General features: G+C 52.2%; 2 protein-coding genes across 8 annotated transcripts in view; one reads left to right on the top strand and one right to left on the bottom strand.

Moving 5' to 3' along the window:
• Positions 1-10365: 10365 nt before the first annotated feature.
• Positions 10366-42799, bottom strand: LOC309393781 (putative cation-transporting ATPase 13A4; the record flags this gene model as incomplete). The annotated part of the gene is made up of 30 exons (XM_081956277.1): positions 10366-10596; positions 11432-11512; positions 12031-12119; positions 13193-13362; positions 13801-13975; positions 14426-14498; positions 14949-15045; positions 15517-15626; positions 16189-16231; positions 16348-16427; positions 16530-16649; positions 17061-17227; positions 17752-17876; positions 18262-18373; positions 19685-19838; positions 20647-20724; positions 21228-21378; positions 22522-22583; positions 24517-24705; positions 25507-25664; positions 26208-26381; positions 27309-27440; positions 29101-29173; positions 29669-29803; positions 32273-32342; positions 32715-32795; positions 32890-32960; positions 33894-34025; positions 34906-35079; positions 42737-42799. 30 exons carry the CDS (start codon positions 42797-42799, stop codon positions 10366-10368), a joined length of 3570 nt encoding a protein of 1189 aa, XP_081812403.1.
• Positions 42800-45231: 2432 nt separating this feature from the next.
• OPA1 (OPA1 mitochondrial dynamin like GTPase) overlaps positions 45232-60948 on the top strand; it is an 87858-nt gene continuing 72141 nt past the window's right edge. For 5 of the 7 annotated variants that reach the window (XM_081953979.1, XM_081953977.1, XM_081953976.1 and 2 more), the window contains exons 1-5: positions 45232-45373; positions 47169-47487; positions 50325-50421; positions 53176-53283; positions 54610-54660. In XM_081953979.1, the coding sequence (XP_081810105.1) occupies positions 45339-45373; positions 47169-47487; positions 50325-50421; positions 53176-53283; positions 54610-54660 (610 nt within the window). In that variant the 5' untranslated portion in view covers positions 45232-45338. The remainder of the gene's footprint in view (positions 45374-47168; positions 47488-50324; positions 50422-53175; positions 53284-54609; positions 54661-60948) is intronic. The other 2 variants (XM_081953980.1, XM_081953978.1) reach the window with 1 other exon arrangement.

The following is a 60948-nucleotide window of genomic DNA, read 5'->3' as shown; positions in this document are numbered from 1 at the left end:
TGAGTTTCTGGTATGATTCCGAATAAAAAAAATCTCTGGTTTAAGGTCTATGTGTTTGTGTATCATTTTGATTTGTATCTTTTGGCTTCAGTGCAAGTCCACCACATGTGGTAATATGAGCCCAGTGTCTGATGACATTTCCAACACTTTTCCGATTTATTCTTCGACATTCTTGCAATTCTCGTTGGGGGGGGGGGGTGTAGATGCCACCTGTAAAACATCTTATACAAATTTTCTTTATATGCAGTTGACATTGTCATTTTATAATTTTGAGATTTATAATCCCATGTCCAAAATTTCCCCCCCAAGCTATCATAGTTTCTTTGACTTAGTTTTTTAATTACTTTTTCATCAGTACCTGTTAAAATCTTGTCTAGCTCAGTCATTTTGTTATAAAAACCTTTGATTTTCTATCTTCATTATATCTAGAGTATGTCTGCACATATGAATACCAATTCATTTCTATTCTTTCTTGTTTTAACTCTTGGATAGATTTGAGTTCACCCTCCGCATTCAATATTTCAACATATCTAACTGTTTGTTCCTTTTTATATATTATTGGATATGAAAATGCTTCAATGGTTGATATCCAGACTGGAGTTTTTAAGTAATGTAATCTTCTCCCACTTTAATAACAAAGCCTCTCTTATATAATGTCTTCTAAAGTAACCATGTGCTTAGTTCCCTTATATCATAAAAAAGCATGCCATCCCAACAGTAAATCATGACCCTCTACATTCAATAATCTAGAGTTTTTTAGTATTATCCACTCCTTAATCCACATCAGATTTGTTGCTTGGTAATATAACTCCCAGTCAGGTAAGACCAATCCTCCTCTTCTTCTAGCATCTTGTAGCAATTTGAGTTTTATTCTTGCTTTTTTCCCTTGCCAGATAAACTTCAAAACTATTTTGTTTAGATCTTCAAAAAAGTCCTTGCCCAATTGTCAGGCCTGTAATTCTGTTCCTTTTAGGATCTTTGGCCTGCCACACTTTTTAATAAATTCTCATGCTGTTTAATTGGTATAGTAGTTGGGAGGGAGGAATAGAAAGGAGTAGGATTGTGGAATGTATTGTTATGGATTTTCTTAGAAGCTCAAGGTCGTCTTTTGTCTCCGCACCTCGACACCTGGCCGGAAGAAGATGGGTGTACATGCCAGCGTGGAAGATGATGATTGGAACATGTGATGGATTTGTGGGTGTGGGGATAGATCATGAACTTTCAACTGGGTGGAATTCCAGGATGCAAATGAGAGTTGGAATTCCATAGAGGTGCTAACATGCCTGTAGAATAAATTGGACTTTTAAAGATGGTTTTGCCTTGGACAATGATTTAATTCTGCATGGTATTTTGAACCCTAACACCAATCTAACTGGGATTGTCTGGAACAGGTATAAGATTCTGGGTAAAATGTTCATTTTAATTGTAGAGATTCTTCCTATCATTGATAGTTGTAGGTTTTCCCATTTCATCAAATCAGTCGCAATTTGTTGCTTTAGTCTAGTATAATTGTCCTCCTTAAGAGTGCTGCATCTAGCTGATAGGTATATCCACAAGTATTTAACCTTGTTTGTGACTTGAATCTGCAAAACTTCTGCCAACTCTTCCTTTTGTCTTAATGGTATGTTCTTTGTTAAAATCTTTGTTTTATCTTTGTTTATTTTCAAGCCTGCTACTATTCCGTACTCCTCTATTGTACTAACAATTTGAATGCGGTCTCTAATGGGTCTTCAAGAATAAAAACCAACTCATCTGCAAACGCTTGTAGCTTGTATTCTTCTTTTTTAATGTTCTTTTTTTTCAATTTTTCAATTTTATTAACAAACATGTAAAATACACACATCTGCAAATGCTTGTATCTTGTTTTCTTCTTTCTTAATTTTCATTCCTTTTATTTCTTCTTCTTTTCTAATCTTTCTGTTTAAAACTTCTAATGTTAAGACAAAAAGTAACGGTGATAGTGGGCAGCCTTGTCTCGTATCTCTCTTTATTTCAATAGAGTCTGTCAGTTCTCCATTTACCATTATCTTTGCTGTTTGATTATGATGTACCATTTGTATAGTTTGAATAAATTTCTTTTTAAAATTCATCTGTTCCAATTGTAAGAACATAACTTGCCAATTCACATTATCGAAAGCCTTCTGTGCATCAAAAACATCAAAGCCATTTGTTTTTCGAGATGGGCCTCATAATATTCCAAAGCATTCAAAATCATTTTCATATTGTCTTTAATTTGTCTCTTTGGTAAAAAAAAACAAAAACCATTTTGATCAGAGTGGATAAAACTATTTAGGTATTTTTTATGTCTCTCTGCCAATATAGATGCAAATAACTTATAATCTGAATTTAATAAAGAGATTGGTCTATAGTTCTTGGTTTGTGTTAGATCTGTCTTCTCTTTGGGTAGCAATGCAACGTATTCCTTCTGACCATGATTTAGGCATTCTGCTCTCAGACATCACTTCATTCACAACTTCTAAGAGTGGGAGAGATAAGGATTCTTCAAATGTTTTGTAGAATTCCACTGGTAATCCATCCGTCCTGGGGCCTTTCCATTATTTTGTTTTTTAAGTGCTTCCATTAGCTCCACCATCGTTATTTTACCTTCCAAGATTGTTCTAGTTTTGTCTGGTATCTGGGGAAGATCAGGTGGGGCTTCTGAAGGGGAGACTGCCATATTATGGTCTGGAGTCTCTGCTGGCTGCTTCACGCCTAGCTCCCCTCTCTGAGCCCGCCTCCACCTACAGAGGGCCTGGCAGAGACAGCTGGGACCCCCGGTGGCCAGTCTGAGAGTCCTCTGAGAGTCCCGTCAGGCATTCTGTGGGCTCCCGACCATTGGGAGCAAGGAACTCTGGATGGCAGACCCAGGCCTGGTTTCTGGGTGGAATTTAAGGCGTGGAGTTTGAGCTGTAAAGCTGGTTTAGTGCCCGAATCCCTGCAGAACCAGCCTGGCTGATCAGGTGGACAGGGAGAAAAAGCTGGGGACACTCGGGGTGTGTGAAGTGGGCAGGCGCACACACACACACACACACACACACACACATCATGAAAGAGCCTGGCCAAAGTTTTGAAAACTTTTTTTCCAGAGGGCCTCCTTTCATGCGATGTCTTTAGCTTTCATTCTCCATTTATTGTTTGTTTCTTGGTGGAGTTTTATTGCTATTTGTGACATGTGGGGGTATTTTTAGAAGCCACCGTGGACGGTTTAATTCTCTCCTTGAATTCTCTGTAAGCTGCCCGATTGTGGGGCACAAGAGATGTGTTTGATAAATGAATAACCCAGACTCTTTTATTTCTCCGCCCCCCTTTTAAAAAATCTGGCCGGTGGGGTTGGGTAGGGCCTGGATGTTCTCTCCTGCCCGTCCTTGGTGGCTGTTTCAGCTTAACTCTGCTTTGGCTACCTGTGGCAGGTGTGTATATATAGAGGGGGGGAGGGGTCAAATTATTCTCCACAGCACCTGAAATGCTGCAGGACAAGAAACAATGGATGAAAACTGATCAAGGAGAGAAGCAGCCTGGAATTAAGGAGAAACTTCCTGACAGTGAGGACAATAAACCGGTGGAACTGCCTGCCACCAGAAATCTTGTGTGCTCCAACACTGGAAGTTTTTAAAAAGAGACTGGACAGTCACTGGCCTGAAATGGTACAGGTTCTCCTGCTTCAGCAAGGGACTGGACTAGAGGGCCTCCAAGTTCCAATCCTAATCCTATTCTATTTCTGTTCTGTTCAATATCATATGGTCCTTTTCCCTGGATGGCGTTTGAAAGGTTGTGCTGGTTGTTGAGTGTGAAGACTTGTACACTGGGCTCTTTGCAGGCTTTAGAAGCTTGGTTTGTTATGAAGGTGGGCTTTTGTGGTTTCTTTCATAGTACAGGCAGTCCTCGACTTACAACAATTCATTTAGTGACCATTCAAACTGAAATAAGTGACTTACTACCATTTTTCACACTTACAACCATTGTGGCATCCCCCAAAGTCTATGAACTTCTGTTCTTTGCAGAAACACAAGTCGGGGGGGGGGGCTGGCATTTTCAAAGGGGGGCAGGGACGCAGGCCACAATGTCGGGCCCTAGCTGAGTCATTCGCCTGCCAACATTGCAGGAAGCCATCCTGCAAAGACCAGGCTTTGCAACATGGAACAGGGCTCTTCAGCTCGGTCAGAACCTGCATTGGGGCTGCAATTAAGTTCCCACCCCAAAAAGGTCCCCCATGAAGGAAAAATGCCTCCCACCCCAGCCCCAGAGCCCTTGTTCATGCTGGATAACCAGGCAGGGTGTGTTTGTGTGTGTCAGGCTGTGGAAAGTTATCACCCAGCCATCTCCCAGAAAAATGAATGAGATCGGAACAGCCATCTTCTCGCTGCGACATGAAGCCCCACCCTCGTAAAGCTTGCTTTCTTTGCTTCCTTCACAGAAATTCATTGTAAGGTTTTCTTTCTTGTCTCATTTATATTGTGATCAGTTTAATGTATTCATGTAAGAATTGTATTTGAAAATGGCTAGCACAGCAAGTTCTGAACTCCTTAGATTTCTGTCTAGTGGGAGGGAAAATTTGTCCAAAATGTCTGTGTTTTCTGTATTGTAGAAGCAGCTACACATACACAGAGAGAGGGGGGGAGGGAGGGAGGGAGGGAGAGAACCTATTCAGAATTAGACTGAAACTATCTCCTTAAACTTAACTCCACACAAAGCTTTTCCTAGGTTGATTTTTGCCCTGACCGAAAAGCCTAAGCAGTGATATCTCCCTGTTAATCCCATGGGGGAAGGTCAGCCCCCCAGGCAATTCCCCCACTCGAAGAGTAGCAGAAAGGATCTTCAAAACTCACATCTTGACTGTGACTCAAAAAAAAAATGATGCTGCCCAGTTGCCCAGTAAAGCAGGATATGTTGCACTGGTTGTCTCATGAGTAGGAGTCCCTGGGCTCATTGTGTGTATTTTTTAAAAAAATACTAAATAGCCTGGATTACACACTAGCTAAACTCAATTTGGCCTCACTAAAATAAGAGCTAGGCCAGGTTCAAGAACCATCCCTTGGAAATGGGCAGCCTATAGGTCAGTGATGGCAAACCTATGGCACGCGTGCCACAGGTGGCACGCAGAGCCATTTGTCAGGGCACACAATGCGCTGCCCTGTCAGCTGAGTTCACCCTTTTTTAAAGGCATTTTTGCCCTCCCCAAGCTCCAGAGGCTCTATAGGAGCCTGGGGGGGCAAAAATAGCCTCGCCCGCCCCCCCAGAGGCCCTCCGGAGGCTTGATGAGCTTCCCTGACACCTTCGGATCGCTCAAAACAACCCTCCGAGCAAACCAGAAGTCACTTCCTGTTTGCTCGGAGGATCGTTTTGAGCGGTCCGAAGGCTTCAGGGACCGTCCAGAGGCTTCCCTGACGCCTCTGGAGGGCATCCGGGGGGACGGGGGAGGCTGTTTTTGCCCTCCCCAGGCTCCTATAAAGCCTCTGGAGCCTGGGGAGGGCGAAAAAAGCATATAAAAATGGGGAGTTGCGCCTGTAGTGTGCGCATGCGCACTGGGGAGGTCGTGCATTGCATTATGGGTGTGGCACACCTGCACACGACCCCCCCTGCACTCCCCCCACTTATGGCACGCAAGCCAAAAAAGGTTCACCATCGCTGCTATAGGTATTTAAAAGGCAAAACCATACCTGCGAAGAATTTTGGGATTTCTGCTTGCTTGAAACCTGTCTGGAAGCTCACAGTAAGTGATATCTGATATTAACTGACATGGTAAATTGGATATTGTAAATTTCTTTCCAGAAATTGTGCCCTGGTTGCTAGACCTTCATGGTTGAAAGCTCTCTGGGAGCCACTGAAGGGATCCTTCTGCTGTCTCTCTCAATGACTTTCCATCAGGAAATGTTTTAAAAATCTTTTGTCAAGAACATGTAGGTTCCACTCACATGTTTTGGGAAAAAAAGGAGGGATTGTTAAAAGTTGTCACCCAGCCCTCTCCCAGGAAAATGAAATATCCTAGGTCCTAGGAAATGTTGAAAAGGCAGTACATTTCCCTGGATGTGAAAAGGAAGAAACATGTTTAAAGAGAGAATAGCTCCTTGTAGCTTCCTGCCTCCACCCACTTTGTCAATGGGCCATTAAGGTGGCCAAGCCAGTCCCTTTACATAATAAAGAGTTCTCCCCTTCAGCTCCAGAGGGATGGGATTAAGGCATGATAATATTGGCCCTTTACCCAACTCACCACATGGCATCTGAGAACTCAACCAAACCTGGATTCAAACGCAGCCTAGAGAGTTGCCCCTGCATGGCTCCATGGGAGTCTGACAACCAATTAGAAGACAAGCTCAAGATCAAAGGCCAGAGAGGGCATAAAACCAGGGACTCACATCTCAGTCCTTCCTTCTCTTCTTCTCCACCAACATTGAAGCATGTGATCACCTTTTCTGTTCAGGACTCAAGCCATGTGGTCCTGTCCACCATTAAAACCATCTTTCCAAAGGGAGGGGCTTCACGTTGCAGTGGGAAGATGGCCGTTCCGATCTCTCCGGAATAGCCCCCTAATTTTGATCATCCGGATGACTCAATCTGAATCTAAGCCATCCCGAAGAGACAGTGAAAGGTAGGGGGAGATCCAGTGGTCCCAGAAACATTTGCAAAGTCTCTGGTGATCCGGAAAAAGCCCCCTTTGCCAGCAATCGCAAGTCAGCCACCAGGCTGCTGAAGCTGCTGACAGCCCCTACACGCAAGCGCAGGAGAGAAGCATGTCGTGTTGGTGAGAGTTTTTAAACCCTTTTTTCTACTGGAAAGAGAACACCCTGAATTTGGAACCTTAATTTAAAATAAGGCTGACTAGAGAGAAAAGTGGTGGATATCAGTTTACCAATTAAAGCTCTTTTTTCCCCCTTTTTACTTTCGGAAGCCAGGCTGGACTCTCATCATAATACAATATGGATTGGCTTATTGCGCTTTTTATGCTTTTAATTTTGAACCTTGTGGGGGACATTGAATGCACTTAAATCTTAATTGCCCTGAACATTCTTTTCTCCTTTATTTCTGGTTTGGCTACTCTTGTTATATCTCCGTTATTTTGTTTATAAGAAAAGTTTTTAAGAGGGAAGAAGCAAGCATTGAGAGTTGATACAATTAACATTGCCATCTAGTGGACTTGAAACATTGTTACTAGAGAGAAGCGATTCCCTTAAAGGCTATTGGTTCAGGGCTGAAAGGGGCAGGAATACAATTGCTTGAACAGTTGTTTTCTGTGAAACTTTCAGTATCTGGAAACTTACTTTAGACTAAATAGAAGCCTTAAGGGAAAGCTCAGAGTGACCTTGGAAAGACTCTTATCTTAAAGAGAGAGAGAGAGACTGAATCTATTCTTTTTTTCTAGCTTGGTGGAATTTTTATACTACTTTTATATTATCTTGCTGGGAAGATGGTGATTTTTTTTTTTTTTTGGCTCTTTGAAGTTGATTTTTTTTCTTCGTTTCCTCTCTCTATTTTATTCTTATTTTTTGAAGATTTTAGACATAAATGGATGGTTTGCCTTAGAGTAAATTGGATTGAAGATTTTTTCCTCTCCTTTTTTATTTTATTTTATTCTATTCTTTTTTATTCTCCTCTCTTTTTCCTTTCTCTTTGTTACTTATTTGTATTTTTTTGTTTTTGTTTTTTTATTAAATTTTTAAAATAAATTTTACAATTATCACCCCCCTTACCCTTCCCTCTTACCACCCTCCCTCCCCCCGACCTCCCAGAGCAAAATACAGGGCATAAACATTTAACAACCATATGCTAACATAAGCTAACTAAGTTTAACATGTTACTATTCTTGTGCTTTAACTCCCCCTTTATTAAACTAGCTTTGAATAAATTGTAACATTCCTTATGCCTTCATTCATAAGCTAACTGAAATTTTTTAGTCCGGTATTTGTTTTGAATATAGTCAATCCATCTTCTCCAGTCCAGCTTATACTTCTCATCTGAGTGGTCCTTATCTCTGCTAAGTTTACTATTTTTAATGTCCATTCTTGATATTGATAAACATTTTAGAGATATCCCAAGAGAAGATGATGGATGGCATAGATGAAGCATTTCAAGTATATACAAGATACGCAATGAGAAATGCTCTTCTAAGGAAAGTCCATGTAAGATTTACCAAAAAAGCAATCAAACTACAAATACTACAGAAAATGAGAGATAGAAAATTAGAATATAAAGGCAAGGAGGTGATAGTTCTGAAACAAATTCCGAGAAGAGTGAGAGAAGAGAATATCAATTCTTGACTAAGGTTCTGATAAAAAAAGGTGTTAATTATAGATGGCTCATACCAGAAGGTTTATTATTTACATAGCAAGGACAAAGATATAGAATAGATACAACTGATAAGGCAGAAGCTTTCTATGCAGAGCATTCCAGAGAAATGGCTGAGAAAACTGGAAAAGATGAACTAGTATTACAACTACTGGAGACACCCATAATTGAGATTGAAAAAGTAGAAGGAGCCGTAGACGGAATTGATAAAGAAGAAGATGCACTTCAGAGGAAAATATTTCACAAATTAGAAAAATTAAAATTTGACAATCTGCCTACAAGAAGTGCAAATTCAAAAGAGACATGAACACCTACTAACACAACCAAAGCTCAGGAAAATATTTACTACACTGGCGAATTGCAAGAAAAGAGGAGTGATCTTCTATATTAAAGATAACATTCCAGCGAAATTAATCTATGAAGATGAAGGAAGAATTTTGATGGTGGAAATTATGGATAATATTTAAAAAATACTCTTAATTGGAATCTATGCTCCTAATGAAAAACAAGATGAATTTTATAAAAAAACTGCACAAAAAAATCTCAGACTTGGACTATGTTGATATTTGTATGATGGGAGACTTTAATGGCATTGTAAACCAGAACATGGACTATAAAACACACAAAGCAACAAAGTTAAATAGAAAACTGCTTCCGAAATCCTTCTTTAGGATGATAGACGAAATAAACTTAAAAGACATATGGAGAGAATGAAATACTACAAAAGAACAATATACTTTTTATTCAAATAGACATTCATCATTTTCCAGAATTGGTATGATATGGGCTTCAACAGAATTGATTTGCAATGTACAAGAAATTGAGATTGAAACAAGCACCTGGGCAGATCATAATCCAATTACAACTAAATGGAAAGGCCAGGGTGGGGAAGAACAGAGATAGAGAGGGGGGGGAGGGAGGGAGGGAGGGAGAGAGAGTGAGTTGCCAGTTGCTAGAGCCAAGTGGTCCTGGATGAAAGAGGCCCAATCCCCCACCCAGGGCCCCAAAGAGCCTGTGCAAAGGCTACAACTTTCAATGGGATCACGGGGAAAATATGCACAGGGACTGCAAGTGTGTCAGCTGCATTTAATTAATTTCTCTGATGTTCTCGGAACAGAAAATGTTAATGGAAGATGAATTTCTGCCCAACGGCCAAGATGGCAGCCCCTGAGCTGCTCCTTTAAGCAGACCACTATGTCATCATCATAATCATTATAATCATCAATGCAGGCCCCCATTGGACCCCAATATTGAACAAAAATCAGTTGAAATAAAATAGTAGCAGCAATCTCCAGATTTCAGCCTCTGCCCCTGCAATGCCCAAGGAAACCACCAGAGGTCCCCAGAGCACAGGTAAAGACTGACCCCTGCTGGGCACAGAAGTGGCCATCCAGAACTGCCCCTGAGAGCTGGTGGTCCCAGAGAGGCCCAGGAGGCTCCTGAGACACCCAATAGGGGAAGGGGCCCTTTCTGCCAGGAGAAACGCTTGCAGTGAACCATATAGGAGGAGACAGAGGCCCTTAAGACCCTTAAGGATGGGGAAGGAAGCAGGAAGGAGGCAAGATGCAAGGAGGGAGGGGCTGGTGGAGGAGCTGCCCACACCTTACACCCTGGCAGCCTCGGGGATCTGGAGGACAGCAGGGTGAGGAAGGTTGTCCCAGGGCTGGGGGGACCTGGAGCATCTGCCACCCCTACTAGCTTTGGGGAGAAACTGAGCTCCTTTGGCCCAGGGCTGCCCAGCAGAAGGTTCTGGAGCAAGCCCACTCACACCACCATCCAGGAAGTGGAGCATCCTTGTGCCTTAAGAGGGAAGATCCCTAGGGGACCCTCCCTGCATCTCATCCCCTCTCCTTTGGCACCATCCTTCCAACAGGGCAGGTGGATTCACTGCCCCCCCCCAGCCCTTTCCCAGGCTCCCACTGGGGCTTCCCTGCCCCCTCCTGCCTCCCAATGCTGACCCCCCCCCCCGTAGGCATCTCCCGGCTGCTCTCTGCTGCCCCCAAGATCCGCAGGGCAAGTGAGGGAGAGCGTCCAGGGCCAGTGCTCTGACGCTGGCCTCTCCGTGCTGCCAGCGGAGACCCGGCCTCAGCAGTTGTGAGAGGGCTGCTCGTGGCTCACAAAGGCCGGATTGGTGTAGGTGGGGCCCGGACCTTCGAGGGGGACAGCCGTGCAGCCCGAGAAGTCCGTCCTGTTGCTGGGGGGCCACGCAGGGTCCTGCCGCAGGGTCCGCTGGAGCTGCTTGTAGCGGCTGCTGGACTGGTAGCCCATGGCCCTCTTCAGCCACTGCCAGAGCGCCCGGTTCTCTATCAGCCACTCCTGTGGGGGGAGGGGGGAGGTCAGGGAGGGGGCAGAGGCAGTGGGCAAAGTCTCTCTCCCCCACACCGCCCCTCTGGATTGGTCGGCCTGGAGGCAGAGCAGGAGGCCAGAAGCCAAGGCTGCCCCTGATGGGTGGCCAGGCCTGTGGGACAGATGGGGTCTGGGGGGGGGCTCAGGAGAGGAACTGCAGGACGGCTAGTCCTTGACTTATAAGCCCAACATCTCCACTGCTATGCAAACCAGTTGCTAAGTGAGTCACGCCCCTTTTTACAACTTTTCTTGCTATAGTTCAGAGGGGGGATTTAGCCAGTTCTGACCAGTTCTGGAGAACTGGTAGTGGAAATTTTGAGTAGTTTGGAGAACTGGTAAATATCACCTCTGGCTGGCCCCGCCCCCATCTATTCTCTGCCTCCTGAGTCCCAGCTGATGGGGAGGGAATGGGGATTTTGCAGTATCCTTCCCCTGCCACGCCCACCAAGCCACGCCCACAGGACCGGTAGTAAAAAATGTTGAATCCCACCACTGCTGCAGTTGTTAAGTGATTCCCTGCAGTTGTTAAATCAGTAGCACGGCTGAATCTTAACTGTTCCCCATGGATTTGGCTTGTCTGGAAGTCGCCAAAGGGGATCACGTGACTCTGAAACCGTCATAAGTTCATGCCAGTTGCCCAGCTTCTGAATCTGGGTCATGTGACCCTGGGGAGGCCGCACTGGACGAAGTCTGGGAATCCGTCTCCGGTCAGTGTTTCCAGGGCCCCTGGGACTCTCCATTGTTGCGAGTCATCCTGAGGGGGGAGTTTTCGGCTGGTTTGGGGGGCAGAGCCGGACCCACTCACCTCCACAGCGAGGGAGGCGATGAAGGCGACCAGCAGCAGCCCCAGCAGCCAGACCCTCCAGAGGGTGGGGGTGCAGACCAGCTGTGGGTGGGAGAGACGGCAGGGAGTCAGAAGGGGGGGAGAAATGGGGGGGTGCATCTTGTTCCCACCCACCCACCCCCAGGCCTGGCTAAAGACTTGCTGGGAAGCAACTGACCAGGGTTCTGCTCCCTCCCTCCACCCCCCCTGCAATGGGGCAGCCCAGCCTTCTCGGGGTCCGTCTCCCCCAACCTGTAGCTGGACTAACTCTCAACACTTTTTCCCCATTGCTGATGAAAGCTGAGCAACAGTTGCTGTGAGCCTCCCCACCCCTCCCCCTGCAGCTCCATCTGGAGGGGGCACCAGAGGATTTCCCCCCCCACCCCCTCCACCCCGCTTCCAGGCCTTCTGCTGAACCTTCTGCCATGCGCTGGAGCCCAGAAGGGGCTCCCCAGACATTCTTCCCTGGGGTTCAGCACAAGGCCGGCCCACCTTGGCCAGGCTGAGAAGTGGGTCTCTGGGACGGGCCCCCTCCAGACTCCTGTGGCCAGGCCTCCCCCCCAGCCCCCAGTCCTGCTTACGTCCATCTGGGCATAGAGTCCGTCTATGTTTGCAAAGAGGAAGAAGAGGCAGGCAGCCAGCTGCACCGTCAGCACTGCCACAAAGACATCTGGAGGGGCAAAAGAGTCGGGGGGGAGGAGGAGAGGCAGACCAAGAGGAGGCTAAAGGACAGGCCAAGTGCCAGCAGTGGGAGGGGCAAAGGTGGAGGGGGGCTGCCCTCCGAGAGCCCCTCAGGCCTCCCCTCCCTCCCTCCCGGACAGTTAAGGCCCTGATGTGAATGGGGGAGGGGGTGAACGTGTGAGCTCCTTTCTCACCACCTCCAGATAGAGCCACGCACAGCCCCCTGCTGGTTTTGGGCCCTCGGATTTGGGGTGTGAGTGTGGGACTCTGGGCTTCTCACACAGAAGGAGCTCCCTTCTGCCAGCTGAGCTGCCTCAGGCCAGCCCCTCGCGCTGGGTCGGGGGACAGAAGCCAGGTGGGCAGAGTGGAGCCTGCAGTCGGTGCCCAAACACTCCCAAAGCAGACCTAAGGCCAGTCCGGCTCCCCTGGGCAGAAGGCAGGGCTCCCCCAAAAACTCCTCTTGGCCAGGGACACGAAGGCCACGCCAGGCCACTGGCCAGGGAGGGAGGGAGGGAGGGGGCTTCCTCTGCAGGAGGAGCCTTTGCCCTGGCGGGTCCAGCAGAATTTCAGTGGGGGGATGGGGGGCAGAGTGACCTCCAAGCCATCCCCCCGTGGAGCTTCTCCATCACCCGTCATGGCTGCCCCACAGGTGCTTTCCCCAGAGGCCACTGGGCCTTCCTGCCTTTTTCCCTCGGAAGATCTGAAGAAGCTTCTCCAGGAGAAAGTCAAGCGGCCTTTTGGGGAAGCCCCTCTGGGACCCTCTGCCCAGACTTCCCTTGGGAGATTCCTGGCGGGGAGGCTCCAAGGAGAGAGGGAAACCCCAATCGCCTCCTTGTCCTCTGGCGGGTCAGCGGCCTCCAGCATATCTCAGGGACTCAGGGGCTCTAAGTCCCTTCGGGCCCAGGTCAACGTGCAGCCCAGCTCAAGGGTGGCCCTTGGGGCCTTCCCTCCCTCGGGAGCTGCAAGTGGGCAAGCAAAGCCCAGCTAATGTCCAGTGGGAACCCGTGGTTACTCACACACACCCCTGCCCCCCTCTCCCCCTCCCTCCCTGGGGCCTCTTACAGTTCCTGTAGAGGGGCTCCCGGAAGGGCCTCCCCTTGGAGAAGACCAGGGCCACCGTCAGGCAGTGGAGGGTGCACAGGAGCCAGACGCTGGTGTTCTCGTAGCTCTGGAAGCCGTGCCGGGGCAGGGGGGCTTGGGTGCCATGAGTGCCATTCCCGGGGGAGCAGGCGCTGGAAGGAAGCGGGGAGGGGAGACCCCAATTGTCTATTGTGCATTTATTTATATATGTTTATGTTAGGACACAGAATCCTAGGACTGGAAGGGACCTGGGAGGCCATCTAGTCCAACCCTCTGCTCAAGAGGCAGGAGACGTTACACCGCCCAAGTCCAATCGAGTCACAGAAGCCAACTCCTCTGCTCTCCCTCCACATTCTTAGCCTTTCACCTTTGCCGTTGGTTTTAATGCATTTATGCTTTTATGCCTTTGAAAGCTGCCCGGGGCCTCTCTGGAGGGTGAGACTGGGGGGGGGGGGGACGTTGTCCCTTGTGCTTCGAAAGAGGCAGCCGTCTTAGCCAGCGCAGCCTGTGCCCCAGCAATCCTGGGCTCCCCTCACTCCATGGGGGGAGGAGGGGGGGCTCCACGCTGGGGGGCCGGAGGGGCCGCCTACCTGTGGATGTCGCTGGGGGAGTACCAGAGCTGCTGCTGCACCAGAAGGAAGCCGCTCAGCTGCACCGCCAGGCTGAGGAGCAGGTTCAGCACCACGGAGAGCAGCAGCGGAGGGGCGATCAGCTGCGAGGGGGGCCGATAGGGAGCCAGGCTGGGGTGGGGCCCGTTCAGGCTCACTGCAAGAGAGGGCACCGGGGTGGGGGGCTTAGATGGGGCAGCACCACCCTGGAGCCCCAACCCTGGGCTTTGGGAAGGCGGCTGGCACAGCTGGCGTGGAGGCGGAGCCTGAGGAAGCCTGGCGTTTTAGGCCTCCCTCTTGACAGGGAGAGCAGCCGTTCTCATAGGAGGCGAAGGGCGCCAGCCTTTCTCATGGCAAGGGAGCGCCCTGGCGGTCGGAAGGGAGCAGGGCTGGAGGGTCTCCCCTGAAGGAGGCCAGCTTTGCCCAGGATGGGTGGGGTCTCTCTTGAGCCATTTGGTGGCCCATCCACGCAGAACCGGCCCTCCTGCCCACCCCCAGCTCTGTGCAGGGTGAGTGGGGGTCTTCCTTGGTCTTCCTGGAAGGCCCTGACAGGTTTCCCAGCCAGGAAGCCCCCCCCCGACCCCTGGGGGCCTTGGGGGCAGCTTACTTGTCATCCCAATGAGGGTGGTGATAGCCAGGTCCTGGAAGAGGAACTGGTAATTCCCAAAGGAGTTGAGCTGCTGAAAGCCAGAAGCAGAAGGGCAGCGCTTGAGGGGGGGTCTCTCCTCCCCAGCCCCAGACCTTTTGGCAGGGGGAGAGGGAAAGCGGTGGGGGCTTTGGCTTCCCCCTCCCTCCAACAGGAGAATGCCAGCCGGCTCATTGCAGGAGCTTCCTGGGTCAGACTCTGAGCCTCTCCAGCCACCCTCCCTTGCTGAGACTGAACGGCCAGCCCCTTAAGCCCCCTCCCCTCAGGGCTGTTGGGAGGGGGCCCCACCTCTCAGACGCAGAGAGAGAGGCCATTTGAAAGGAAGGGGGGCTCCAGAAGAGCCCTCTGGCCAGGTCTGGGGGCCCAAAGGGCAGCCCGCTCCCAAGGCTGGCCTTGGCCAGGAAGATGCCTGCTTCCTGGTGGGACCCATCCCTGCAGCGCCCCCTCCCCACTCCAGTCCCAGCGGAGGAAAAGCCCCCCCTACCCAGTAGAGCAGGAGGACCCCGATGTAGCTGGCCAGGCTGAAGAGGGCCATGTACTTGAACATGCAGAAGGAGGTAACCAGGGCGGCCCTGCCGTGCCTGGAGGGGGGAGAGGGGAGAGGGGGAGTGTTAGAGAGGATGACCCTAACCCCCCACTGGAGGAGCAGAGGCCACAGGCTCCTCCCCCTTCCCCTGCAGAGACCCTCTGTGCTGCTCAGGGATCTTCGGGAGGGTGGGAGACACTGGCTGGAGGCTCCTTTCCCAACTGCAGCAAGTGAGGCCTCCAACTTTCACTGCCCCCGAGAGGAAGCCCAGCCTGCGTTGGGTAAAGGGGACTCCCCCCCCCCCCGAATCAGTTCACAGTTCACAGGCAGCTGAGCTCCACGAAAGGAGCCCCCCCCCACCAGTCATGAGGCATCCCTCTTGCAAAACCTGCCCCTCCCCATTGAGTGAGCCCAAAGCCCGTCCCCCCCATGAGGCCTGGGCGGCAGTCGGTGGAACATGGGCCCCACATGGCGCAGGTCCTCCAGCCAGGGGGCCCCTGGCCTCCACCCACCCTTCCCTGCCCACCTGATCAGCTCCGGCACACACTCGATGGTGGGGACCAGGGAGGTGAAGGGGGAAGCCACCGAGGCCGCCTGCTGGGAGAGGGAGATCCCAGCGTGGGCTTCCTTCAGGGCCTGCGAGGGGAGAAGCCGGACTCAGAGCCAGGCCAGGTCATCTGGCAGGCTGCCTGGGTGCCCTCCGCGGGAGGATTGAAGGGGCGCTTCCTGCCTAGCGCTGCTCAGGCACCTTCAGGCAAATCAACCAGGAAGGTGGCCGAGAAGGCCACAGGCCCTGGGACCCATCAGGAGGTGGGGGAGGGAGGGCAGGGGTGGGGGCCATGGGAGGTGGAGAAGGGGAAGGGGGGAAGAGAAAAGCTGGTCTGGACTGGAGAGCTCTTCCAAAGAGGGGTGGGGGCTCTTGCTGGATCGGCCGAGAGAGTTCAGTGCCAGCCTCACCCAGCAGCCTCTCCAGTTCTTGTGAAAACGCCCAGCAGCCCCTCCTGGGCAGCCCCTCAATGCCTGGTGAAGGAGCCCAGCATCCTTGCCTTGGCCCTCACCCTGGGCGTGGCAGGGGAGAGCCAACCCTGTTGGCACACGGATCCCCAAAGCCTGCCATCGTTCACTGATTCTGCTCTGCCCCTGCCCATCGGCCAGGGAGACTCCTGCCCCCCCTGCCCAGCAGCCTTGCAAGACTCACCCCACAGTCGTTGGCCCCGTCTCCGCACATGCCCACGTAGTAGCTGGAAGAGAGAAGGCAGCACCCAGCCCCTCCATGAGTCCCTGGCAGCCCAGCCCTGCCCTGCCCTGCCCTGCCCTGCCCGATTGCCTTTCAGGGGTCCCGGGGCCCCTCACTCACTCAAGCTGCTGGAACTGTTGCACCAGGTGGGCCTTCTGAGCTGGAGACATCCTGGCAAAGACCGTCCCGTTCAGCAGCAGCTGCAGGAGAGAGAGAGAGCCAAGGCTTCAGGGGGGCGGGAGGGGGGGCCTGGAGCAGCCGGCCAAGCAGATTTCCCTCTGGGCTGGGCTCTCTGCGCTCACCTGTGGAAGGAGGTGCCCGAAGTGCTGGCTGAGGACCTCGTAGGAGCCCCCACTCAGGCAGAAGTGCAAGCCAGGGTCCCCGGCGGGTGGAGGGTCTCCCCCAGGCGCCAGAACGGCCCCCTGCAAAGGAGAAAGGAGGTGTGGGGGGGGCAAAGCACAGGAGGGCCCATGGAAGGATTTCTCCTTGCAAGCCCTGGATCTCAGCTGCAGCTGTTCACGCCAGGACCCTCGGCCTCTGGAGTGGGGGAAGAGCCCCCCGAGATGAACATGGATCCACACATCCTTTCCCTCCTTCCTGGCAGGTGGAAATCTGCGGGCATCTCTTTCTCCGTCCCTCCCTCCCCCCCCTCCCTCCAGCACTGCCGCCCAACAAACCCTGAAGTCTGTCTCAGACTTTTCTATTTGCTTTGGGCCCTGGGTTTTGATGCCCAGAGGGCACATCCCGAGGGGGTCTGGAGGCCACGGGGGCAGCCTCTGAGGGGGTTGCCCAGCACCTCATGCCCCTCTGCCTCCCCTCCACCAGGCACTCACCTCTGGGCCACTGCCGCCTTCCTTTCTGGGCTCCTCCAGCTCTTGCCAGCTGACAGAGGCCGAGGGCTGCCCCAGGCGGGCACTGGCTTCCACCAGAACCACCCGGCTGCCCTGGGGGACCATGCCCACGTTTCTGGCCACAGTGATCGCGGTCTGAAGGTTGTCGCCTGGGGATTCGAGAGGGGGCATCGCAACTGAGCCTGGGGCCTGGGGAGTCCCCTGCCGGAGCCCAGCGCACCCAACCCTGAGCCTCACCTTTAGCAGCTGGGCTGGTGAAGCAGGGCAGGAGGATGAGGGGGGCCCTTGGGGGTCAGAGGGCGGCCTGTTTCCCCCCCCCCATTTCCTTGCAGAGAAGGGGGGGCTCTTTTTGGTTTTGCTACCCCAAACTTTCCCTCGGCCATTGCAACATCCCCCATGCAACTTCCTTGGCCGTCAGGCAGTCATGGAGGAAGGGGAGCATGGGATATGTGGTGATAAAGAAAAAAAGGGAGGGGAGCCCTGGCAGAACCATCCCTGCTTGAGGGGTCTGTTTTTTCGGCTGATTGGAAGAGCCGACATGACCCTCCCCAGCCTCCCTGACTCACAGGCAGAGCTCCTGCCGAGGAAGGTGGGTGCTGGGTGGGCGGTCTCCCCGTGGCACAGCCCAGGGGTTCTCCTGCTCCCAGCTGCCTGGCCAAAAAGGCCGACTCACCTGTGACCATCACGCTCCGAAGGCCGGCCTGGCTGAGCTCCTGCAGGATCGGCCTGGACTGGCTCTTTAGGCGATTCTCCATGACCAGCAGGCCCAGGAAGGTCAGGCCGGACTCCAGCTCCTCCCTGGGCAGAGGAAGGGGCCGGGTGGGCAGGCCACAAGAGAGGTGGTCCTTCTGCCCAGGAGAGCTCGGGAGCCCCCTCCCTCACACCCGCCTTCTGGCTGGGAGCAGCTCTGTCTCCCCCAAGGCAACCAAAGTCCAGAGGAGGCTGCTTGACCTCGGGGGGCTGCGGAGGGACACCCTCTCTCTCCTCTGGGCTGCTTCTTCCCCCCGCCCAGCCGAAGAAAGGGGAGCTGCACTCCAGCCCTGCTTGGGAAACCAGGCAGGGCAGGACTGCCTCGAGGGCCAGCAGGGGGTCCTGTCTCCAGCCTCCCCTGGGCCTCCCTGGCAGGCAGCCCCAGGCCTCCCTCCTGCCCGTCTGCTGGGGGCCCCAGACCTCCGACCCTTACCTGGTCATGGACGCAGCCGGTCTCCCTTCCTGCAAGCGTTTGTGTGCCAGGGCAATGACTCGGAAGCCCTGAGAAGTGAAGCCCTGGAGCTCCCGGGCAAAGCTGGGGGGCACTGGGGGAGGGGGGAGAGTTAGGCCATGGGAAGAACAAGCAGGTAGCCCCCCCCCCCCATGCAACTGACCTTGCGGGAAAGACCCCGTGTCTTTCCCACCAAGACAAAGAGCAGGCCCTAAACCCTCCACCCCACCCCCTTTGGACCTTCACACTAAATCAGTGATGGCGAACCTATGGCACACATGCCACAGGTGGCACGCAGAGCCATTTGTCAGGGCACGCGAGGCACTGCCCTGCCAGCTGGCCAGCTGAGTTCACCTTTTTAAAAACTATTTTTCGCCCTCCCCAGGCTCCAGAGGCTTTATAGGAGCCTGGGGAGGGCGAAAAGAGCCTCCCCCCCCCCCGGAGGCTTCAGGGACCGTCCGGAGCTTCCCTGAAGCCTTCGGAATGCTTAAAACCACCCTCCGAGCAAACCGGAAGTGCTCGGAGGGTGGTTTTAAGCGCTCCGAAGACGTCAGGGAAGCCTCCGGACGGTCCCTGAAGCCTTCAGAACGCTTAAAACGACCCTCCGCGCAACCCGGAGGGTGGTTTTAAGCATTCCGAAGGCTTCAGGGAAGCTCCGGATGGTTCCTGAAGCCTCCGGGGGGGGGCGGGGGAGGCTCTTTTCGCCCTCCCCAGGCTCCTATAAAGCCTCTGGAGCCTGGGGAGGGCGAAAAAAGCATGTAAAAATGGGGGGGTTGCGAGTTGTGCGCGCATGCGCACTGGGGGGGTCGCACGTTGCATTATGGGTGCGGCATGCCCGCACACGACCCCCCCTGCACTACCCCCACTTGTGGCATGCGAGCCAAAAAAGGTTCACCATCGCTGCATTAAATTATGGGTCCCACCAAGAAAGCCCCCCAACCCCTCTCCTCCAGAGCTCAGAGCTCCCTCTCCTGGCCACCGCCAGGCTGCAGCAGAGCCTCTGAATAACCAACTAGCAGAGTTGGGAGGGACCCTGGAGGTCCTCTAGTCCAGCCCCCTGCTCAAGCAGGAGACCCCATGGCCTTCAGGAGAAATGGCCATCCAGCCTCTTCTGGAAAGCCTCCAGTGATGGGAGCATTCACAACTTCTGGAGGGAAGCCCTTCCGTTGGTTAATTGTCAGGAAATTCCTCCTTAGTTCCTGGTTGCTTCTCTCCTTGATTAGTTTCCATCCGTGGCTTCTCCTCCTCCTGCCCTCGGGTGCCCTTTGGGGAGCAATATGGCCACCCTCTTCTTTGGGGCAGCCCCTCAAATATTGGAAGGCTGCTATTAGGCCTCCCCTCTGCAGGGCCCAGCCAGGCACCGTGGGCAGGAGGGGGTGCAGGGCAATGCCAACTGAGGGCTCACCTGTCTCCTGCTGGCAGAAACTGGCCACCATCTCCGGGGCGCCCTTCATGAAGACCTGGCCGTCCCCAGGGGCCTCCTGGGCCACCACCGTCATCCGTTGCAGGGCTGAAGAAAAGGGAAACTGCCGAAGGACAGCCAGGCCCTTGACGGGCACCTGGGGGGAAAGGCAGGGGCTCAGCTGCCTGCCCAGACCCAGGAAGGAGGGAGGGAGGGAGGGAGGGAGGGAGGGAGGGGGCATTTCCCTGCACTCGGAGCCATTCCTGGCCTGTTCGTGTAATGCAAAAGGGCACTGAGAGATTGACAGATCAATGGAACCAATCTGGCACCTCTTTAGCAGGCTGACTGAACCCGGCCAAGAATAGGATGGCACCAAGTGGCCAAAAATAGGATGGCACCACAAGTTAGTGACCCAGCCCCAAATCAGCTCATCCCAGCTCCCCAGTGGTGCTTCTCACTCTGCCCCCTGGCAGCAACTAGAGTAACCGCTGCCCCTACTGAGGGATGGGAGCCGGACAGAGGCTTTGGCCCCTCTCCCCTTGCTCAAAGGAGACCTCATGGGGGTGGCAGTGGGTCTGGGGACAAAGCCACCCCTGCTTGTGTCCAGGAGCACCAGGAGAGGGACCCAAGCGAAGGCCATAATCTCGCTCGCTCACCCACTTGGACCGTAAGGAAGGCGAGGAGGTCCTGGGTTGGTCCAGAGCTGCAGAGGGAAGCAGACGCACCGGTTGGCCTCCCTTGAAGGAGCCAAGAGGGAGCCGGTGCCAGTGTGAGGTTTCCTGGCAGTGGGCAGGATCAGGCCGAAGGATGAGCACCGCCAGAGGCCACTGATCCCTCCCTGTGGGGGGGGGGGGTCGCACGCAAAATGTGGAGGCCAGTGTGAAGAGATTCATAAGCAAAGGCAGAAAGGGAGAGAAGAGAGTCCCTTCTCTGCCAAGGGCTGGACACAGGAACCAGGCACTGACCTCTGCAGCTTCAGGTCCCGGGCTGACCACCAGGACATTAGCCGGGCCTCCTTCCCAACCGACCGAGTCCACAAGTTCCTGCAGGTTCCAACAGGAGGAAAAGTGACATTGGGCCCCACAACGTCCACCGGAAAGGGGGCTGCAAGGAACAGACTCTTCTGGTAAAGGTCAACGGATGGAAAGCACCCGTGTGCCTGTCATGGCCACAGGGCAGGGTGGACAACCGTGGCCCCTTTTCGATCGATGGACTTCAACTGCCAGAAGCATCCTGACATTACCAACATGCAGAGGAGGTAACGATGGGATTGGTACCATTTGAGTGATGATGTCTCCACGTATGTGGCCAGGTGCTCCCCCCTCCCCCCCCCTGGGTCTCGAACTAATGGGGAAGCCAGCGGCACCTTTGGTGGCCTGCCAGGGCTTGGGGAACAGACCAGGAGTGGCACTCCAATGATATCATGGGGAAGCAGCCCACAGACCGGGCTCCCCGCTCAGTTCTCACAGCCAGACCTCCTGCAGGTTCCTCATCAGGACCAGCCCCAGATTTAGGCCAATTCCAAAAGAAGAAGATGGAGCTTTACCCAGTGAGTTGCCTCAAACATCTTGAGGTCCAGTGGATCCCCCTGAATCTTCCCGTCCAGGACCATCAAGGAATGGCAGCAGGCCATGGCCGCGTATGCCGGGCCCCAAGGCATTGGGGGGCCAGAAGAGAAGCGATGGGCCTCCTGGAAGCTGCGGTTGAGACAAGGAGCCACCTCAGATGTCCCACAGAGGCAAGAAACCAACACACAAATACACACACACGGAAGGGAAGCTCAGTTGCCTGGAGTTTGGAGCTTCTGAGTCCTCCCAGAAATCAGGTTGCAGCTCTTGCTATTCTTCTGCACGGCCTCCCCCTCCCCCCTCCTGCTTTGCAAGTATTGCTGCGCCCTCCCTGGGAAGCAGATCCCCCGGGGGGGGGGGCAGTCTGGCTGCCTGGAGCCCCTGCGGGAGGGAGGGAAGGAGGGAGGGAGGGAGGGGGGCCTCGTGAACACCTGATGGGACACAGCAAAAACCCTCCTGCTTTTAGCAAGGGGAAATTCTGGAAGATGCAGGTCTTACGATGGGGATGGGGTTTCACACAACTGAATTTCGGAGGTGCAAGATAGATGCTCCCGACTCAGGCTTGACCTCATGCCCATCTCAGTCCATGTTTTGGGCCGTAACCCTGTTTGCCATTGTTTGCCACTGTCTTCTTCTTCTGGGGTGATTTGGGGCTTTTTAGCCCCAGTGGGTGGTAGCCCCGCCACCCATTCAAGTGCTAACCAGGCCCGACCCCGCTTAGCTTCCCTCTCGGATAAGATTATTCAAAGACGTTGCCCTCCTTTGAGGAGGTTCTGGGCTTCAGGGATTTCTGGGGCAGCAGTTCCAACATCTGCAATACGGGCAGTCCTCAATTTATGACCACTGTTTCGCCTGAAGCGATGATAGCCCTGGAAAAGCTATTTGCTTAGGATTGTGGCGCCATCCCCAGGGTCCCCTGGCCTAAACTCCAGCATTTGCATCCGCCGGCCTGCATTTACGACAGTTGCAGCCCCCCAGGGTCACCTGACCAGCGCTTGGGACCTTCTCGGGGGGCTCCTGACAAACAACCAAGTCAGTGGGAGAAACTGGATTCACTTAACAACCGCTGCAAAAAAGGGTTTTAAAATTGGATGCGACTCCTCCGGAGATAATCTGGGACACCTGGGGGCAGGATTTCCATCCCTAAGTGATAGGATTGTTCCATTGTCTCACCTAGCCATGGAAATTCTGGCCCCAATGGTGGTCATAAGTCAAGGACTGCCTCTCAAAAGCAGCAGTTAATGGAAAAGTTCAAAATCCAGAGCTGGGTACCTCTTTCCTTGGGCCAAGACGATGCCCCACAGGTCCAGCCCGTCTTCCGTGAGGGTGCCCGTCTGCAGGTGGGTCCACAGGGGCCACAGGGGCCAAGGCCAGGACAGAAGAAGGGAGTCGGGATCAGAAGAGGGCCAGAAGGGAGCTTGGAAGGGGGCAGGGGCAGGAAGCAGGACAAAGGAGGGGGTGCTTCAAACCCTCCCTGGGGGCCCCCTGGGCTTCCTTGGGGGTTCAGGGTCTCCAGGCCACAGGTCTGACCTCGTGGAGAAGACAAAGGAGTTCCTCAGTTTATGACTGCAAGCCCAGGAGGCCCCACTTGGGGGAGGCACCCAGAAGCCATTAGCCCAACGGGGGCAGGAGAAGCATGTGGGAAGGCTTGGAGGGCTCCCCCCCTTCCCAACTCTACCCCTGGGGCAGAAAGTGGGGAGGGAAGACTTGCAAGCCTTCCTCCTCCCCCAAAATGGCTCTCCTCTCCTCTGGACTCAGTTTCCCCATCTGTCTCCCTGTGAACGGCTGGCAGGTCTCACTGGTTGGGTGTGATGGGAACTGTAGTTCAACAACCCAGACCGGAAACTCAAGCCCTCTGACCACCAAGAGAGAAGAGGGGATTCCTTGGAGGAGACCCTCATCTGGGAAAGATGGAAGGCGGAAGCAGATGGCAGAGGAGGAGAGGCATCGAGAGGGGCACGGACACAATCAAGTGGAGTTTGGCCAAGCCCCGGGAGTCAGTGGAGGATGGGACATGGTGGTGTTTGGCGTGCTGTGGATCATGAGGTCGTGAGAAGTCAGACACAAGTTAGCAACTGAACCATCAAAGCGACTTCCTGGAGGAGAAGCACCCATCAAAACACTCCCGATCAAAACCAGCCCCCCCCGAGGACTTACTGGGACCCTTGTGGTTTATACCTTTACCATCGCATCACTTACGCTCCCCCCCCCCAGTTTAGCAAACTCCAAACGGCTCTCATGAAGACTTAAAGCATAATTCCCTAAAAGTGTCACATTTAAGTGGTTAACAGATTTGTTTTTAAGACATTTAAGAAACTCCTTAATACTTGGCAGAAAACTCTGGTCTTCACTTCAGCTTTCACTCTTCAAGGGGTACAGAGAGGCAACTGGTGCATAATCTGGGGTCCTCCTGGATTCCCGGCTCCTGCCCAAGGATAGTGGGCAGCTCTGGCCAGGTGGGGCTTTGTGAAGATTGTTCTTAGGCCCCCTTTGTGTCCATTCCTGACCTGGGCTGTCTGCTCACCATCAATCACGCTTTATTGCAGTGCTCTCTACATGGGGCTGCCCTTGAAGACTGCTCAGAAGCTCAGGCAGAATGTGGCAATCTGTGCAGCCCTGAGAGTCTAGTGCCATAGTGTCTTAGTTCGCCATGCAGCGCCATTGGGGTGCTCCTGGATGGAGGGAGGGAGGGAGGGATTCAAGCTGCTGATTACCCTCTACTACTCTTCATGGCATGGAACCAGGTTACCTGTGGGGCATCTATCCCAGCACCCGTCACCTAATATCTCTAGGTTGCCACTTCAGATCCTGCATATCAGCAATTTGGTCTTGTCCTTTCCTGAATGGTTACTCTCCTCCTGTCAAGCACAGGAAATCAGGAGTCCAGGTGGTTCAAATGAATATAGGTTTATGACACCCTAAAGCTCTCTACAAGAATCTGAACTACTAACGGTCAAAGCACGTGGTGGCAGGTAGGAGTCAAGGGAATTCAAGGTGGGCTGGACTTTGATCTCTTGAGAGCACAAAGGGACTCGAGGCTGATGATGCGCTTGACCCCTCCCCTCGGGCACAGCCTGGTCATCTCCTCCTCAGACGGGGCCACTGGGAGTCTCCCCACCCAGTTCTCCATCCCTCCTACCACTGGGCCAAGGACCTAGTGGAGAGCTTTGACTCACAAGCCTTCGGCAACTGTTGGCCTCAGCTGCCTTGGTCTCCCAGGACCATCAGGCTGAAATCCATGGCTCTCTCGGGAGTGAGAAGGCTCACCTTGTCAAAGCAGAGGAGGTTCAGCTGGCCACACACGTTGATCCTCTGGGGGCTGATGCAGAAAACCCCCTTTTTCTTCAGCCTCTTCTGGGCGTAGATGACCCCGGTGGTCAGGGCAGCGGGCAGGGCTGGAGGCACAGCGATGGTGATGACATCCAGGGCTTTCTTCACCACCTCTCCTGCCTCTTGCTGATGGACACGTGGAAGGAAGGAGGGCGGCAGTCAGCAAGAGCAGGCAGGGAAGCCGTGCCAAGATGCCAATCAAGGCGGGTGTCTCATTTGAAACATCCAAGGGTCACCAGGGGATTGGCTGAGGGAGTTGAAAACCGGTGGACCCAATCAAGGTCATCCTTCACCTACTAGAATCAGGACGGAGGGATGTATTAATCATTTACTTATGAGGGGCCTTTGGGCCGATTCCTGGCTATTGCCTGGACTAACTACTAATAAAATCAGTAATGAAAATAATGGGGGGGGAATGGAGATGAATCAGGCACCTTACACCCATTCATCTTTGCAGCCCCTCAGGCATCAATTTCACTGGGGGGGGGGGGCGGGTTGATGGCTTTCCGGAAGACTAAGAGGGCCTAGCAGATCTCCAGGGGGAAAGTGCTCCAGAGGGCAGGGGCTGCTGTGGAAAGGGCATCCTTCCCAGGTCCAATCCAGTGGATAGATCTAGATCCTTCCCATCCAGCGGGTGTCCAACCGTGGCCACGGGGAGACCTCTGGGCTTCTATTCCGGGGCCAGCTGGGGAATTCCCGGAGCTGAAGTCCATAAGCCTTAAAGTTCCCAAAGTTGTAGTCCCCTGACCTAGGCTGAAGCTCTGAGACAGCTGCAGCCCTTTTGAGTTCCGAATGGTTGCTTGAACCATGGATTTGCATGTAGAGCCACCAGCAGGTCTGACTGAGCAAAGAAGGAGCCTCCATACTTGTGGGTGCCCCCCCCCCCCGAAGCCCATGGGCCACCTCTGCCCTTCCCCCATGGCTCACCCCATTGACTACAAAGACACAGATTGCATAGACCATCCCGATGGCAGCCACCACCACCAGGCACAGGAGAAACTGCACGGCGTCCCGGTAAAGGCGGAAGTTCATCGGCTTGGGATACAGGATGGATCTCACCAGGTCTCCCTTGGCGGTGTTGAAGCCTGAGATGGTGGAGAGGAGAGAGGAGCAGGGATCGTTAGAGGCCTCCTATGGCTGGGAGGGGAGGGGAGGGGAGGCAGGTTGGGCTCACAGGTGGATTGCTCACTACCTGCAGAGTCCAGAGTGGAGGCCAGGTGGAGGAAGAGGAAGGCAGCGCACCAGAGACCAGAGGAAAGGCAGAGACTTCCCACCCTACCTGGATCAGGATGAGCGTGACTGGGAAGGTGTTTTCTGGAGGTGGGGGGACACGGCTCATAGCTACCCCATGAGGGCGGATCGTCCTGAGCCAGCTGAGGGTCACTCTGGGCATCTGTGAAACCCAGTTCAGGAGACTCCTGGAAGAGGCCTGGACATCCAGGGGGAGACACTGACTGGCCCTCTCACTCCCCCCGCAGCCACATCCTGACCAAAAGGATGCCAGAATCAGGCAGCTTAATGAAGGGGCTGAAGAGGGGGGGCCCTTTCAGAAGAGGGGAGAGGCTGCCGTCCACCTTCCACTGTCCAGATGACACCATTCACACAATACGAGAGGCCTGTTGACCCACCGGTCCGCAGCACAGTGGCCCTTGCTGGTCCTCCATCCTCTCCCCTGGCCTGGATGACGTCTGTCCCGCAGAAGAGAAGATACCTCTTGCTGTCCTCGGAGGAGCTGAGATGCCACGGTTGGCTGCTCTTGCAGTCCTGGGGCAGGCTGGTCTTGGTGATGGGAAGGCTTTCCCCTGGAGGAGGCATGAAAGGAAGACTCAGCCCTGCCCCACCCCACCCCACCCCACCCCCGGCCGCCCCAGCCCCTTTCGTGCCACCAGGTCTCCAAAGACAAGACGGGTGAAGGGTGAGCTGCTCTTTGTGTGCATGTGTGCAGTCCTGTCCCCCTCAACCTCACCATCAATGAAGTGCATATATATTCATGGCAATAAAATAACCCTGTGAGAAGTGGGTAAACCCTACTTTAAAACTGCAGTGGTTAAAAATGACTTTAAGATGAGCAAGCCGTTGGCTGGGGCTGAGATGGAGGCACCATCACAGAGACATGACACTTTAAAGGTCTGACTGGGGCATGTTCTCACTGCAATCACAAGACAAGAGCAATGGGATGAGAGAGCCGGAAGGGGCCTTGGATGTCCTCTAGTCCAACCCTCTGCTCGAGCAGGAGATCCTAAAGCCTTTCAAACAGATGGCTCTCCAGTCTCCTCTTGAAGGCCTCCATTGATGGAGCTCCCACGGGCCCTGGAGGAAACTTCTGTTCCACTGGATAGTTATGCAGAGGCTTTCAGCAATCAGTCACTTTAGCTGAGCCTTCATTTGTGGACCTGACAATTCCACACAACATCACGTCCACAGCACTATAAGCCCTTTTCTATGCTGCAGGCTTTGTGTGCATGAAATACAAGGGGACTCGAAATGTTCCCAGCAGCATTCGGGCTTCCTTGGGCTTCCATCCCCAGGGGGCCTGGGAGGTTTCTGTGTCTCCTGTCCCCCCCACCCCACCCCCACCCCCTCCCCTGGATTCTAACCAAGCAGGCTGCATGTAGCTGCTGTGAAGGGGGTGGGGGGGTGTCACGCCCTCTTCTGAGCCAAAGCTCTCCCCACCCCCAAACTGGGGAGCTGCTCCCTCCCTTTGTGCTGAGGCTTTGGGCCAAGCTTACCGGTAAGCATGCCTTCGTTGACGACACACTGGCCGCTGAGCAGGACGGCATCGCAGGGCATCAGGCTCCTGCCCTCGTCCAGGATCAGGGTGTCTCCGGGCACCAGATGCCGCGATTCCACCTCCTGGGTGCCTGTCAGGAAAGAGAGCCTTTGGGGGGGGCACCCTGGGTCTTTCTGCAGAAGGCAGCTGTTGTGTTGCACCCCTTCGGGTCTCTCGGGGGCCAGATGCTCCCCAAGGAAGGCCCTGCTCCACCTCCTCCACCTGCTCTCCCCCAGCCCTTCTAGCCGGACAGCTCAGCTCCTGCCTTTGGGGTGCTGACTCTCCCAGGCAGGCCCCCCGCCCACAGCCCTGCAGCTGTCGAGGGGTCTAGCAGGTTCCTTGCCCCATATTATATGCTAAATGCTATGGATAGGTGATATATAGTATATTAGAATACAGTATAGCGAGGATAGTGAGCCTATAGTTCCCTTTTGCGAACACACCGGGACTCTCCCACTGCTGGAATTTGTGTGTCTCTGATCCTGGATGTGTGTGTGAGTGAATTATTGCTGAGGGTGCCAGGTGGAACATTAGTGGGTGCGCGAGGAATGCTGTGGGTGGCAAGGAATGTGGCATCCCTGAGATGCCTGGGGCAGGATGTGCCCCATAGACGTGAATTCAGAGTAACCAAACTGGGTATAAAGGGGAGACTGGAAGGAACCCAGATCCCCAGAGTGCAAGTCGACTCTGGTTGGGGCAGGGGATGTCCTGAGTCTGCTTCCCAGCCCACTGCAATGCAGCCTGATCGCCTGAGAGTGTAAGTGAGCATCGTGTGAATGTGTAGCTGTCAACCGTCCCACTGACGTAGGCAGAAAAAGAAACTCCTGGGACATAACTTTACCAAGAGTGTAACTTTACTATGGATCTGTAGAGGCACAGAAGAAGCAAAGCCAATTCTAAAGGTTCCCATGGGAAGCAGCGTAGGCAAATCCCCCTTTCCCCCATTAGCCCCCCCACCACTGTCCATTGCCCACCAATCCAACACATTCTTTGTGTTTTGAGAAACAGCCTGTGCTTTCGGAAAAGCTCTCATAGCATGACCTTGAAGTGTAGGTACTTTCTCAGACTCAACCGGATGGCTTGGATCCTGCAGCCCCCCCCTCCCCCAGGAATTCCCTCCCTTCCATTTCTGTTGTCAATCTGAGAGGAGAATTACAGGTGAGAATCTGAGTCAGCCATGACTGTAGCCTAGCTGGGCAATGATACTTAGAGCAATTTAAGTAGCTTTGTTGGTTACATTTTCTTAATAGCCTAATTGGGCATAGCAATAGCACTTATATACTGCTTTACACTGCTCTGTAAGCAGCTTAAAGAGTCAACATATTGCCCTCAACAATTTGGGTCCTCATTTTACTGACCTTGGAAAAAGGGGAGGCTTAGACAACCTTGAGCCTGATGAGATTCAAACTGCCAAATTGCAGACAGCCGGCAGTCAGCAGAAGTGGCCTGCAGTACTGCACTCCAACCACTGCGCTACCAAGGCTGTACCATAGCTTATTGTAGTAAGCTAACTTTGAAATTAGACAAATTCAATACAGATATATAGAATATGTATAAACATAAAGGAACCGGTTAAGCTTAATTGCACATTAGCTTTGCCTTTTCTCTGAATGACCCAAGAATAAAAGAACTATTGGAAAACTCTCTCTGGAATAGTTTGAACTCGGTTTTGTAACATCCTCAGGGCTCCTTTTCATCCCTGGCTGAGATACGGACAAAATGGGTGATGGAGACCTCTTGGGCTGCCTTACCTGTCTGTTTCCTGAACACCTTGACCAGGACACTATTATGGGATTCCACCAGCTGGTGCAACTTCACAGATTGCTGTGTTGGGAGGAAAGGGAGAATCAAACCAGGAGAGAGAGGGACAGGGGGACATGCCGACGTCTCTGCCAGGCGGCTAGAAAGGTGCCAGCAGCTAACATGTAATGGTCTATTATTGGAATATTGACAAATACCAATTTGTCCTTTGGAGCAATTTTGTTGAACCCAGGTCACCTCCTGCTCCTTGTAGGCCACCAGGAAACGCCCCACAAATGTTGGGAGACTCCTGGAGCAGCTGGCAAAATTCATCCCCATCCAGGAAGTCCCTGAGGGGCGGCCCAAGGTTCCAAGCCAGCAGATACTCCATGTATTTGAGCTCTTGTAGGACTGAGCAAATCCTCCTGGGGGGCAGCAGGAGGAGAGGGCTTTCCAGGAAGGTAAGACAGAACCTCTTGGGCAGCAAGTGAGGAATGAACCGACCAGCTCCTCCTCAAGGCCTAAGGCTGGTGGTGAGAAGACATGTTGGGGAACAAGGAAGGACAGGCAGGTGCTCACCTTTCTGAGGTCATACACAGTGAGTGAAATGGAAAGGAGGGACATGATGATTATGGCCACCGCATACTCAGTGTAATTCTCTGCAAACCACAAGCAGACACTGAAGGCTTGGAAGATGTAAAATGGGTGCAGCACCTGGGGAAGAAAGGAAGGCACCCGGGGGTTAGCTTAGGTCACCACGATATTAAAAAAAGAGAGAGGATGAGACCCTAGAAAAACCGCAGAGAAGAGCAACAAAGATGATTGAGGGTCTGGAGGCTAAAACAGACAAAGAACGGTTGCAGGAATTGGATAGGTCTACTCTAGTGGAAAGGAGGACTAGGGGAGACATGTCAGCAGTCTTCCAATATTTGAGGGTCTGCCAGAAAGAAGGGGGGGGTCCATTCTCCAAAGGACTTGAAGGCAGGAGAAGAAGCAACGGATGGAAACCAATCAAGGAGAGAAACTTCCTGACTGTCAGAAGAATCAGCCAGTGGAAGAGAACTTCCCTCCAGGCGCTGTGGGAACTCCAACACATTTGAACAATCCTTGCCTGGCCAAAAGGCCGAGTAGGGCGGCTGAGGGCAGGGCCTTGCCCCTCGCTTCACACCCTCCCCCTGGCACAAAGGGAAGCCACGTGACCCTGTCAGAAAGGAACTAATTTGGGATCTCTTGGGGCCTTTTTGTAAGCAGAATTTTAATTAAGACTAAGCGACCGGTTCAGGAAATCGGCATGGGATTTTCCCAGAGCTGCAAGAACAAGAACGGCTCCTCCAGGAGAGAGAGAGAGAGAGAGAGAGAGAGAGAGAGAGAGAGAGCGTTCTGGATGAATGAATCCTTTGTTGACTGAGCTGCTAATCTGGCTCTCCAAAAAGAGCAGGAAATGTAGCTTTGCCCTGATGATGCCAGCTGGGCTGGCACTTCTGCAGGTGCCCCCTCCCGGAAGGGAACATTCTCTGGCTGAGCTGAATTGGTAGGAGCCCCCTGCCCCCCGTTGCCCCCCAGGTTCTCCCAGTTCCTCTCTGCCACGAGACCCTGGGCAATGGGCAGAAAGGGAGCGGGGAGCCCTTGGGGCCGAGATCCCCTGAGCCACTTGCAGGAAGGTGCATGAACCACACAGCTTAAGCTTCATGGGCCCCATGGAGAGGATGACTGCCCACAGAAGCCTGGAGGTCAGCCTCTTCTCCAAAATACCCAGAAGGCAGGAGAAGAAGCAACGGACGGAAACGAATCAAGGAGAAGCAACCTGGAATTGAGGAGAAACTTCCTGACACTGAGGACAAATAACCAGCGGAACAGCTTGCCACCAGAAGTTGTGGGTGCTCCAACACTGGAGGTTTTTAAGAAGAGACTGGACAGACACTTGTCTGAAATGTTAAAGGGTCTGAAATGGTAAATGGTGCCGCAGGGGTCAGAGTGCAGCACTGCAGGCTACTTCAGCTGACTGCGAGCTGCAGTTCAGCAGTTCGAATCTCACTGGCTCAAGGTTGACTCAGCCTTCTGTCCTTCTGAGGTGGGTCAAATGAGGGCCCAGATGGTTGGGGGCAAGAGGCTGGCTCTGTAAGCAGTATATAAGTCTAAGGACTATCGCTAGTGCTAATGTACCTCCTTTTTTTAAAAAAATTAATTTTAAAACATATATATATATATATATATATATATATATATATATATATATATATATATATATATATATATATATATATATATATATATATATATATTGTATTTGTGCCGATAAATAAATAAAGGGAGACTAGTATAGATCTATTTCAAGCTATTTAGCTCTCATCAGCTAGCCATACCCTTACTGGGATTTGAACCTGGGCTGTGTTACATATATATGTATGTATGTATGTATGTGTGTGTGTGTGTATGTATGTATATGTATATGTATATGTATATGTATATGTAAATGTATATGTATATGTATATGTGTATATATATATATATATATATATATATATATATATATATATATATATATATATATATATATATATATATATATATATATATATATATATATAAAACACAATGTATATATGTAACACAAATTATATATAAAATCAATTACATGCCTATTTAGCATGTTGTTTGGTCACAAATATTTGTGCATCACCGCTTTCAATTGCATATAAAATGAGTAGTTATCAACCCACTGTACGTTAATACACTGATTATCATTATAAATCATATATTCAATTAACTCTTATAATTTCTTCCTTTTAAACATGTATTCTAAAGATTAAATTCATATATATGCTGACTATCTGTTACATCATTGTAAATCTATTAAGTAATAACATATCTTTATGGTATCATCTATCTCATATAAAAAATAATTATTTGTATATCATTACTTTCAATTAAATTATAAAATCATGAAATATCTATCAAATATATATAAATACATCTTTATCATTGTATCTCATATAATCAACTACAATTATTATTTCTTCATTTTAAACAAGATATTCTAAATATTCAATTCATATATATACCAATATTCCATTACATTGTTATAAATCTATGGAATCTATATGAAAGTAATGTGTCTTTATAATGTCTCCTATCACATTCTATTATTACAATTCGAGATTGTGGTGATTGTGTCCATTGTACCTCCTTGACCAGCAGCTTCCAGATCGGGGGGACTTTGATGTCGATGGTGTTGGGGCCACAGATTTCTCTCCTGTGGAAATGGAAGGGAGAGAGATGACCTCTCACCAACAGGAATAAATAAGTGGGAGAAGCTCCCGGGGCTGCTACTACAAACCAGCAGAGGCCTACAGAGCTGAGCAAGGGGGTCCCCACTGGCAGGAGAGAAGGGACACACACACACACCCCGTGTCTTGCCTGGACCTGGGAGGGGAAGCTCTCAACCTGTAAGAAGCCCACCCACCATGAGGGTATTCCCATGAGGAGCAATGGCAGACACACACACACACCCTTGTGGTGGAGCTCGCGTGCAAAGAGACTCCCTTGAGCCCCAGGTGACCCCGGGGGCACCAACGGGGCTTTCTGCCTGAGCAGGGGTGCTGGTCCTGCCGAGTGAGGGGAATACCTGAGCTCCTGCTGGGAGCTGCTCAGCCCTGCCCCGAACCTGGCATGGACCTCCAGGGAGCTGCAATGGTCATCCGGGGCTCTGAAAGAGAAGAGGGCCCGGCTGGGGTTAGAGGGTGGTCTCCTCTCCTTCGGCCGAGCTTCCTTCCTTCCTCAGCAGCTGAAACAAGACTCACCCGACTTTCCGAAACTCTCGAGCAGAGAAGTCCCAGGCGTAACGGATCTTCTGCACCCGGAGGGATCGCACCTGCGGAGCCAAGCAAGGGCAGCAGCCCCAGTGAGGGCACGGGGGTCCCAGCTGCGCCCAGGCCGGAAGCGGGGGGGGGAGGGAGGGGGGGACACACACCACACAGTCAGGCTTAAGGAGAAGGGGAACCGGCTGGGGGAGAGAGGGAGGGGGGGCAGCCCTGGACAGTTTGAGGGAGGGGAAGGAAAACGATTACAGCTACTCCTCACTTAATGACCACTCGAAGTTAAAGCAGACTTGTGGGCATCTGAACTTCAAAAATGACGTTTTGATGCCCACGGATCATGTGACTGCCTTTGGGCAACCTCTTTGCATTTATGGCCGATGGCAACATCCGGTGGTCACATGGATGAGACAGTTTCTGGCACACCAAAAAGAAGAAAAAAAAAGGCCCACTGGAGAAAAAGAGGCTTGTTTAACCCAAAGGTGCTTTTGGCGAAGGCAACTGGGCTTCCTCGTTTGCTTTTGACCCCAAGAAGCCAGGCAGGGTTTTTCCAGCCGGCAGTGGGGCCATGCGGGCGGCGGAGAACCTTCTCCAACCTGGCTCCCCACCAAGGTGTGGAATACAACTCTCTCTCCCCCTCAACCACTATGCCTGTGGATGGTGGGAGCTGCTGGGGGCTTGGAGGGAGAGGCTGCCTGGTGAATTCCTGCCCTGGGCAGGAGAGACGTCCTGGTTTCCCCTCCCAGCAGCTCATGGGAGAAGCCTGGCAGTGCCCCCCTCGCTCGGCTGAGCCTGGTAAGAGGATTAAAGGCTTGGCTCCGGCCTTTCTCTGCTGGGCCCGTGAAGGGCAGGTCCACCAGCACTTCTGCAAGCCTGGCAGGGTGGCCGAGTGGTGAGAGCAGTCCTCCCTCTTTGTGCCTTCCGTCCCATCCTCCAGCCCTCCCGGAAGGCTTCTGGAGACCCAGCAGAGGATGGGGATCCCTGTGTACCTTGAACCCGGGTTTCTCGATGACCCTGTTGAGGAGCGGTTCCTCCTCGTCTGTGGGGAGAGAGCCGGGTTTCAGGTGGGCAGGCAGAGGGATCCAGGTGACGTTTTTCCGGGTACAAATCTGAAATTCATCCTGAGGAAAGAGAGCAGAAACTGTGGGGGAGCCCCAGGCAGGCTGGGAGGGGGGGGAGAAAGGCCGTGTGGAGTGGCTCCGGGGGGTCAGCCTCGCAGACCAGCAGCCGTCCATCCTCCTGCCCGCCTGAGCATCTCCTTCGCAGGAGCCCCTTCGGGGTTGGCATGGATGCCCATCTAGAGCAGGGCCTCCCATGGCAACATGGCAATTTTGAGGCTTCTTCTGGGAGTGGAATAAGGAGGGTGGGCGGCTGGGGGATTCTGGGAGTGGAAGTCCTCACGTCTTAAAATGGAGAAGGTTGGGGGAAACTCTGTTCTAGGATTCTAAGTCAAGATTGCGCTGAAACTTTCCCTGCCCAAAATCTAAAGCCAAGACAGGAAGGATCCTGGCCCTCCGTCCTTCGGTTCTTCGAAGGTCTTTTGCTTCTTTCTATCTTTCTACCCAACCGGTCCCGTTTTTGCTGGAAGCCCTCCGTGGGGCCTGCCCAGTCCAGCCCACCAGGGTTCAAGGAAGGCACGGGTGGCACATTGGGGTGAGGAGAGGAGACTGAATCGAGAACAAAGGAGGTTCCAGATTAGAAGCGAGATCCAGCCCAGCCTTCAAAACCCCAATCATTTTTCAGGAATGCAAAACTGCAATTCCTTCCTCTATTTTTCGTTCCTTCCTCACCCTCTTTGGCAGTTAAGCATGATTGGCACTGATGGCCTCACCCACTTTGGGTAATGAAACATCTGCAGGGAAACAGCCAAGCTCAGAGAGCACCAAGGACCCCTCGTTGTGCCCCCCCCTCACCCCCAAGCTACAAATATTCTCTTTTGCAGAGCAAGCTCCCATGAGGAGGGAGGGAGGGAGGGAGGGAGGGAGGGAGGGAGGCACCTACCGTGGTCCGGACCAGCACCACGTCGGCCTCTTCCAGGCTGCAGGGCTGGCAGTTGGCCCAGACGCCCCACTCGGGTTTCCAGTGGAAGAGAAGCAGGAGGCCCCCACAGGAGAGGACGTAGCCGGCCAGGCACAGGGCCCTCCGGAGGCCCCGGCTCTTGTAGCCAAAGATCTCCTGGGGAGAAAGGCTTTGCGTGAAGGGAGCCCTTCCCACCCACTCACCGTCCAGGCTCCGACCTTCCCAAGAAGGGAAAAGGCGTCTCGGGGCCACTCTCAAGACAGTCCACCTGCAGGAGGAGAGGCGGCAGAACCCGGGGGGGGGGGGAACGAAAGAGGGCAATCAGCCTAGAATCTCTAAGTGGCCACAGGTGACACATGACACAGAGCCAGTGGTGGGATTCAGCCAGTCTGCACCACTTTGGGAGAATCTGAGCAGTTTGGTGAATTGGTTGTTGGAAGAAATCATGAGGGCAGAGAACCGGTTGTTAAATTATTTGAATTCCTCCCTTGGGCGAATCCCAGATCCAACGTTGGCATCCTCAAGTCAGATGGAAATGGGGCTGCTGCCCAAGTCTCAGAAGTTCCTGCTGCTCCCTGGGGGAAGAAGGGCTGGCTCTGGAGCTACGGGGGGCAGGGGGGGGGTATTTGTCAAGCATTATCATATCAGCAGGAGGAGGAGGAGGAGGAGGAGGAGGAGGAGGAGGAGGAGGAGGAGGAGGAGGAGGAGGAGGAGGAGGAGGAGGAGGACTGTGGGGTCCTTGATGCTGAGCTTGGCGGTTTTCTTTGTGACCGAACTAGGTAACATCATCAGTGCTGGAAGGGAGGAGGGGGGGAGGGGGAGGAGGGGTGTCCCTGTCAATCAAGGAAGTATTTGCGATGCTTCGTCTCGGAAGAAGACTGCAACCTCTCTGGAGGGAGGAGACAGGGGGGCCCTTCCGTAGAAACTCATTTGCTGACTTTTGAGCTGCAACCTTTTTGCTGATTCCCCTGAGAAGAGATGAACAGGATTCCTTCTCTGGAAATCCTTTCAGGCAGCGTCCGGCAGAGGCGGGGAGCAAATAAGTCTTGGGGTAGACAAAGGGAGTTTGGGGTCAGGCTGCTGGTGTGGATGGGTTCCCTTCTTCAGAGACCTCTCAGGGCTGGTCCTCCTAGCCCACTTCAGCCTTTTTCCCCTGACCCGGAATAGGGGATTTAGATATTACTCCCCTGTCATGGTCAGATCACTCATGTCTCCGGCTGGATTTCCCTGGCGCTACCCTCCACCACGAGGAGGCGGAGCCAGTCTGTTCAAGCTGGTACCGCCCCAAGCACTTGATGGAACCGGATAGGTTCCAGACGGAGCTTGGGCCACTACCTGTAGCCCTGACACGCGCTCGGTCGGAGGACCTAGTCAACGCCTGGAATAGGGCGACGGCGGGGGCCTTGGACCGGGTTGCGCCTTTACGACCTCTCCTACGGCAGCGACCCACCCGGGCTCCTTGGTACACCGAGGAGCTAAGGGTGATGAAGCGCCATAGGAGACGTCTAGAGAGCAGGTGGAGGTCCTCACGCTCCGAGTCTGACCGAACACAGGTAAGAGCCTATTTACGGACCTACCTTGTGGCATTGAGAGCGGCCAAACGTAGACATTGTGCCGCTCTCATTGCGTCTGCGGATAACCGCCCTGCCGCCCTGTTTAGGGTGACCTGCTCTCTCTTGTCACAGGAGACGCGGGGGGCACCCTTGCAGGGAAGAGCAGAGGAGTTTGGGGAATATCTGCAAGACAAAGTCGCTCAGATCCGGAGCGGATGGGCCCCCCTCAGTGGGCCGGACGAGCCGTCAACAGTGAGTCTTGTGAGTCCACTCTGGGAGGAGTTTGACTCTGTTGCCCCCGAGGATTTAGACGGGTTGCGTGGACGGCTGCGACCCACCACATGTTCAATGGACCCGTGTCCCTCCTGGTTGGTACTGGCATCCTGGGAGGTGACACGAGGCTGGCTCCTGGGCCTGGTGAACGCCTCATTGAGTGAGGGTTCCTTACCGACTGCCTTGAAAGAGGCGGTGGTGAGGCCCCTACTCAAGAGGCCTTCACTTGAGCCAACGGAGCTAGCTAATTATCATCCAGTCTCCAACCTCCCCTTTTTAGCGAAGGTTTGAGAATGTGGTGGCGCAGCAATTTCGACGTCGCCTTGATGAATCCGTATATCTAGACCCACGCCAGTCCGGCTTCCGACCCGGGCACAGCACAGAGACAGCCTTGGTCGCGTTGGTTGATGATCTCTGGAGGGCCAGAGATAGGGGTTGTTCCTCTATCCTGGTCCTATTAGACCTCTCAGCGGCTTTTGATACCATCGACCATGGTATCCTATTGCGCCGGCTGGAGGGGATGGGAGTCGGAGGCACCGTTTTACGGTGGTTCGGCTCCTACCTCTCCGGCCGGATGCAATATGTGTTGACAGGGGGGCAGAGATCGACCCTGAGGCCACTCTCTTGTGGGGTGCCGCAAGGATCGGTCCTCTCGCCCCTTTTGTTCAACGCATATGTGAAGCCGCTGGGTGAGATCATCCGTGGCTTTGGGGTTGAGTACCATCTGTACGCTGACGATACTCAGTTGTACATCTCAACCCCAGGCCACCCCAACGAGGCTGTCGATGTGATGTCCCGATGTTTGGAAGCCGTCGGGGTCTGGATGGGGGACAACAGACTCAAACTCAACCCCTCCAAGACCGAGTGGCTGTGGCTACCGGCACCTCGGTTCAGCCAGTTAACTCCATCACTGGCCATAGGGGGTGAACAATTGCCCCCTGTGGAACGGGCGCGCAATTTGGGCGTCCTCCTAGATGCCCGGCTGTCAATGGATGACCATGTGGCAGCCGTGGCAAGGGGGGCGTTCCACCAGGTTCGCCTGGTGCACCAATTGCGCCCCCTTCTGGACCGGGATGCCCTACGTACGGTCACTCATGCACTGGTGATGTCTCGCCTGGACTACTGTAACGCTCTCTACATGGGGCTCCCCTTGGGACGCGCCCGAAGACTGCAGCTAGTTCAGAACGCAGCCGCGTGGGTAGTCATGGGGAGTACCCGGTACTCCCATGTAACACCTCTCCTGCGCGAGCTGCACTGGCTGCCTGTGGTCTTTCGGGTGCATTTCAAGGTTCTGGTTACCATCTTTAAAGCGCTCCATGGCACAGGGCCTAGCTACCTGCGGGATTGCATCCTCCCACACACATCCCTGTGGCCAATTCGCTCTCACAGGGAGGGGCTTCTCCTGGTGCCGTCCACTAGGCAATGCCAACGGGCGACACCGAGGAGTAGGGCCTTCTCTGTGATGGGCCCAACCCTCTGGAATGACCTCCCCCCCGACATTAGAACCACCACTGACCTCCGCTCCTTCCGACAGAAATTGAAGACACACCTGTTCCGACTGGCTGGTCTGCCATAATTATAACATTTTCCTCCTGGCATACACACTTTTATTGGTTTTTAGAGGGATTGTCTCTTTTAAATTTAATTTTACAGGATATTGGGATTTTAATTTTGTATATCCTGATTTATTTATTCAGCTGTACAGTTTGGCATATCTTTTATCCTCCTCACATATCTATTTATTTGATAATTTTAACTTGTTGTATTTTTGCTACGGACTGTACACCGCCCCGAGTCCCTTTTGGGAGAGGGGGCGGTCTATAAGCGCTAATAATAAATAATAATAATAATAATAATAATAATAATAATAATAATAATAACCCGCATCTGGCCAAATTCTTTGGCCAGCCTCCAAGCCACAAATAGGAGGCCTCCAAAATGAACCAAGCTTAGCTTTTGTTGTGGCCCGCCAGCTGCTAGTGGAGCAGGTTGAGGAGTGCTGGGGCCTGGGGAAGGCCCTGATGGATGCTCTGCGTCAGACACAGAGATAGAGCCAGGGCCGCCTGGCATTTCCTAGCCACTGGAGAGGCAGCTGCCTTTGGAGGCTGATATGAGTGAGGAGGAAGAACAGCTGGGGCCTCTTCCAGATACACGAATGCACAGAGAAGATAGGAGAGGTGAACAATGGAGGACAAGGAATTGACTTGGGAAGCAAAGCACACTTGGACGCTGAATGGTCCCTCCCTGGCTGGAGAATAAATGGATGGAAAGGGGAGTGGTTGTCATAGGAGACAACAGTTCGTATTTCTGAAGATTTTGCTCATGGTGTTTCATGCCACAAAGACTGCTTGCCAGAACTTCATTTACAGCTTTGCGGCTGGGAGCTCAGGGCCTTGCAATTATCACAAGGAACGGATAAGGTCTGTACTGCAGTTAACTGCTTGAAGGACTCTCGCCTGGACTTTTCAGTGGGTGAATGCCATTAATTCAGAAGAGGTAAATAAAGAGGGGGTTTTCGTGACACGGGGCCCGTTTCTTGCTTCTGCTGAGGCTGGGTCAGAAGAGCTTTGGGCCCAATGACTTTTGGCCGCCTGGTGCCTGAGGTGCAGAGGAGGGATTAAGGGAAGCTAACAAAGCGCTTTGGAATTCACCAGAATCCCTGCAGTTCCTTTCAGGACTTTTTTGCCTTCGATTCCCAGGAGCTCAGACGCCGGGTTGGGTTCCCAGGCTCCACCAAGCCAGCCCATTCCATCCGGTTTAGGGAACTTTGGGCAAAACAGCGGGCGAGAGGCCTCCTGCCTTTACATGTAGTCCTCAACTTATGACCACAATTCAGCTCCAAACTTATGTTGTTAAGCGAGACAGTTCTTGTGACTTTTGCCCCATTTTCTGACCTTTCTTGCCACAGTTGTTAAGTGAATCACTGCAGCTGTTAAATTAGTAACACGGCTGTTAAGTGAATCCAGCTTCCCCGCTGATTTTGCTTGTCAGAAGGTTGCGAAAGGAGATCACGTGACCCCAGGACACGGCAGCAGCTGTCATAAATATGAACCAGTTGTCAAGCGCCTGAGTTTTGACCCCATGCCCAGGGGGCTGCTGCAATGGTCATAATGTGAAAAATGGTCATAAGTCACTTTTTTCAGTGCCGTTGTAACTTGGGTCACAAAGTGAACTGCCGCAAGTGGAGGACTTCCTGTGCTCTCATCATCCCAGCTTCACCCAGGTGGTCTTTCTGCTCTGGAAAAGCTGCACATCCCCTGCCCTCCTCTCTCCCCCAGGCGGCCTTCGGAGCCACTGGTTCTGGACGATGGGAAGGGTAGTCCAGCGTTGCTGAAGGAGCTGTAAGGCTGCCAGAGGTCTCTGCAAGGAATCTGGCAGCTGCCGTCAGCCGGTCCCATCCCAGAAGATGCCGAAGGTCCCTCCCGGCTGATGCAAGGCAGGCAGTGACCGGTTCCTCTGGGTGGGGCTTCCTTTCTGGATCGCTCCCTGGGCTGGTTTAATTGCTTTAATCGCTGCTCTAATTGCTGGTCCTGTATTTCTTTTAATTGCCTGCTTTTTGTTCTGCTTGGTCTCTGGCCTGTTTTTGGCAGGCGTCTCTGGAGAACGCCGGATCCAAACACCCGCACAGCCTCAGACACGCAGGGCTGGCCCCTGTCTCCGGCTGCCAAGTGCCTGGGCCGAGGGTGGCAGAAAGTGGCACATCCCTGTCTGGGGCTGTGCCAGGCAGCATCCTGCATTGTGGCCTCCGTCGTCTCAAGCCCTGGCTCCTTCCTGTGGCCACCTCTCCCCCCCCCCCGCCCCTCCTCTGAACTCCTGGGCTCTGGATGAAAGAGAAGGAGGGAGCTGTTCCAGGTTTGCCTTGGAGAAAGTCTTCTCCCAAGTCTGGGGAAGAGCTCCAAGGCTGGGCCTCTGGTGGAGGATGAGGCTAAACGAAGACATCCACGGGGACCAGCAGGATCGAAGGATCCTTGAGTGGGATCTTGTAGGTCCTGGGCCTGCAAGAGCTGCTCCAGGGGGTCTTGGGGTGGCCCACACCCTGCCTCCGTCTCAAGGAAAGAAGCATTTCAAAGCAGCAGAGCCTCAGGAGGGAGGGCGTTCTGCAGTTGGGCCCTAGAAGGGCCTGAGGAGCCCCCCCCATCCCAATGGCCACCCGGGACCCCTTTGCCCAACCCTCCAATGGGCTCCTAGGTGTCTTGGCCACAGGTGGTCTCCATATCTGCAGCCTCGATATCCCAGGCTGCTCCTGCCTGCAACTCTCTCCTGAAAGGGAGGGGAGGGCTGAGACACAGCGACTGTCAAAAGAGGGAAGGGCCAGGAGGGGGCAGGGCAGGCTGGGCACCCAGTCCAAATTCCAGCACTCAAGCAGAGGAGTGCTAGGCAGTCAATCCCACTGTTACAGCTCTCTTTGGACCATCCCCGTGGAGAGCCTCCCTTCCACAAGGCTTCATCCCTGCACCTCTGCCGGATACCCATCCCTACTGAGGCCCCTTGACAGCAAGATGGGTGGTACATAAAATTAATTAAATCAATTTCAATTAACTTTAATAAACCTTGTGCTATATTAATTAAATTAATTTGAAACGTATTATATATGACATTGCTTTAATATAAAATTAAATGTGACCTTGTGGGTTCTTCTTGTGTCTTTGGCGTGGCTAAGTGCTGAAAAGGAAAGTGAAATGTATAACTTTGAAAATGCACCTGTCCTCGGCGGTACGGAGAGCCTGGGCGCCTTCGCCACCTCCGCCCGGCCAGAAAACCTGCCCGAGAGAGTCGCCTTCTGCCTGCGGTGCTCCCCTCCCCTCACTCCGGCCGGGGGCCTAAAAGAGCCCATGCGCTGCTTCCGAAGGGCTGCGGGGCGGGCTGACTGCACGCGGAGAGAAGGCAAGGCGAGGCGAGGCGAGCGAGAGGCTGGCGCCGGGCGTTCGGCCCGAACAGAGGAGAGGGAGGCCGGGGGAGGAGCGCGGCCAGGTCCGGGTAAACTCGGCCGAGCGCGGGCTTTCCAGAGGACGCCGACCGACCCTTCTTCCCTGCACCCGTCCCCGCAGAGGGACCGTCCGGCGAACGAGGCCGGAGGAAGCCCCCCCTCCGCACAGGCGTTTGGGACAGGGAGAAGTCCTGTCGGTCCCCGGTTGCCTCCCCCACCTGCCCCGCGGAGCTCCAGGTACACAAGAGAAGGGGGGGAGACTTGAGAGTGGGGATGGGAGCAGAGGGGAAGATGCGGACGGGATGGGGAACAGCTGCCGGGGGGGGGTGTAGGCAGAAGGCGCCTCTGAGCACGGACTGAGCGCAGGGGAACCGGCGGGGATCCCGCAAGGCAGCCGCCGAAGCCTGGCCCAACTGGCAGCCTCTCCGCCCCAGCAGGGACGCCGACGGAGCCCCCCCCCCCCCACCGCCAGCCTGAGCCGGCGGGAAGAAACAGCAAAGTGGCCGCAGCCGCTGATGGACTCCGAGGGTTCATCCCGGATTGAGTGACAGCTCAGCCAGCGAAGCGGAGAAGATCCCCGGGGACAACAGACATCCCCCCTACACTGCTTATTTGGGGTGGGGGTCGTTGTGCCTTCAGGTCCCTCTTAGCCCAGCCGACCTCTTGAGTGCAGGTGGTGATGAAGGTCCCATGGAAGAAGGGGAAGCAACTGCTACCACCTTTTGTGCAAGAGAGCCAGGGAAGAGCAGCCTGGTTGGGGTCTCTCTGTGGCACTTCCAGCCCAGCCCCCTCCTGGTAAGGGTGGCCTGATGGTAGAGGGCAGCCGAGGTCCCCAGGGGGCTTGGCAGTGAAGGGAGCCCTTGCAAGAATGCCCCTTTCCTGGAGAGGGTTTCACTCCCTTCTGCCAGTCCCCCCCCCCTGCCCCCATTGCCAGAGCTTCTGGAGGCTGCTCAGAGGGCACTTTGGGGGCAGCCCTGCAGGAAGAGCTCTCCTTCAGAGCAAGAAGCTGCCTCCCAGGCAATGGGGGAGGGAGGAAGAGGGGCATGTGGGGGAGACTCACCACTTCAGCCTCGTCTCCCTCGTTGAGCAGGGCCCGGTGGCTCCCACCATGCTTCTCCCCCATGGAAAGTGGTCCTGGTGGGTCTCTGGAAATTCCCCCAAGCCTGCTGGCCCAACAGCCCTTCCTGGGCCAGCAGAGATGCGGCCCTTTATATACCAGGCTGACCTGCAGGGCCACACCTTCCTCCTGCCAGGCTCCTGCTGCTGCTGAGGGACAGCTCCTCCCTGGAGCTCCAGGTGAGAACACCTTTCCTCACCCAAAGAGGCCGGGCTCCCTCCTGATGGGGCCACTCGAGAAAGCAGCGGGTCCACGTGCCCAGGCAGGTTCCAGGCCTGGCAAAGGGGAGGGCTGCCTGCAGAGAGTAGGAGATGTATTGGGGGGGGGGGGTTTGTCTCCTGACAAAGGCACATGTTGTGTGACTGCCACCAGGTGGGCCACTGGTTGTGAGAGTGAGGTCACTTGGATCGGAGGAGGCCTGCAGGTGCCTCCTCGCCCCCTCCCCTTTTCATGCCCAGAGGGGGCCTCCCCCAAATCCTTCACTCTCCTGCTTTGCATCCTGGAAGGACGGAGGGGTCTCTGTGGAGAGGAGGAGCTGGCCCTTAAGGAAAGGACTGTGGATCCATGGCCTGTGATTCACAGCAAAATAAATGTTTCTGCTTCCCGAACTGAAAATGCTGAACTACTTTCTGGCTCTTTGGAACTCACTGGGCCCTTTTTCAGGGAAATTCCACCACAAATTGAGCTGGGCTCCCGGGAGACTCCAGGAAGGTCTCCGGAAAGCTGACGTTGCTGCAACCAGAAGCTCCTTTCCCCAAGAACCAGGCAGAAGCAGCAGTGACCCAGATGAGCCCCTCTCGGCTGGCTCCGCTGCAGAGGCTCAGCCGATCGCTGGGGGTCTTTCGGGTGGAGTCCCCAACAGGGGCTCTCTGCCTACCAGCCAAGTGGCGGCTGCGCTGCCCAGTGTGCCTTTTCTCTCAGGTTTCCTCAATGGAGCCACTCCATTTAAACATCTATTCTAAGAGCCTAAAACTCAGCATAGCAGCCCTTCCCTCCGCCTCCTCCTTAGGTAGAAGGAGCCACCCTGGGACGAGGCCTTGTGTGCCTGAACTAACATGGAGGCTCTCCTGAGAGGGGCACTTCATAGATGAAGCAAAACAGCTGGCCCTGGGCTTTTCTGGGGTTCAGCCTCTCCCTCTGCAGAGCAGGAAAGGAGGAAGGCAGCAGATGCTTTCACAGGTGTGGAATCCCAATTCAGTGGGATTGGGGGAGGGGTTGTTTACTATTTGTGGGTACCAGAAAGTTGTGGGTTCTTCATCACTGGAGGTTCTCAAGAGAAGAGTGGACTGAAATGGTAGAGGGTCTCCTGCTTGAGCAGGGGGCTGGACTAGAAGACCTCTGAGGTCCCTTCCAGCTCTGTGATTCTAAGTCAAGATGCTCTTAAGTGAGGTGGTGAGGGGGGAAAACCCACATGATCCACAGAAGAGAAGTAAAAGAAGTATCGTGTCCCAATCACCACGGATGCAAAGATCTGCTGGAGCAAACTGTCTTCAGGTCCTTTCGAGAGGAGAGTTGGGAGAAAGCTCCCTCTGGCATCTCCTGCCTCCAAGAGGTCTTCCATTCCTGGAGGGAAGGAGGAAGTGATTACCCTCCCCCCAGAAGCAACTGGATTTCCATGGGGAGAAGCGAGAAACAAGCAAAACGGCTTCCCTCCAGAGGTTGTGGGTGCTCCATCAGAGGAGGATTTGAAGGATACGGGGCAACCATTTGTCTGGAATGGTAGAGGGTCTCCTCCTGCTTAGAAAACCTCCAAGGTCCTTTCCAACTCTGCTATTCTATTAATTCAGAGGGCAAATACAAAGCCGGGGCAAAACGAAGGGGCACAAGTGTTCGGATCAACTATTAACAGGTGGATCCACTTTTTGGGCAGGATGGAGGCTGCGGGGGGGAGGAGGGCATCACAAACCCCAGGAGTTTCAGGGGCTGCCCTCTGGGGCTGGCAGAGAAAGCACCCCCAGGGCCCTCCTGCCTCTGGGGCTCTGCAGTCGGCAGTGCTTTGCCTTCCAGAGGGAGACAGACGGTGAGGGTCTGGGGGGCAAAAGGAGGTAGGCCTGAGCAGCCCCCTTGCCAACTTTCCCAATCTCATGCCTTGAATGGCAGAATTGGGCTCTGGGGTGCCACTGAATGGATAAAAGCGGCAGACCGGCTGGGAGGGAGGAGCTGGGCTGGCAGGGGATCCTGGGAATTGGAGTCCGCCCATCCCAGAGTTGCTCAGCTTGAGAAAGGCCCATCTGCGGTCTAGGGCTGCCGGGGCTCGGGCCTCGCAGGGGCACGGAGGAAGATCCTTTGGGGAGCCCCTCTCTGTGCAGGGTCTTCGGAGCAGCAACCGGGAGCGGCCGAGGGATCCGAGACCGAATTGGAGCGGCTTAGCGCGACACCTCTTAAACTTTCATGAGTCTACGGTGCATCGCGTCCCCGGCGGGAACGTGGCGCGCAGGCGCAGTGCTTCGGCGGACGCTCGGGCGACGGGCCGGAAGTGGAAGCGGCTGAAGGGCGAGGAGGCGGGCGGCGGCGGCGAAGCGCCGGCCAGGTCGGGCGGCGCAGGATGTGGAGGGCCCGCTCGGCGGCGGCGGCGGCCTGGTTAGTGCGGGGCGCCTCCAGAGACTCCCGGTTCCTGTTGCCCGGCGGGGCTGAGAGGCGGGCGGGGCGACCGGGGGGGGCGGGATCCGCGTTGGTCCTGAGAGCGGCTCTTCCTTCGGCCGCCCAGCCTCGCCTCTCTCCGCTCAGCCGGGGCGCCTCCGATGCCTCCCGAGGTGTTGCCGCGTGGGAGATGCGAGGCCCCTGCTGGGGATGGTCAGGGCATCGCGGGGAGGGGGGGGAAGGAAGGCTCTGCGGGCCGCCGGTCCGTCCACGTTGCAGGGAGGGGTCGGTGGAGGTTAAGAATGGAATCTGTACTGATAAGCAAATTAAATACCCACAAAACACCATGTTTATAAAGCACTAAGAAATTCATTTAATAGAAAACAGATCTTTTTTTTAAAAAGGAAGGGAGCGGTGATGCCCTGGGGAATCAAGGCCCCAAAGCTGCTTTCCCCAAAAGAACGGGAGAAGTGAAACGTTTTCAAGGGAAACAAAAAGCCCCAAGACAGCCCGGGTGCCTTTTGGAAAAAGCGCCTTTGCCGCCGCCCCCTTCCCGGGCCTCGGGGGATGGAGACCCTCCCATAGACACAGGGGGAAGAGAAGCCCCTCCCTGGAAGAAGAGTCTCAGTCCTCCAGGCACCCGGGCTTTTCTGGGTCTTGGGTTTCCCTTGGAGACGCTTTGCTTCCCATCCAGAACTGAAGAAGCTTCTTGGATGAAAAGCAAAATGTTTTCAAGGGGGGGAAATCGAAAGTCCAGATGCCTTTTGAAAAAGCACCTTTGGGGCCCCCAGGGCCTTGGAGGATGGAGAACCTCTATAGATACAAGGTGAATCTCCCTCCCAGGGACACTGACCCAGTGGTAAAGAGAGAGAGAGACCTGGTGATGTTGTGGTTATAAGGCCCCAGGAGACCATGATTTGAGACTAGCACTCCTAATGTTGGAGCCTCTTGGCTTTTTGTAATAATGGGAGTGCATAATTCCACTTTCATAGGCATTATAATTAGCAAAATTGTAAATCTACAGTATGTTTATAAACATGAGAATAAGAAGTTATTTCACTGCCTCTCTGTAGCTGACCATTTGGGAATTGTAGCATGCTGAGTGCCTGACTCTCTTGTGTGACCTGTGCAAGCCAGATTCCTTGGAGGTTTGTTAGGCTACGTCTCCCTTGAGAAGCTGCTGAGAAATTTCAGGGGCCTCCATCCCGAAGGTGTTTTTCAAAAGGCTACTGGACTTCTTTTGAAAAGCTCCTTTGGGACAATCGTGACCTGGATGGCTGAGAATCTCCACAGACACAGAAGGATCCATGTTGTGGAAGGCTACCGCCTAAAGATTGAATCCCTATGAAATAATGTGTGTTTTTTAAATTCACCATTGATTTGGGAGCGGTACTTTTTGCATGCAAGGAAATGTTATCCTGGGGAAAGTAGGGAGGCGCAGTCGCTGTGCAGGATGGTTTTGTGAGACCTCTAACCACAAATTTGCTCCCAAAAAGGAAGCAGAGGATGGTTGCAGCACAGATTTGGTGCTTTTAAAGAAAAAAAAACCAAAAGTCTCTCAGTGACTCTTACGGGCTGTTTGCAGCTACTTTTTTGAACCCCCCTCAACATGCATCCCTCAATCATCCTCTGAAGGTTTCTCATGGCCTCCTGGGAAATAGCTGTTGATGATGGGGGAGGGGGACGGGGGGACTGCAGAAACTCCACAGGAAATGTTCACATTCAGTGACTGGAGACTCTGAGAAAGTAAGAATCCTGCTTGGATAATCCAGACTCTGCGTTTCCTTCCTTCTAGTGCTGCCTGTCAGAACTTGGCCAATGGGAGCTACAGAGCGAGAGGGAAGCTGCCGCTGCAGAAACTGCATCTTATTTCACGAAAAACTCATCATTCCTGCCCTCCCATTTCCAAGCTACCAAGGCTTCGGTCACGGACTTGGGCACCGCAGTACTCCACCTTCGGTCGCCTTCCCTTGCGCAACTCCAGGCTGCTGCTTGTACAGTTCGGCCGCCAGCCCTCTAGGAACTTTTGGGTTGCTCGGGTGGCCTCCAGGCTGCTGCGGCTGCGCTACCTCGTGCTGGGCTCTGCCGTGGGGGGCGGCTACACGGCCCAAAAGGTACTCGCTCTCCGTCCTCGAGGGCGGCTGGTGGTTGAGGGGTGGGTGGTCTGGGTAGCCTTTCCAATAATGGAATGGGGAGGAAGGGCAAGTGGTTCTCTACCTCAGGAGGACCTTTTAGATTCGCTCGTAGGCCAAGCGGGGTTACGCAGGTATTTCAGTGGATTGTCTTTTGCAAAGGAAAGGATTCTAAGAATTAAACCTTTCTCTTCAAGAACAGCATTTCTTCCCTAACCAGCAACGTTAATTCCATACAGGTAGTCCTCCACTTACAACAATTCGTTTAGCGACCGTTCAAAGTGGCAACGGCACTGAAAAATGTGACATGATCGTTTTTCACAGCCGCCACCTTTGCAGCCTCCCCAAGATCACATGACCCAAATTCAGATGCTTGGCAGCTGCTTCACATTTATGACCTTTGCTGTGCCCTGGGGTCACGTGATCCCATTTTGCGACTTTCTGACAAGCAAAGTCAGTGAGGAAAGTCAGAGTCACTTTATAAGCAGGTTACTTGATTTATCAGCTGCAAGTGATTCACTTAACTGCTGTGGCGAGAAAGATTGTAAAATGAGGCACAGCTCACTTAACAAATGTCTCACTTAACAATGGAAATGGGCTCAATTGTGACTGTAAGTTGAGGATTACCTGCATAAATGAATCATTTCCTGACATCAAAAAGAAAATCCTCACCAGTTTAAGTCAAATTATGAAAATCAATCTCTGTTTGGCAGCTATTCATTCTTGTACGCCTATAATTAAAGCCCCACCTTGTCCTGGGTCAGTCCCAATTTTTTGTCTCCGGATACCTTTAATTCACAAGTTTGCAATATAAAATAAATTCCTCACGAATCTTGCTCAAGTTGGTTTGGGTTTTTCTTCCTGCCCATAAGATCCGTGGCAACATGAACACTTTTTAAAGCAAGCTCCAGCAAATGTTTGTCTTCCTTGGTGGGAACGGGGCATTTTAAAATAATTGTTCATTTTTCATAAAACAACAAGCAATATTAGATTATCCCTCGGCTCCATTCCAATCCCACCATTCCTTTTCCTGACTTCCGGGCGAATCTTGTGAATATTATCACATTCCATCCCCTCCATCTTCTGTTCTCAGCGCTAAACACATCCAGTTCCTTTAATCTCCCCTCACAGGGCTTAATTATTGGCAAGCTTTGGTTGGAAAGTGATTTTTTTTCATTTCCATTGTATTTGCGAATGGTCGCTGACCAAGGTAGTTTGCTAAACAAGGAGTGGCTGTGTTTCAAAATCGCATACCCTCTGACGTTTGGGTCCCTATGGGCTTGATTTTCTAAGCGATGGGTTTTTCTCCTGTTAAAGAGACGTTAAGCCTGGCCTATCCTAAGCTCCTTAGGGATGCCCTGACAGCTATAATAAGCATTTACCCAGTTCGGAATGGCCACTGTAATTAGGTTTCATACAGTTCTGAAGCCCGGCAGAACGGCAGCCCAGGAGGATGGGTCCGGCCCAAGTCCTCCTCCGCAACCTGGATTCAGGTGGGGGAGTCAGAGCAAAAGTCCCCAGTCGGCCTTTGTAAGGTTTGAAGGCCACCCATCAGGTTGGCAAGGGAGCTCTTTCTAGGCAGATTGCTTCATGTAGGACAGGTAGTCCTCGCTTAACAACGAGTCACTTAGCAACCATTTGAAATTAACGACAGACCTGCCCAAAACTACGTGTGACCCTGTGGTCACGGGACCGCATTTGGCAACAGCTCGCCTCTGTGGCCATCCTGTGGTCACGTGGCTGCGATTTACCGCTGGTTTTTCTGGTTTCTGGCAAAAAATGCCCATAGGAATAAATTGATTTGCTTAATGACCACTGCATTCACCTAACAGCCACACCGTTGATTTAATAACCACTGCAAAAAACCCCTGAAATCATCTCCAACCACATGAGTGACATAGGACCGTCATCCAATACGATGGAAATTCTGTCCTCCTCTACAGTCGTAAGTCAAACACGACCTGGACGTGGGCTTGACCCTCGACCTGGATAGAGCATCCCTTTGTCCAAAAGTTGTGCTTGGTTGTGAGCCACCTAAGTCCACCTCTTGGCAAGATGGGCGGGACAGAACGTTTAAAGAAACAAAAGCCTCCTTTTGCGTTCCATCAGCAGCCATTTCTCAGTAGACCAATTGGGCTCAGTAAGTTAATTTATGGGGGGAGGGGGTGTCTCAGGGGTGGCGACTTGATAGCCAGAAGGCAGCCACCTCAGGTCCCGTCCTGTCAGCCACCTCGGTCTGCCTCTGCCTGCCCCGGTGCTGCTGTGCCACCTGTCCAGTCTCAAAGACATGTTCAGGTATTAACTTAAATCAGTGGATTTATTCACACGTCAGTTGATCAGGGCTGGGTTTTCTGGAAGGTGGGTAGTCCTCAGCTTACAACCGCAACTCAGCCCAAAATTTCTGTTGTTAAGTGAGACATTTGTTAAGTGAGTTTTGCTCCATTTTACGACCTTGCCACAGTTGTTAAGCGAATCACTGCAGTTGGTAAGTTAGTTACACGGTTGTTAAGTGAATCTGGTTTCCCCCATTGACTTTGCTTAGCAGGCGGTCACTAAAGGGGATCATGTGACCTTGGGACACGGCAACGGTCACAAGTATGGACCAGTTGCCAAGCATCGGGATTTTGAAGACGTGACCGTCACGGGGATGCCACAAAAGTCGTAACTGTGAAACATGGTCCTAAGTCCCTTTTTTCGGTGACGTAACTTTGAAGGGTCACTAAATGAACTGTTGTAAGTGGAGGACTACCTGTGCTTCTTCAAGACTTTCTGTTATGGATGCAAAAGCCTGATGCCCTTTTTCCTTTTTCTTCTTCTAGACCTACAACCAGTGGAAGGACTCCTTGCCTGACCTCAGTGAATACAAATGGATCGTTCCAGACTTCCTGTGGGAAATTGACGAGTACATCGACTTCGGTTGGTGCTTCCTTTTCCTGTCGCCCTGGCCGAGTTCTGAGCAAGGGCAGCCCGATTCCAGGCACTTGTTCATTCACCAGATCCACCTCTTGGGGTTTTCACGTGGTGCTAATCTGGGGTACCCAGCATTGCCAACCTTGTTTTCTCTAGAATTTAGTTCTTTGTTTCAGAAAAGTTTGCTTATTGACTTTATACACCCGCCCCCCCCCCCTCACTCACTCGCTTGTGACTCTGGGCAGCGCACGGAGTTCAAAAGAAATCTGAGCGATCAACATGTGTCCCCCCACCCCCGTTCCTCTGCTCGTTTTTGGCTCTGTGGCAAAGGAGGCGTGGAGGATAACATTCCCGGTTTATATCCTCTTCTGTCTTGTTGGTAACGCACACAAGACATTTAAGCTCTTTTTTATGCAGGGAAAATCTATTTTCTGCTGGCTTGTACTCAGGTGCTTTTCCTGGCTGGAATACCCCTTCAAAGCCATGCAGGTTTTGGCCTGGTGCTCTTGCACAACCATTGCATTCTCTCTCTTTCTCCCTGTATTTTATTTATTACTATCCTATTCAACAGGCTGAGTAAATCATCTATCATTGTCAAGCCAACAAATACCGTGTTTTTCAGAGTATAAGACGCACCGGAGTAGAAGATGCACCAAGGTTTTCAAGAGGCAAATTTAAAAAAAAAAGATTTTGCACTCTGCAAACCTCCCAAAAACGGGCCCATTTTTTTTTCAAAAAAAGGGCATGAATAGCCCTTAGGAGGCTTCTAGAGTGATCCTTGGGACGGGGGGGGGAGCAAAAACGAGAAACAAGCGGCCTGTTTTTAGCCAAAACGGGCCTGTTTTTTGCCCCCCCAAAAAGGGCACGGATAGCCTTTAGGAAGCTTATAGAGTGCTCATGGGGGGGGGGGGAAGCCTCCTAAAGGCTCTGCAGGGCCATTCTGGGGAAGGGGGAAGAGTTTTGGGAGGCAAAAAATGCTGCATTCAGTGTATAAGATGCACCCAGATTTTCAGCCTCTTTTTTGAGGAAAAAAGTTGCATCTTATACTCCGAAAAATATGGTACATAATAAATAAGCCTAAACCAAGAATAAAATTACAGTTACTTTTAAAAAAATTAGAAACAGGAACATTAGGATTTAAAAAAATCATTTCAGTGGATTATTTTCACTGTTATATTTATTAGCTGTTTATAGAAATGTATCTTCTTTCTCAACATTTTACTTTAAGATTTTTATTAGCGTTTTGTTCTAGTGAAGACAATAAAAAAGGAGTAACTTCGAGAGGGAGGAGAAAACATGCTGCTCCGCTGATAGTTTTACTAGATTTTGATTTTATTTTGCTGTAATGTTTTATACATTTGCTTTTTTTAAAATTGTAGACTGACTTGTATACAGATAGTCTTCCACTTACGACCACAATTGAGCCCAAAATTTCTATTGTTAAGCAAGGCATTTGTTAAGTGAGTTTTGCTCCATTTTATGACCTTTCCTGCCATGGCTGTTAAGTGAATAACTGCAGTTGCTAAATTAATATCGCGGTTGTTAAGTGAATCTGGCTTCCCCCTGGGCTTTGCTTGCCAGAAGGTAGCAAAGGGGGATCACGTGACCTCGGGAGACGGCAACCGTCATAAACATGAGCCAGTTGCCAAGCCTCTGAATTTTGATCACATGATCAGGGGAAGGCTGCAAAGGCCCTGGCGGCCAAAAATGCCCATAAGTCACATTTTTCCATGTCGTTGTAACTTTGAACAGCTCACTAAATGAACTGTGTAAGACGAGGACCTGTATTAATATTATTTATTGATGATTAAATTTGCATACTGCCCATCTCGCTGTTGGGCCGACCTTTACATAGGTTATGTATAACAAAAATGTGATTGGTAAAGCCTATATTTCCCATTTCTGGGGTGGTAAACAGATTTTGTCAGGCTGCCCCCCTCCCCCAATTCTCATCATAAAAGAGGCGGCTGCTCTTAGCCTCTCTCTGCTAAGATGGGTGGAAACTAATCAAGGAGAGAAGCAACTTAGAACTGAGGAGAAACATCCTGACAGTTAGAACAATTAATCAGTGGAACAGAAGTTGCCTCCGGAAGTTGTGAAAGCCCCAACACTGGAAGTCTTTAAGAAGATGTTGGATAGCCATTTGTCTGAAACGGTATAGGGTTTCCTGCCTAGGCAGGGGGTTGGACTAGAAGACCTCCAAGGTCCCTTCCAACTCTGCTATTGTATTGTATTGTATTAAGAGCAGCCCTCCGTGGGTGGCAGCGGAATCGAATCCTCCCAGGGCCTCAGCTGCCCCGTTTGCAAGAACCCCGGACCTGCCTGGGTTCAGCTGTTCTTTGGGGGAAATGTTGGGCTCTTGTCTCCAGCTGGCAATGAGGCCGTCAGATCCCCACCCACCCCCAGCAGTGATCTTGTGGCAAAGGGCGTGACCTGCCCTGCCCTCCCACGGGTAGAAATCTTAGCTGTGTGTGGGGGGGCAGGGGCCATCCGGGGTACAAATGAGCTCTTTATTCTGGGCGTCATGTGAGCTCAGACTTGCTGGTGCTGGTGGCCCTTTGAGGGTAGAGACCGCAAAGAAGGGGCTTCTTCGTCCTCTGAAGGCCCCCTTGGCTGGCAGGGGAAGATCCAGTCAGATTTCATAGTGGTACTGCCTGAAATGCTCTGAAAAATGCAACAGATTAAACCGAGGGAAAACTTTTTTTTTTTTTAATTTAAAATCTGGAGTTGACTCCTTTTCCCGTCGTTCTTTGTTCCTAGAGAAACTTAAAAAGGCTCTTCCAGATTCCGAAGAACTGGCCAAGCTCATGCCCGACTTCCACAAGATCAGCGAGAGCTTCAGCTCCTTATCCGGTTTCTTCACACCTGGTAAGGGAACTGTTTTCTCTCCAAGTGGAGCAACATGCAAGGGAAGCTGGAAAGGGAATCGTTTCGCATTTCTTAACCCCATGAATCTGAAACTCTTTGGGGGCGGGTTAAGATGTGAGCATCGTAGGCCTTGTGGAAAGCAGGAGGGCCTGTTCTCCCCTGCAAACAGCCCCCTCACTGCTGGGATCCCCCCAGCTCTCTTGAGACCTAGACAAGAGGGTCCTGCCTGGGAGAGGCCACCTGTCCAGAGAAGGTTAGTCTCCAGGAGGAGAGAGCAATAGCACTTAAGACTTACATATCGCTTCACGGGGCTTTTACAGCCCACTCCAAGCGGTTTGCAGAGTCAGCCTATTGCCCCCTAACCATCTGGGTCCTCATTTTACAGAAGGTTGGAAGGCTGAGTCAACCTTGAGCCTGGTGAGATTCGAACAGCCAAATTGCTTGCAGGCAGCCGTCAGTCGGCAGAAATAGCCTGCAGTACTGCACTCTGACCACTGCGCCACTGTGGCTTCTGAGGATAATGATGTTGATGGGCAGCTGTGAGCACTCGCAGTAGCATTGAGACCTACCTGCTGCTCCATGGCGCCTTTCAGCCCTCACTGGGCAATTCACAATGTTTTGCATCTTTCCCCCGACTATCTGGGCCCTCATTTGACCAACCTCGGAAGGCTGAGTCAACCTCGGGCCGGTCAGAATCGAACTCCCAGCCATGGGCAGAGTTTGCCTGCAAAGCTGCCCTTAACAATTGTGCCACATTGGGCTCTTTCAGGTCACAGGCCCAGGGGTTTCTTCTCGATTTTTGCTGTGAGGCTGCAAAGGGTTAATCCCTGTCTTGATTCTGCACCTTCCTCTTCCTCAGTGAGGGCGCTCTCTCTGGAGGCCGCATTGAGCATTGGCCTAACCATGCAGCTGATGTGATTGTGGGAAACGGGGGGGGGGGGGAGAAGAGAAGACAGCAGCTGGACGGGGGGGGAAAGTAAGGCGGCGGCTGGAAATCTACAATGCCCTGATTTTGGGGGGGGGGGAATTGGGGGAGGGGGACTGGGTGCGTGGTGAGGAAATTTAAATTTTCAAAGTCTCAAGTTCTGAAAGGATGTTCAGAAATTCAGGGCCAGTGGATGAGACCCTCCTATGAACTTTCAGCTTTGGAAATTGGACCGGCCCCCTTCCCTTTGTGGCAGTTCATTTATTAACTCCCCTTCCCCTTAGGAAGTTGTGGTTGTGTCTGTGTGGCCTTGTTGTCGATCCTCCCACGTGGTGTTGCCTTTCCTTTGCCATTTGTAGTGTTTATAATTTTCTTCCCCTCCTTCTGCTGGTTTCTCACAGGTCACAATTTGGTTAATGAAGTCATAGGAGCTTCTGATCTACTCTTGTTAGGTGTGTAAAATGCACTTTTCTTTACTCTCATTTAAATGTTCCCCCCTTTTTCAAAAACCGTAATGACAAATAAACTGCAGCAATCGGAGACCATGGCTCGGTTAAGGTGGATTCTTTTATTAAAAATTCTTAAAACTTGGGAATTCTCGAGAGCTAGTCTTGGTAAGCCCCAGTCAGGCTAATACAATTATCTTTCCCTGATGGTATAAATTCAGTTTCTCAGTTTTAGAAAGCAATTTTTAAGAAAAAGTGAAAAATCAATGCCTGAAAATTCAGGTCCTTTTGGGAAAAAATTATTTCATCGATTTTAATTTGCCCCCGTAACCACTCAAAATGACCAGGGAAGCAGAAGGGCAAAGGTCAGTACATTTTATGTTGAAATGACATACAAGGTCTTGTGGGGAGTCCAGGACCCTCCTCCCATTCAGATAAATGGCAACAAGGAAAGCCATTTTGGTGAATTTGGTGAAAGATACATTGCAAGCCTGCAGTTGCTGAAAGCGTTTCTTTTATAAAATGTCCCATTAATCAGGGAGAATCTGGGCAGATATTATATCACATAATGCTATATAATTTAAAATACGTAGATGTTCACTGTTGCCATCTCGAATACCCATACTTTTCAGATGTGGATGTAGGTTTAAATTACAAATGATGCAGAAATTACTATTTTTTGTCATTTCATTATTGGAATATTGAATATCATTATCAAATTCTCTGATTTTCAATTGACTAGACTATCTTAAAACACAATATAATAAGGTTTAATCACCTTGTCCGCTGATGGAGGGGTGAATTGATTTCTGATTCTTGGGGCCCAAACCAAAACCCACCCATCTCGATTTGGCCCCCAATGGCCACTGTCCCAGGATCCGGACTTTGGTCTTCTCCCGTGCCCCGTTTTTTTTTACCCCCCTCCGCCCCACTGGTTGAAGCCAAGGAGCGCTTTGGGTTATTCCTGCCTCTTCTCTGGAGGGATCCTTCTGATGTCTGGCCTCATTTCTGCCCTGGGGAGCAGCTACTAGCACTGGGAAGGGCCCTTCGGGATCGGCTGATGGTTCATTGGGGCTTGGAGTGCCCCCCCCCCTCAGATCCTCTGCCAGATTCCCTTCCTCTGTAGCTCCGCCTCCCTTTGCCTTTCTTCCCCTTTCAGAATCCTGGGTGGTCTTAACCGTGTGAACGATTCACATTTCTCAAGCCCAGGCTGTCATCCTTCCTATTATTCATTTTGCTCACATTCTATTTGATTGGGGGGGGGGGGGGTATTTGATCTTATGTCGGAAACCGTACCGTGCCTATCTGTTAATATGGCCACATTAAAACCACCTACAGCAATAAAAACACGACACAAACCCCAATTCAAATCAAAATTCAAATGAGTCCTGGTAGTCTAATTTAACCCCTCAGAGCTTGATGAGGGAGAGGGGCTTCCTTGTGGGAGCCCTTGGGCAGCCTGGCACCCTTTCCTGTCTCTCCCCAGCAGAGCTCCTGCATTCCCAGAGAGGCATCTCTGGCAGAATGAAGACCCTGGCATGGTTGTAAGGAAGGCAGCGGGGGGGCCAGCCCTGTGGGGTTGAAAGGTGGACGCCAGGAGCTTGAATGAGGCTGCCACGTGCAAATGAAGGCCGCCTCTCAGACATGGCTGCGTCTTGGTTGCCCCTGGACTTCCTCCCAAGTCAGCCTAGGGCACGCAGAGGGCACCTTCGCCTAGGCTGTCCCAGCCACCTCCAGGAGGGGGACACAGGCAGGGTGGGTGATGCTGGGCTGAGCCTCCTGTGCCAGCCTCCCAGCTAGGGGTCCTGCTGGGAACGGGACTTAAGCTGGGCCGGCTTCACCCAGTGGGTGGGGAAGGGTCTCATGCCCCGATATCTCTGGTTTACAGACCTCTAACCAAAATCTATCAGGTGTTTTAAGGCAGGAGTCTCCAAACTTGGCAACGTTGGGGACGTTCCACCAGGTTCGCCTGGTGCGCCAATTGCGTCCCCTTTTGGACCGGGGGGCCCTGCGCACAGTCACTCATGCGCTGGTGACGTCTCGTCTGGACTACTGTAATGCTCTCTACATGGGGCTCCCCTTGAGGTGCACCCGGAGACTGCAGTTGGTCCAGAATGCAGCCGCGCGGGTAATCATGGGGAGATCGAGGTTCTCCCATATAACACCTCTCCTGCGCGAGCTGCACTGGCTTCCTGTGGCCTACCGGGTGCGCTTCAAGGTGTTAGTTACCATCTTCAAAGCGCTCCATGGCATAGGGCCTAGTTACCTGCGGGATCGTGTCCTGCCCCATACATCCCTGCGGCCCATTCGCTCACACAGAGAGGGCCTTCTCCGGGTGCCGTCCTCTAGAGACTGTCAGAGGGCGGTGCCCAGGAGTAGGTCCTTCTCTGTGGCGGGCCCTACCCTTTGGAACGACCTCCCCCCAGACATCAGGACAACAACCGATCTCCGCTCCTTCCGCAGTAAACTGAAGACCCACCTGTTTCGGCTAGCCGGCCTGGCATAATCTCGACAACTGTTCCACCCCTTGGTTAATTTTAATTGTCAATGTTAGCTTTTAAACTTTTATTCTTATTGGGGTTTTAACTTCTCTGATTATTGTATTTATTTATTTTTACCTCCTTCTTTGTAGTCCGTAGACCGTTGCTTGTGTACGTCGCCCCGAGTCCCTGTGGGGAGAGGGGGCGACTAATAAGTCTGATAAAATAATAAATAAATAAATAATAACTTTAAGACTTGCAGACTTCAACTCCCAGAATTCCTCAGCCAGCCATGCTGACAGGGGAATTCTGGGATTTGGTCCACAAGTCTCCTGCTTTAAGGGAATCCAGCCTGGCTGGCAAGAGACTTTTTTCTCCAGGGAGAAATTGGGGGGCGGGAGGAAAAAGGGGAGCCGTCTTTTGATCTGTGCTGTCCAGCCTGATGTGGCAGCCTCAGGTCATCTCCCGAAAACATATTCCAGTGTTTGAGGGGCTGCCCCAGAGAAGAGGGGGGGGGTCAACCTATTCTCCAAAGCACCAGAAAGCAAGACAAGAAGCAATGGATGGAAACTAATCAAGGAGGGAAGCAGTCTTGAGCTAAGGAGAAACTTTCTGACAATGAGAACAATTGAGCAGTGGAAGGGAAGTTGTGGGGTGCTCCATCGCTGGAGGTTTTGAGAAGAAACTGGACAGCTTTTGTCTGAAATGGTATAGGATCTCCTGCTTGTGCAGGGGGTTGGACTAGAAGACCTCCAAGGTCCCCTCCAGCTCTGTTCTGATTCTGATTCTCTAAGCTAGCCGTGGGGAACTCTTAAGAAGAGTCTATATAGGCAGGCCTAGTGATTCCCATTTGCTGGACCAAGTCTCAGGAAGCCATTCCTCCTGCATAAATGGGACAAGGGTTCAGGAGCACCCTGGCTAATCCAATTCCCTTCTGATAAGTTCAAACCTCCTTGTGCAAGAATGTGCGAAGGATTTCACAATTTCGAGCAATACATCTGTCCCGATTGATAGATCACAATGGCCCAGGAAAAGCCAAGCACGGGCCCATCAGCCTGAGCAATTCTCTCAAACAGCGCTGCTGGTCTGGGGGCAGCTCCCTTTCCCTCGGGGTCTCCCAGGAGGCAACATCCTGTGCGCATTTGCGTTGTGAGACACAAATAACCTGAACCACTCGTGAATTGTACCAAGGAGAAGGTTTATTGCCAGTCGCCCATGTTACGAGAATCTCTCCAGACTGACGGTCGGACGAGGCTTCAGGGGTTCTGGGGAGAACAGGGCCTTGTGCCGCTTCCCAGCAGGCCACGGACCAGGGGGGTTGGGGGCACCTGCTGCAGGGCAGTCCGGGAAGAAGGCTTGGCCTGCGGAGGGGACTCTGCTGGAGAATCTGACCGGCTCCCTCAGTGAAGAGGCTGCGGCTCTGCCTTGGGCTCCCTCGGCCCTTTGGCCTATAAAATGGGGCTGCCATTTATCAGAGGCAGGTGAGAATACCTGAGTGGAATGGAGCGGCCCACTTATTTTGCTTTTTGCCCATTAGATAGCTGTAATGTCACCATTACTAAGCACAATATAATTAGTGCTAAATTGCTTCACAAACGGACAGGACCAGATAAGAGATAAGGCCTTTTTCATTGTTTAGTTTAATGGCTGCATTATCTTCCAGAAGGGCGATAAGAGCCTCCGATCCCCAGCAGCGCCTGCCTTTCTCAGTCTGGACAGTCTTTTATGGTACAGAAAGTATTTTCTTTGCTTCCTGCTCTTCCCAGAGCGTTTTTTTTCTTCTTCTTCAGCTGTACATGTGATCTGGGAAAGAGGGGAAGCGGCATTCGTTTCACACTTCAGCAGACCCCAAATTATATGAACCACCTGGTCCCCCCCTCCTCCTTCCCCCCCTCCCGGTCTCACTCTCTTGATCCCCAAACCCAACTCCTTTGTCTTTGGGCAGAGGTCACATCAGGGCAATGCTACTGGGTTAACTGAGTGGCCTCTGCTTAGAAAAAATTTAGGATCTTTTGCTATATTTTTATTGGAGATTTTTTAAAACAAAATAAAAGCAATGCCAATATTAGAAAACAAAGTAAATAAAAGTAGTGAATAATTAAGAAGGAAAAAAGAAATATTAATCAAATTCATATGATTACCCATCTCCCAAAAAGCAATTATGGACAATGTACAACAATGCAATATAACAATATAAAACAAATTTATATCTTATAAAACATCACATATGTAAAACAATCAGTAAAAGATACAAATCATTTTTAAAACAAATGTTATCAACAGCAAAATACAAAAAATCCCATGGATAGGGGGAAAAATAGAAGTTGAAGAAGCGGCTTCTGTTCTTTTTGACACCGGTTATAAATGCATTTATATTTTACTGCCCCTCTAAAATTGCATCATAAGTTCCTTTTTTCGTACGCTGCTCTTTCTAATCATCAGACACGTAAATCACAAATTCCCTTTTTTTTAAAGCAAAAAGTCCATATGAGGTTCCTACTCATTAATAAATGTAACAGGTTAATTTTTCTATCTTCTGGTTCCATCCTCTTCCTCAGCTTTCCCTCCACTGAGTCTTTCCATTTCTGTGCATATAATAGTCCCGTAGCCGTAATCACACATAAAAATAGCCTTCCGTGACCCTTTTCTGGGCTCCATTAGCCCCACCAAGAAAAGCTGTGGACTCAGTTGAATCTAAGTCTTTGAAATTCTTTGTATCGGCGCAGGTATTTCAATCCAGAATGATCTGGCTTTTTTACATGTCTATCAGGCATGATAAAACTACGTTTCCCATGTTTCCAACAAATTTGAAGTGCCTTTACGTACTGTAGGTAGCTTTTCTGGAATTGTATAGAAAGGAACATTTTAGAATCTTATAGATCTTCAATACCTTCACAGCAATGATTCAGTGGATTATCCGTTTTAAGCACTACAATAAAATCGTATAATTAAGAGAAAGAAAATTGGAAAAGGGAATCTGGTCTATGGAGATTCTCCATCCCCCAAGTCATGGTCACCCCAAAACCTTTTTCAAAAAACAGCTGGACTTTCTTGGTTTTTTCCTTGAAAACGTTTCACTCCTCATCCAGAACTGATGAAGCTTTCAAAGGGAAAAAACCCAAGAAAAGTCAGGAAAAAGTACTTTTGGAAAAAGGAATTTTGTGATAGATCTCACACTCTTTTTCATTCAAGCTGCAAGAAACAAAACAGTGGCAGGTAAGTAAAATATGCATTCCTGGCGCATTGATAATGCCTGAGAGGAATTTAAACGTGTCAATTTGTGTGTGTGAACCTATGTAAAAATAAATGCAGCCCTGTTTAGTTTGAGGCTCAGTTTTCTGGTTCCTTGTTAGTGGACTTCTGCATTTCATTCAGTTCACTATACCAATATATGTTCACTGGTATCAGAAAATATATGTTCACTGGTATCGTGTACATAAGCTTGGCTTTGGGTTGGGGAGAGGTTGGGCTGAACGTCCGCTCTCCTTTTGGCCTTTTCCGTCCCGGTGAGGCCCGGTGAGAAAGACAGCTTCCCCTTCCTTCCTCCATCCCAGCCAGAGTTTTGCCTTCAGCCTTAGAACCAGAGAATCCAAGGGCTGGAAGGGACCTCCGAGGTCTTCTAGTCCCACCCCCTGCCCAAGGCCGGAGTCCTTCTACCACCTGGGACAAAAGGCTGCCCAGGTTTCTCTTGAAAACCTCCAGCCATGGGAGGCAAGCTGCCCATTGATCAGTGGCTTCATTTAGCCAACAGAACAGGGCATCAACTGTACCCGAAGACCGTCCCCTCTCCCCACCTCCCACCCCACCACCCCCG

Source organism: Natrix helvetica (genome assembly GCF_964273705.1).
Source record: "Natrix helvetica genome assembly, chromosome: 5".
Classification (NCBI taxonomy): Eukaryota; Metazoa; Chordata; class Lepidosauria; order Squamata; family Natricidae; genus Natrix; species Natrix helvetica.
Note: the sequence above shows the minus strand (reverse complement) of the source record. Positions and strands in the feature narration are given on the sequence as shown.